At 36.6% G+C, this 72,089-nt stretch overlaps 1 long non-coding RNA gene and 1 gene segment (V, D, J or C); both read left to right on the top strand.

Annotated features, from left to right (window-relative positions):
• Nucleotides 1–14,936: 14,936 nt before the first annotated feature.
• On the top strand, nt 14,937–18,172 carry LOC113653440. The gene is made up of 4 exons (XR_003443081.2): nt 14,937–15,116; nt 17,015–17,097; nt 17,766–17,816; nt 18,091–18,172. It is a non-coding gene; the product is annotated as an uncharacterized LOC113653440 (long non-coding RNA).
• Nucleotides 18,173–35,184: 17,012 nt separating this feature from the next.
• Nucleotides 35,185–39,123, top strand: LOC113653437. The segment is given in 3 exon segments: nt 35,185–35,244; nt 35,396–35,694; nt 39,031–39,123. Coding segments are annotated over 3 exon segments (432 nt in total).
• The last annotated feature ends 32,966 nt before the right edge of the window (nt 39,124–72,089 follow it).

Raw genomic sequence — 72,089 nt, 5'->3', positions numbered from 1 at the left:
GACTCGAACCCACAACCTTAGGATTACAAATCAGACTCTCTAACCATTAGGCCACCCTTTTAATTTACATCAGCATGTTAAACATTTCGCTCATTTGGGTGCAAGGTTTACTGTCCACTTGATTTTCGCCTACATGACATACCCAACTAAAAAGTGGTACAGCTCCCACATACTTTGACACACAGGGGTGTGCCTAGCTTGTTTACTTGTTTACTGTGTAACTTTGTATAAAAAGACTGCATGCTGAATTTAAAAGCCCTATAACATAGGGATCCCCTCTGCCTAGAAAACTAATGTGAAAAAAGGCCTGAAACCTGACACCCTGAGGCATGAGAGCGTGAAAGTTCGAGAATTGAGCAATAAAAGCTCTTCTCACGCCTCTACCAGGCACCCCTCCCCTACCAGATGTGTCATGTTGCATACCGTTGGAATCCTCTCCTTATTAGCTAAAGAGCTATAAGGGGCTTTTTACACCTGGTCACTTCATGCATTTTCTGTGATCCGATAGCTATCCGATCGTAAAAAAGACCAGGTGTAAATGCCCTCTGAAACGGTTTCGAGACAGATATAAATCCGATCGCTCAAACCACTTCAGGAGGTGGTCTGGGACGCATTTCAGATGAAACTGGACAGGTGTAAATGCATGTGGTTGTTCAAGCCACATACGTCAGCGCTATACTCCCAAATGGAAGTACGTCACTCGCAGGTGACTTGCGAGTCGTGCATCGCACCAGAAACAAATATGTTTTCCCACCAGCGCTGGCTCCGATCTTTCACCCAGGTGTCTCGTTGGGTCTTAAAATGCACTGCTGCTGCCAGCAAAAATGCAGCAAACAGTAAATGCTGTTTTTTGTAGCAACTGCACACACCAAAGCGTGTTCCATTTCAATTACCCCGGAAATGAGGTAAAATATATTTGCATTTTGGGCGGGAGTAGAAAGATCGGATTGATATCCGATTCGCCAAGACGCATTTATGTGGCCTAATGTAAATGGAACAGTTTTAACAAATCAGATAGCTATCAGATCAGAGAAAACACATGAAGTGACCAGGTGTAAAAAGGCCCTAAAGGTCCCGGATCATGAAATCGATGGAGGAAGCAATTGTCAATCAAAAGGAGGGTGTTCCAAATAGAATGGAGAGCCATCATTGGTTTCTTTTATAACCGTGTATTTAGAGGATTTAATGCTTAAAAGTTACAATGAAGTTGATGCAGCCTCATCTCCTAGCGGTGGTGTGCTGTGGATGGCACGGTGACCACATAACTGGATTTATTAATACATTTTGCATTGTGTTTCAAGAGTTCTGATATGAGATTCACTTTAAAATACTGCCTTTTCTTCAGAAAATAATTTAAATTAATAATTGCAGTATATATGGTTTAGATTGTTATACCACTAACTGTTAAAATTTACTGTTTGCTACTGCATTAAGGTTTCTTGTGTTGTCATTTTTCATCCATTCATGGGCATTTTTGTATTTCTTTGCCAGAAACAAATAAATTTTAACTAAAAACGGAGTTGTATACATTCTTTATTTTTAAAGGCAGAAAAGAACACAGGTATCGGAATTGGATCGGAAGAGAAACTAGAGATGCCATTTCTCAGCGGTACTACTGGCCTGGCATGTCAGCAGACAGAGAAATGGGTAGGCTTATGCACTGTATTAACATTTACCTCATTGATTTCATAAATTCAATACATTTTTAATTATATAATAACAAATTCATATAATTAACATGTCCAGGTATCACAGTGTACAGTGTGCCAGAAAAATAATAAAGATATAAAGCTGCAAACAGACCTCAAACTGATCAAGGTAACAAGAGCAAATTTATAATATAATTTTTACACTTTATTTCTTGATAATATATATTTACAAAACATGTTTTGTGTACATATTTACAAAATATGTAAAATATTAATTTATTAATAATTATAAAAATTTTCTTTTTATGTCTGTTTTGCAGGTCAAGACTCCATTCGAACTGGTTGGAATGGACTTAATTGGAAAGTTGGCCAAATCTGACCATATTCAATATAATATACAAAATCAATATATATATGTGTAATAGTAGACTATTGCACAAGATGGGCACAGGCATATCCTCTTAAAACAAAGTTTGCTAAAGAAGTTACACAAACCATAATAAAATTTGTTTACCAATTTGAAGTGCCGAAACGAATTTTAACAGATCAAGGCAGAGAGAGTTTGTCAACACAGTAAGTATATACTGCTTCACAAATATTTTTTTATTTACGGAATGTTCTTTGTTTGTAAACAGTTTTATGTGAAATGACAAAAAACAATGTTAACATATTATATAACTATTAATACATATCTTCTGTAGATCAACACTGAGGTCTGCAAAATGCTTGGACTAAAAAGAAGTCTTTGTGCCCCATACCACCCTCAGACCAACGGATTGGTGGAGAGGCTCAATGGCACTTTACAGAGGTGAATAATGCATCCACAACAGTTAATAAACATAATTACAGAAGAACCTTTTCATTTGTTTTTCTGTACATTGTACCTGTTTAAATTTGGGAAACATCTAGTCTCTGATGTTTTTTTAGATCAATGCATGTTCCTTTTGTGTAAATACAACAAAAGAGGTGAATGACACAAAGCACAAAAGTATTTCACAGTGAATCGCTGAAAGCATGTTCTGTAGACAGAATAGTCCAAATGTGAGATTTTTGCGTCTAACAGATGTATGTTATTTAAGTCAGAGAACAGAAGATATAATAATAATAATAATAATAATAATAATAATAATAGTGGAAATAAACAAAATAAATGTGATATGAAAGATATAAAAATATTTTATATCTGAAAATCTTTGTTGTTTGGAAAAGTAAATCTTCATAACGTTATATAACCTTGTTTATTGTATAAAAACAAAAGGGAACACCTTTAACAGAGAAGACTTAAGTGTTTCTAAACTTTTGACACATGTATATTTGTTCCTGTCATATTTTGAACACATTTTTAGAGCCCTTGCTAAACTAGACAAACCCAATACCTGGGACCAATATTTGGGAGCAGTCATGTTTGGGCTTTGGACAAAGAAACAGCTCACAACCCAGTTCTCTCCATTTCATCTGATGTTTGATAGAGAAGCACGATACCCGTCCGAGGTTCCAGAACATTATGAGGTGAAGAAAAAAAGTTTTATACCTCATATTTCTTGTAAATATTTAGGTACACCAACCAGGCATAACAATCTGAGCAGTGAAGTAAATAACACTGATTATCTCTTAAAATCATGCCTAGTCAGTGTACATTATTTATAAAGAATATAGAATATTGTATGGAATTTAGATAAAATAGTTATCTTTATTAACATGTTTCCAAAGGTTGATGGTTCCTTCTATATTGACTCAGCGTGCGTGTGTGCGTTCACGTGAGGGACCAAAGATGGAGCAGTTATTTTAATCTAGTAGTATGTGCGCTTTACGTGATGCATATAGTTGCAAAGTCAGACAGTGGACTATCAAAGTTGATTGACTGTACAAATGTTTTACAACGCCAGTAGTCATATAAAGTGAGTGAGCAACGGAGAAACTGAAGGCTGCACGATTCTTCAGGAGAGGCCAAGGCCGAGTGGTGACTTCTGCTGCAACAGTGCCCCGTTTACATCGTTGGATAGGTGATTAGCACAGTGTTTGTTCGTGGATGGACGTCAGTGAAAATCCTATCGACTGATCGGAATATCGTGTTTTTCCAGTGGGAGTTTCGTTTTTTTGAGTTTCACTGTTCCAGTGGATATCGTGAGTACTATAAAGTGTTCATACATTCACATGAGCTCCAGCGAAGTGCACCAACGAGACTCTAAATCACAGCTGGGTAACATTTCTTTCGTGGGGTTTTGTTTTGTTTACATTTGTTGAATTAATAAATGTTTGTTTATTGTTTGTACAACTTAATCTCCTGTGGTTTCTTGTTTAAAGAAAGAGATTGATAAAAGGAGGACTGTTATGTGACTTATACAGACCAGTATCACTTCTCTCATCTCTTTCAATAATTCTTGAACGCATTGTCTATAAATCAACTGTCTGTCTATCTCTCACAGAACAACCTCCAAGATCCCAACCAGTCTGGCTTTAAAGCAGCTCATTCCACAGAGACAGCCCTTTAGAATGCTAGCAGGTCTACATATGAATGCAATCCGCTCTCTGCAAATGATCCAAAATGCAGCTTCCCGGTTTGTTTTCGACCTGCCAAAGCTCTCCCATAAAAATGGACCAGCTCCCTCTTACCTAAAAGCCCTCATCACTCCTCGCACTGCACCCGGCACCCTCCGATCTACCAGCACTGCTCAACTGGTTCCACCATCCCTCGGTGTAAGAGACAAGTATACTGCAAGACTCTGTTCTGGCACCAAGGTGGTGGAATGAACTTCACCTAGAGGTCTGGACAACTGAGTCACTGGCTATTTTCAAGCGGCGGTTGAAGACCTACTTAATTAGGAAACACTTCTACTAGCACTTCTTTCCCTATCTTTTGCAAAAAAATAAATAATAAAAAATAAGACTTACATTATAACTTTGAACAAATGTTTTAATCTCATGGTATCTTAAGTATGTAAGTATGTAACCTAGTGAGCCAGCATTAATGTATTCAACGCTAGAGATTTAAGCACTTATGTACGTCACTCTGGATAAAGGAGTCTGCCAAATGCTGTATATATATATATATATATATATATATATATATATATATATATATATATATATATAGATATATATACATACAGTGGATTACTTCGAATATTGCTCTGTACCCAGGGAAGCCTTGGGGAACTCTGATCATTTGGTCCATCTTATTCCAACATACAGGCAGAAACTAAAATCTACTAAGCCTGTAGTAAAAACAGTGAAGAGATGGACTAGTGAGGCAAAACAGGAACTGCAAGACTGTTTTGACTGCACTGATTGGAGTATCTTTGAGGCTGGAACTGACAGCCTGGATGAACTGACTGTTTCATTCTATCTTCTTTAATACATAGAATGGACAGTTAACGCCAATATAGTTGCGTACACTTAATTTTATTGAACACAACAAACCCGGTCTGTACTCACAACATGAGACGACTGGTGTCACACTTTATACAGTCCGTGCTGCAACAACAACCATTCCAACATCCTTTCTCTCTCTTTTTTTCCCCCAAGTAACTTACATCCTGAAAATACAATTTGATTTCCAGAACTTACTGGAATGTAAATCAAAACAGCATGCATACATTCACATATGCTTCGTATTGACTGAAATTACAAAATATAAAATTATTACTCTCTTAGCATTATCTTACTGAAACTACAATCCTTCCCAACACCTATTCTTCCCTTCAAGTAAACTCATAACAAAATAAACCGTTGTCTTTACTGTTTATCTTATGCCTCATTTTTTTTTCTTTTTTTTCTATCTTTTAAAGTAGCACATATGAAACAAACTCTCACTGCTTGGCGAACATATACACAAAAACATAATTCCCCGGAATCCCGGAGCATACTAGTAAATATTAGGTGATCAATGAACATAATCTTTAAGGTATTGAGGTCGAAAAACTTTTCTCCCAGACCTAGTAATAGAAACAGTAGGATTGCTTGTGCTCAGATTCAAGCCTGTCACTCTGTCTCTGTTAACCTCTGCAGGCTGGCAAGTCACTGTAGTTTCCACTACTGTAGTTTTGTCCTTTCTGAGGTGTCGCTGAGGTGTCGGCGATTTCTCCACAGAATGTTCCCTGAGTCGAGCTGGACGTCATAAGACCTGCAGTCCACAGGTTTCACTACTGTCGCTTTCCTCCATGTTTCGTTGTGCACCTCAGGCTGGACACGGACTTTGTCTCCTTGTTTTAGAGGACCAAGATCTTTTGCATGTCTGTTATAATATGCAGCCTGACGGTTCTTGTTCTCAATCTGTCCTTGTCGAGTGTTAAGTACCTTTGGTTGTAACAGGTTGTCATGCATGGGCATCAGAGTTCTGGTTCTCCTACTAAACAATCGCTGTGCTGGGCTTGCTTTGACCCCTTGTGATGGTGTGTTTCTCTGATCGAGCATAGCGAGGTATGGATCGTTCCCATCAGCTTTTGCTTTCCTCAACAACCGTTTTGCGGTCTTTATTGCTGATTCTGCCATCCCATTGCTTTGTGGATAGGCTGGGGAGGATGTTTTGTGTCTAAATTCCCACTGTCTACTGAACTTTTTGAAGTCCTCTGATGCGTATTGAGGGCCGTTGTCTGACATAAGAACATCTGAGATGCCGTGTCTCGCAAAATGTGATTTCAGCTTATGGATGACAGTGGTGGATCGTGTGTCAGATAAGTAGTCCAACTCCCAGAAATTAGATAGGTAATCAACAGTGATCAGATAATTTCTGTTGTCTAAAGTGAATATATCTGTTCCCAGCTTAGACCATGGGGTACTTGGTAGTTCATGAGGACACAGGGTCTCCTTCTGCTGTTTCACATCCATAGATCTGCAGATGTCACATTTTCCTATAAATGTCTATCTGATCAGTCATCCCCAACCAATAAACACATTCTCTCGCCCTTCTTAGGCATCCCTCTATGCCAAGATGTGAGGAGTGAATGCGCTGAACAATGTCACCTCTGAGTGCATCAGGAATCACAACTCTCTCCCCCCTGAAGACAATTCCACTCTGTGCACTAAGTTACTCCTGAAATGAATGGAAATGTGCAATGTCCTTTGGCAAGTCTTTTTTGCTCATTGGCCAACCATCTTGAATGTATCTGATCAGTGACTGCAATTTTCTGTCTTTACTAGTTTCCTCTCTAATGGCCTGCAGCCTCTCTTCTGCTATATGTACATGCTGGACCATGTTTATACTTTTGATCTCCATTTCCACTGAACTTTCTGATGCGTGTTCAGTTAAGTATGAGCGGCCCAGTGTGTCGGCTAGCAACATGTCCTTCCCTGGGATGTACTTGACTTCAATGTCATATCTCTGTAGTCTGAGTAACATTCTTTGCAGGCATTTTGGGGTGTTCAGCAGGGGTTTTCTTACTATGTTTTCCAGCGGCTTATGGTCAGAGTGTACCGTTACTTTGCGCCCATACGTATACTGATGGAATTTTTCCATACCGAAGACAATGGCCAGACATTCTTTCTCTATCTGGGCATAACCTCTCTCTGTCTGTGTCAATGCCCGGCTTCCATAAGCAACTGGTGCCCCCTCTTGAAGTAAAGCAGCCCCTAACCCAGTCTCTGACGCATCACACTGAAGTGTCAGTGGCTCATCTGGGTTGTAATATTTGAGAACTGGAGCTTTGGTGATGACATCTTTGAGCCGTGCAAATGCCTGCTCATGAGCATCTGACCATTCCCAAATACTGTCTTTATGGGTTAATTGCTGTAGTATCTCACAGCCATCTGACAGGTGGTCACAGAATTTCGAGAGATAGTTAACCATGCCCAGGAGCCTTTGGACACCTTTGACGTCCGTTGGGCGTTGCATGTCTCTGACTGCTCTTGCCTTTTCGGGATCCACTCTGAGCCCGTCTGCGGTAAGTAAATGTCCAATGTACGGAACCTCACTTTTCTGCAGTTGCAACTTCTCTGCGTTCAGTTTGATGTTCTTTTCTGGTGTCACACTTTATACAGTCCGTGCTGCAACAACAACCATTCCAACACTGACTGACACTGACATTGTACATCAGTTTTTGTGAAGACGTTTGTGTGCCAACCAAAACCTTCTGCAAATACAGTAACAACAAGCCATGGTTCACAGCCAAACTCAAAAAACTTCGACAAGCCAAGGAAGATGCCTACAGAGATGGGGTCTCCCCCTCCTGTCTCAAAGCATGTGCTGATCAACTGGCTTCTATTTTCACCCATATCTTCAACAGATCTCTGGAGCTGTGTGAAGTCCTCTCCTGCTTTAAACTCTCCACAATCATCCTGGTCCCCAAGAAACCCTCCATCACTGGACTGAATGACTACAGGTCTGTCGCTCTGACATTCTCTGTGGTCATGAAGATCTTTGAACAGCTGATATTGTCCTACCTAAAGACTGTCACAGAACAGGGGTCTCATTTATAAAACTGTGTGTAGGATCCCTACTAAAAGTTTACGTACAGCCAAAAGCCAAAAATGGCGTATGCCAAAAAAAAATTCCGATTTATAAAACTGTAAGCAATGTTCCCTTTATAGTTCCCTATCACTAATACAAAGAAGCAGTGTGAGTGGCAAAGTATTGCTTCTGCCATCAATTGTGTCAGTGGGACAGAACGGACAGTTGCAGAATTAAAGAAAAAAATGGTCTGACCTGAAGGTATACTAATTTTTTACCAACATATTACATTTGTGTTTTATTAGGCTATAAATATATATATATATATATATATATATATATATATATATATATATATATATATATATATATATAGTGTGAGATTTATATATATTAAAATGTACACTTGCTGTTGTTGTAGTTTAACAGTGCAAGGTCTGAGGGAATATGTTCTGCACTGCAGACTGCATCGCAACGGACCTCAAACCATTTTCAAATGTGTTGCTAGTGTACGTAACATTTAAGAGCTATTTTTATCGGTGCCATAACAGCTCTACTGCTGCGGTCACTGAACATGCAGTGGTTGACACGGATTTGATTTGTAGCGTTTCACTATGTCCTTATCAGTGCTAGGATGTGGCTAGTCTTGTTGCTCAGTTAAAGAACCATATTAAGGAAGGTCGTGTAGTGTACTGTCCAGTAAGAGGGTGCAAAAGTGTTTTTCACATCATGTCCTCTTTTACTTCTCATATGTCTAGGAAGCACAGGAACTGTTCAGTTAACAGCATTCAGGGGCGATTCTAGGGTCAGAGCTTTAGGGGTGCCGAGCACCCAATGAGACCCACTGCCGCCACCCACCCTCTTTTCACACAAAAACAAAAAATATGTATATTGTAAAATAACTAGCACTTTAAAATTGATTCAACTAACTCAAAAATACAGATTTTTTTTTTGGAGACCTTTTCAGAACACCAGCTTAATTGTGAGAGTTCACGCAGACAGCCCCCTGTAACAAACAAAACCTTCACTCAGATTGGGTAGATTAGATTCAACTGTCATTGAACAAAGTAACAGGTACTTGGACAACAAAACAAACTACACAGGTACGCAATTTATTTGTCACACTGCTGTTTCTGTTTCACGCTCTAGCAGTTAAACAGAACTGCATGCGTCTTGCGGAAGAACATTGTAACCGGAACTACTTCTCTCCGTTTATGACTATGGACAAGTCACCCAGGTCCTGTGCTACTCCACATCGGCGGCGACCCGCTGCACTAAAATAGTTCGAAAATGTTTTTTTCATCCTTAACACATACATTTTAAACCAGAGACTACGGAGTATGATTTGGACATTATTTAACCTTGTAAAAGACGAACAAAATTTTAGAATAACATTTCTCACTCCAAGTTTTAGGGGTGCTGAAGCCCATAGCCTCGCCCACAACAACAATACTGATTCAGGCAAGACCAAAAGGCATGTTGTAGCGATTTTGGCTCATGAAGCAAGGTAAATATTTATAAGTAATTATAATGTGTTATAGTGTCTCCTAAATATTTTAACCTGAGTTGAAATTAACGGTAATGGAATTAACGTTACACTTATTTGGTCTGTTCATCTGGCTAACAGGCCGTGTAACCTTTATTAATTCTATGAAGGCGGTATCTTCCCGGCTGAGAAAGACGCACTTCCCTTTTACTTTATATCGTAATATAAATTCAATTAACTTAATAGAGCATGTAGTTCAGACCAGATGTTGCAGGTACCTTACATTTGTGAGCGATACACAGAGACAATCACTTGTGGAACAAAAATATGGCGTATGAATGAATGTGTGAAAATATGAATGAGACAAACACAACATAAAGCTAACTACACAAACAAAAAAGAAGTAGAGAAAACAAAAGATGAAAATAAAAATACACAAAAGAAATTAAAATTGGGGAAAGGGAGGAAGAGACTGGAAAGAAGAAACTAGAGAAAGGAAGGAACGGAATGGCAAGCTTAAACTTCAAAATTAAACACACCCTAACTGGGAAATCGTCACTGGAAACTTAAATTCACCTTAAGACTCAATACAAGGTTCATTCTTAAAATATGCATCTAAATTGGTTGGTAAAGGAAACGGTTACTTGCATTGGCTTGCTGCACAAGAGTCCGGATGCAACAGAGAAATCTCTGAAGAGTCAGTTAGGGTGGGGTCAGACGTTCTTCCAAGTTCTCCTGAAGATCAGAGCAGTTGTCGTTCTTGGAAGTGAAGCTTGCTGGAACTTCTTTGAAGGAAGATGGAGTCGTCTCCAAGCTGTTCCGAAAGTCTGATCACGGATTGGTGGTGTTTTTTGACAATTTAAAGGTCCCGAACTCCACCCATCTTTGGGGAGATGGCCAATATTACGGCCTGAAATTTCGGAGGGAAAAACTTCTTGTTTCAGGTGTCTGTGGGCGTGGTTTAGCTATAAAGTTTTATCCAAGGTGTATTAAGACAGTATGGCGCCTTTCGTGCTCAAATAAAATACTCTACACCATTGTTTGAAAAATGAGTAACCGATAATTTTGTGGTCATTTGGATACTAAACATGAAGGGAAATGACTGTATAAAGGCAGCGGTACATTACAAACACAGATCAGTAATCAAAGTGTAACTGATGTTAATACAGTGTTGTGTTCTGACACATGAATAAAATACACCCTTGTCAGGAAAGTAAGGAGCAAATAATTATAAGTCAGGCAAGCCTTAAAGAAGAAACACATTACAACAGGGTTACAAGAAAAAGAATCTTAGAGTATCAGTATAATTGGGGAGGAGATGCATACGAGTATGGCTTAATGCCGTGGGATGTGGGGCATCTTATTCACTCGTTTTATTAGTAAAAGGAATGTCCCATTGTGGTGTGTGTGTGTGTGTGTGTGTGTTCTGGTTGAGGGCCCCTATGAGTTCAATCAGAGAAGCAGCATGGGGTTATCTGGTCTTTGTGTAGGCTCCAGGCATTCTAGAGCGTTGTGTGTGACACTGTGGAATGTAGCCCTCAATAAAATCGTAAAACTGGGTTGCTCATCGGTTGATTAAAGAGTAGATGCTGAAGTTTAGGGTGCCTGGGACATGAAATCTAAATGACCTGTACCAGACGCTACAATATGTTTGTTTTTGTCTGTAGGCACCTCATGCTACACAAAGCTTTTCATGCTGAGCATCGACCAGAAGATTTCAACCACACATTTCTACATTCGTCACAGCAATTTACATGATGTTTAGTGGTTACAACTGTTTTAACATTCATTACCCTTTGGAACTTGGTTCTACTCTGGAATTCATCCAAAAGGTAGGCATTAAACCATTTTTAACACGTAATTGCACTTTACAGTAATTTCTAATTTGTTAACATAAGATAATGTATTCAGTAAAATTAACTGGCAATGGGAAAACATTTGTAACAGTTCTTTGTACATTGTTTCGGTTAGAAAAATAAAGTCTTTTATTGTTTGCTCATGTTAGATATTTTCATCATTAGTGAAGATTACTTGTACTATAAAAAAAATTGTGAAGTAATTTGGTGAACTTTATTCTGTCTGTATTTGTGATCAACAAAATTATTGATTACATTCTCTTTTGTAGGTGCTTCTTCAGCATAAATCCAGAGAAGGGAACCAAAGTTGAGTCAAAAACAAAAAACAGCTTCCAGTAAGTCTGAGTCCTTACACTCATAGCAGACCTTGCTGATCACGAATGGAGAACAGACTAAGGTTGGACAAAATTTATTTGACAGATGTCTGAGGATAACGTCGGCAGTGAGGATGCCTTTCAAATTTATACTGGAAGATGCTTTGAATGTTGAAAATGACTTGAGAAATGTTGAAAATGTGTGAGCTGTCCTCTTAGAAATGTATATTTTACCAATATACCGCTTTGTTCTTCTGGTATGTTTGTTACTATACCAGTAATTACTTAAGCAGTGACATACTTAAAATGTCACTTTTGCATTAATAATTGAATGTCGCTATAAATCGCTAAAATAACTTTTTCTCCTTGTATTTCCTTGATTAACCACATGCCATTAGCATAGAATACTGTTCAGATTAATGAATGTTGCCTTCTGGTAAAGACTGTAATAATTTAAAATGTTTATTCTGGAATACATTTTCCTGCTGTTTTAAGGAGAAGAATATAGTTGTGATTGTAGATGTTTGTGGTATTAAAATAAAAGGTATATTTGCTTTCCTTACCAGTTCTGGGTGTTACTGAATAATTAATCAACTTTCATTTTTCTGATTTTGCCAGTTTTTATTGTAAATTTTACAGTTTACTTATGATGTAAATACTTGCAAGTGAACTGTAAAATTTACAGTGAAAACCAGCAGCTGTGGTTGTCAGTAATCTGCCATTAAAATAATTTTTTAAATGTTTTTCTGTTTACACTTAAAGGTGAAATGTAAAATTTATGGTAAAAAACTGGCAGCTGTGGTTGCCAGAAATCTACCATAAAAAAGTCAAAATTTTCTTTGTACCATAAACAAATAAACATTTCAACTGTTTTTACAGTAGATTTCTGGCAACCACAGCTGCCAGATTTTTACCCTAAATTTTACGGGATTTATTTATTTATTTATTTATGTTAGGCTGTAGGATACACTTTAGACAAAATTAATTAATATAAAAAAAGGTAACGGACAACGCACCATATCTGTCATTTTAATGCAATTGTATTTCCATTTTAAATCATATCTTATTACACATATTTGATATCTTCTTGAAAAGTGCAGGGATTAGCTTGTAATCATGAATATATTCATACACACACACACACACACATATGAACCAAAATAATAAGTGAAGGTGGAATGTTTTTGGTGACGGAGAACAGCGGGGCTCGCACCGCGGAGTCTTTGCTCCCCGAATCATCGGACTGAAACTCTATCGTTACGCCAGGAGATGAGCACAGAAGTGGTTACTTCTTACTCAACCTTTCAGATTAATTCACTTTGCGCTCTGATACACATTACCACTCTGAAACAAACAAAATGCTTCTTTTTAAGCTTTTAGTTGCTATATTACCTCTCAGAGCCAGGGGTGGAGCCAGGGGATGGCCAATGGTGGCCGTGGCTACCATGCACTTAATCACGGCCACTCCACTGGCCATCCCGTTCGCAACTGCATTTTTAATAGAAGAAAATGATCTCGCAGAACAGAACCTCGATCACATGTCTACAATCATTGGACCACGAAACTCTACCGACACTTACCAGCACTGACAGGCATCGAGAGTGTTGAAAAACAGCGCGGTTTTCCACCTATCGTAAAAAAGCGGGAGATGAGGAGCAAGTTACAGCACAGCCTCTGTTCCTGGTTCAAATTCGAGTGTGTGAGCACAACACATTCTATCAGGTGGGTTATAAAATCAAAAAGATGGATATTTGATTTGTTTAAAGATTCTGAAAGTGTCAATTCAGCGCAGTTTTATCAATGTCTTGTGTAAACAGAAATTAGAAAGCAGTTAGCTTTACATTAGCCATCTTAGCTTATAAATAATTGTCACGTCGTTATCTTGGAGTTTTGGGAAATGTTTTTATCATATCACTAAGTAACTTACTCTAAGTTATGTCTAAGATATGTTTTTATCAGAAAAAATGTTTAATACAATTAAAAAATTACAGTGTAAATGGTAATGTTTTGCTTCAGTGTTTTTATGTCAGTCAGTCAGTGAAATGTGAGAGAAAAGAAAATAAAGGCCGATATATGCATCCTTCTTCCGGAAAAGTATCAAAAAGCAACCAAATAACTCTAAGGCACAGGAAAATATTAGTCAGGATGAAAGAGGAGAAAGAACAGACTGACCCAGAGAGTGAAGGTGAAGAATCTTCACAAGGCACAAGCCCAAGAGAAGTGTCCAGTATATCCCCACTCACACACCTAAATACTCTACTGTACATCTGTTTGAATACAATAAGTGATATTGAAATCAATAATATCAAACTGTTTAAAGATTTCTAAAACCTCTGAAATCTGAGACAGATTTATTTTCTTCTAGCCCTTATGCAGTAAATTCAGGATACAGTCTCTGATGGTGAAGAGGATCAAATTTACCTTGCTGACCTAATTGGACCTCCAGGTAATCTATATATCACACATACATTCATTATAAGTGGTAAAGTCTTAATTTGAAAATTGATAAATATATATAATTATATATATATCTCAATATAGAACCTCTTAGAATGCTATACACTCTGATATGTATTGCCACGCCGACTTTGGTGCAGACTGTGTCCGCACGCCGAGCGCCGACACTCGGCATCTTAAATAGCGGCGTGCCCAGGTGTCGCGAGTTGCACTAATTGCAGCTACGTGACCGAGAGCCTATACAGAGGCGTGCTGGTGGCCGCGAGTTTGCCTGACAGACACCCGTGACGTTACAAGTGCAGCTTATCCATAAACATGCCTTTCCATTGTATATGATCAGATAAAGTGAGATTAATTTGTTAATTAAGTGAGATTTTTTATTTCAGTTAAAACTTTCACAAAGCTTCTGCAGTAGGCTATAGACTGTAATATCTCCTGTGTGCCTTTTAGATCATGAACATACACTGAAAAATGCTTCACAATTAAATGATGATAATCATAATATAAATTTTTATTTTTGTTTAATACTATTCATTATTAATAATATTTTATTTTTCTATTTTATATTTTATTAATGCTTAACAATGATTATGAAAAAATAAGTTCTTAATTTAATATTAAATATTATCAAATAATAATAATAGCGTTATTATTATTTTTAATTTTGTTTAATAATTCATTAATAATAGCTTTATTTTTCCTTTTTTATTAATGCTTGTTAACAACGATTATGAAAACTTTTTTTCTTAATCTATTATTAAATATTTTTATCCACATCTCGCTAGCCCTGTTAGAACCAGTGCACACGTCATATCCGTCGTGTTTGATGTTTTTCTTTTTGTTTATTTTTGTTTAAATCCAAACACAACACTCAGCTGCACAGAGCTACATCCTACATCTGAATTTAAAGACAGAAAGAAAACTCCATGGATTTCCGTGCTCCTCCCAACCAAACTCAGTCAGCTCACGGTAAGAGAATGTGACTTTAATTTCATAATGTTTTTACTATCAAGCAGTTTTAAATTACACCGTGTTACAGTCTGATGTTTTCTACCTAAGCAAGATCCTCTTTTGACGTGAATTAGCACAATGCTATTTACTGTGCTAGCGAACTTGGACACAGGTATAAATGACAGTAAAAATACTGAACCGAATCGATGAGCTTGACTTAAGAATCGATTTTATTTTCACAATTAAATTTTTCCTCTGTTGTTTGGTGACTTTTCACAGTCCTGGCTACAGGTTTTACAGTAAACCAGTTGTAACATAGTGATTAGACACATACATGATTAGCTCCGGACTTAGTTACAATGTGTTTTCTACCTGTAGAATGTAGCTAATCATCTCATTTACACAACAGCACAGTGAGGGTCATATTGTATTTAAGGATTAATAACAAATATTACAGGCTTTTTTTAAATATAGTTTATTATTACCCCCCCCATAAATAAATAAATAAATAAAATAAATAAATAAAATATATTTTATCTTAAATTGTATTATGTTTTTCTGTCTACAGGCTCCTTAATCTTGTTGTAAAAAATCTTAGTAGAAATAATTAAAATATTATTCCTTACAATACTATAACCAAAGTAAAGTATTCGGCCTTGCATACGACGTATGTAGGCGATGTTGTAGGCCAAAGATGTTTATTTTTCTGGTTTATGTAACCAGATTCGGTGCTGTCAGGCCTAGTCAGTCTGAGCACATTTGTAATAACAACTGAAAAATTGTTATGGAAAATGAAGAAGACCATGGTTCTCAGATCTTGGTCCATAGCGAAAACATGTTATGTAGAATGAAAAAACAGGGGTACACAGACCTAGGCCCTGAGAACTAAAGGGAGGAAAATCTATAAATGGGCATGTGGTGCTCATAAACTTGTTGTGCAGACTGAAGAAGGCCCAGGTGTTTAGTCTGAGGTCATGAAAAATAAGGGGAGGAAAATCCATAAATGGGCATGTGGTGCTCATAAACTTGTTGTGCAGACTGAAGACGGCCCAGGTGTTTAGTCTGAGGTCATGAAAAAATAAGGGGAGGAAAATCCATAAATGGGTATATGGGTGAAAGGTAATGGGAAATAAGGGGAAATTGGGTCAGTGTATTTAGAAAACATAGGAGGTAATGCCAGTAAATAAGGTGATATGGCACCTGGGCTCCTAGGATATTGAGAAGATATCTGAGGCTCCAGGCTCTTCGGGGGCGAAGGTGTGTGTACGCGTGGGTGCGTGGGGGTGCGCGCGGGAGCGTGCCCGTGTCTGCAGGTCAAGGTGGGTGTTTTTATTTTTGCAAGGACGGCGCGAGAGTTCTTGTTTTTCTTGATTGATTTTGCATGACATGTTTTTTTTAAGGGTTTTTCATTTGTTACTTTTAATTTGGCAATTTCTCTTATAATTTGTTGGCTGATTGACCATAATAAAGAAGTCATTCTCATCCAGGTCTGAGGAGTTTTCTCAGTATTTTTGTAGTAATTATAGAGTTAACAGTTAAGTCTAACTAAAACAGTCTTTAGTAACCAAAAAGTCTAAGTGTGGAGATCACCCTGCGATGTGTCGACTTGGAGTTCCGACAATCTCCCAGTCTAAGGTACTGAACAGTGCTGCAGCTAAACGGATTCAAACTCTCACACACACACACACACACACACACACACACACACACACACACACCAATAACACAACATTTTTGATTAATATTGCAATATATTATAATATATTAACTACATCTATGTTAACTACATCTATGTTTAATTAATTATATTTTTTTCTACTTCTAATAACAATAATAACAACAACAACAACAACAACAACAATAATAATAATAATAATAATAATAATAATAATAATAATCATCTTTTACTTTCCCAGTCTGCTGTTCCTGCACCAGCTCGGAAGCCGCTGACAATCTACATGTTGGAGTCAGCTGATCTGGACAAACAGATCAGGATGCTGTGAGTCTCGGTCATATACAAACTTACACACAAATACAGCTCAAATACACTTCCTCACAGCATGAGAAGTGTTCCCTTCAATACAACAGTGTACTTTAGTTGACCTGGTCAACTTGATTGCAGAGCCCAACCGTCTGCGTGCCCATGTACGTGTACACATACACACCCTAATACATAAACACACATATAGAGGGGGTTACTCTTTCTTTTTGTTTTCTTTTTGTATGTTTTAGTAAATTGTCTAGATGTTTAGCAATATATAAATTGTGCTTTGTCTGATTCATGCAGTTGACATAAGTTAGCTTTACTTGTGTGCAGAACAAACCACAGCCACTAATGACTTATTTACAGATACTCACATTTATGTATATCAGTTGCTTATTCAATTATATCTTGTGCTCTCACTGGCACAAAACCAAGCCAGCCAATGAGCGGTTAACGCTCAGTTCTAGTCTGGAGCACAGATAAAATTGGAGGGTTGAGTCAGGAAGGGCAACAGACATAAAACCTGTGCCAAATCAAAACCTGGATCGGACGATCCGCTGTGGCGACCCCAAACAGGGAGCAGCCGAAGGACAACAACAACAACAACTTGCTTATACAATCATCATACACAAATCAGATATATGAAACACTGTCAATTTACTGTCTTTCATGTGTGTGTGCAGGTCAAGCAGATTGCAGCTGTACTTCAGGCGAGGGAAGCTGGCCAGGATGTGGTAAGTACTTTGATGCACACAATAATTCTTAGACAAAGGTTACACAATTTTATTCTGCAGTCATTACACACACTTTGCAATGAATTTCTTCAATCTCCTCAATAGAATACATGTGGAATGCCAATTTTGGAATATCATAATTATTAAGACCAGAGCAATAATAGTATAATATTGTTATAACATAATAATGAACTGTAATTAAAATTTGGTAATTATCATTATATATAAAAGAAATAATATAATAATCAGTACATGTCTACTTTTCTTTTTACAGCATTTTCCTGCACTTAAGAAGAAGAGGAGGAGGAGAAAGAACAGCCAATTTTTTCAATAAACCGTATATATTACTGTAAATATTGTATATTATATTTTATGTTAATTAATGTTTTGTTTTAATATTAAAAACTTTGAAAACTATTATTAAATAAACTGTGTTTATTTAATAATAGTAATAATTATGTAAGGGATAATTCAGAGAATTTTGTACACTTTTTTCCTGAATAATGTTAATCTCCAAGTAATGCAATAAAATAAAAACTTTATTTTATTTTTGTAATGGGAAGTGTTGAGAAAAATCTGAGAGAAGGAGAGTGTGTTATAAAGTGTAAAAATATAATCACTCAATCTAATAATTGAGTGATCAGACTTTATCAGACTTTATAGCACATAATCAATTAAGACTTTCAGACTCAATGAAGAATCAGACTTTATAGCACATAATCAATTAAGCCTAAGTGCCTTAGCTGTAGTAGATAAGTTAATTAAAATGAAATGATCACTCAGAGAAACATGGATCAAAAGAAATTTATTGATGAAAGGAATAGGAATATATATATATAAAACTCACAAACAAGGTTTAAGAGAGCCATGTAAAATAGGAGGAGACGAAATCTTAAAATTGATAATAATGGGAAATTGGCTAGAGCATGCAAATTAAGAGAAGGATAATAGAGACAGCCTGAATAAGACTTTACACAGTCGACTGCACAACACCTGGATGAATGGACTGGCATTACCTATGAAAAAGGATCATTATCACACATATGCGTTTCGCATTTACAGACTGCAATTGCTTTTGGAAGTAGGACTGCATCCTGTAGGTCAGCTGTCAGGCCATAGTGAGTGAAAGGAGGCCAAAAACCCCTGATGTTGCCACAATGTACCAAAGTCATGTGTGATGTCGAAGGTGTATTGTACCTGCTATCAGTGTATACAGTCACAGTCTCAAACACTGCCAACTTGCAGGCTTAAGGGCAGTAAGTTCTGCTGCCTCTGCTGAGTAATGAGCTGGGAGCTTACCTGAAAGTAAAATTTCATTCTGCGTAAATGGTATATTTGTGGTGACACTTCTACCAGGGGGGGGGACAACTAACGTTACAATGGCATGAAGACATTATGGAAAACATGGACAATCCAATATAGGGCCCATTTTATTGCCCATTTCATACCCATATGGGCCCTATATACAAATGTTGGCTGGGAAATCACTACAAAAAATTTTCCCGAGCTTCCATTGTGTCTGCATTTCTTTAAGCAGGCAAGGAACCATGGTGAAGGCTGCATCATTATATAGTGCCTAGTTACCTAAAATCCAAGACTATAAGTAATTAATTTGCAAAACTGTGCATATTCAATATTTTACTGAATTTATTCTTGTTTCAGATTATTTGTTAAATATTAGAATGTTGTTCATAACTTATTTCCAATACTTCACCACATGAGTGGATAGAAGCTACAAAAAATAAATTACTTTGTTGAATAAATCATTTAGTATATTTCATGCATCAGGGTTCACATTTCTGTGCATTGTGTCATACATACAAGAATTGGCTTTGATAATTAATTGTCTTCACGATAAGTCACTGGTGGGCAGAGTGAAGAAAATAGCAGCCTGAATAAATAGAAAACACACACACACACACACACACACACACACACGCACACACACACACACACACACACACACACACTATTAGCACAGGGGGTGTTAATGATGGGGAATCATCTCATCTGACTTAACTGTAGAATAATACTTTCTGTATAACCTGACCTGCATTTCATTTTCTGCATCCAATACAGTGCTCAGGTTCATGTGATTTTTACATTCTTTGTTCTTTATACTACACTAGACGCTAGACAGCCCAGGCAAGCACATTGAATTTGTGTACGATATATAATAGAGTTATATTGACTGATATTATGATATATGCCATCTTAATTTATATTTCCTATAAATCTATATTTAGGAAAAAATTAGATAAAGTGATACTCATGGACGTTGGACAAATACCTGTTAACTATTATCTGTCAACACTGAAATTGTGAAACAATGGAATGGGATACATCCCAAAATTGCATGTAAGCATACATCATACTAATGCCCAATACTATTGTATTTGCTACAGCAGCATGCAACCAAGCTGTATAGTAGGCTTAGAGTAATTAAACTATTATATCTTTAACTATTCATCTTAAGGCTCTTTAGGTTGACCAGAATCTCTGGATTGGCCCGTTTGCCCGTCATTCCATACTATTGAATAAGCCCGCGCTTGGATTTATCCAATCAGAGTGAAACAAGAGACTGCGACAACCAAAAAGGGAATTCCTGCTGTGCAGTAAATTTTAGGTCAACATAGTGACAGGACTTGTGTCAATGATGTTGTTATTTGTGAACAATCTTCGTTTTGCCTTCCGGTTGTTAGCGCGAGATACTTGAAAATAAATAAACTGTCCAATCAATTGCTTGCTCAAAGAGCAAGTGACAGGTTTTGTAAAAGTTTAACATAGAAGGTCTCTCGATTTCTTATAGCTCCGTAGCCATGTTTTTTCTTGTGTGTGTGAATGTTGTTATTTATTGGATTGTTTTGATGGGTTTATTAATCATGAATTTATTGATTTATTTATAATCATATTAATAAATAAATTCATATATAGATGAATCTGTACATTTATTCATTATTAATGTAAAGGTATCCTTTTTTTGAAAAAAAAAAGAGAAAAAACAAAACAAAAACTGACAAAAAATACTAAGATTTACATAAAAATTATTTATTTATTTATTTATTTATTTATTTATTTATTTATTTGTTGGTGTTTTTTAATTATTTCTTTGTTTTTATACATACATTTATTTCAAACATATTTATTTACGTTTCTATAAAATTGCATATTTTTGCATGTTTTCCTCTTTCCTCTTTTCATTTATCTATATGTTTGTTTGTTTTTTCTTTGTTTGCAGTTAATATGAAAAATAGTAGTAAGTCATTGCTTCTTCCTGTCTGTGGTTCATGTAAGAGCAATTTTTTACATCTAAACTTTAGGTTTTTCTTAAATACTCAGGTATCATGACAGAAATACCCCAAAGTGCCATATCGTTAAAATATTATTGTTTATTGTAATTGAGATTTAACACGTGTTTCTTTGCAGGTCTTCAGTCCTGAATAATAAGAATGTCCACTAAATCTGCAGAATGTCTCACTAAAACTACTATAAGACATTTACACTATAATTATCTATGACATTATTACAGTCAGTAATAATGGACTCTTCTACATGTCATTAAAATGGAGAGAAGGCGAAATTCAACCTTTAATGGTTAAACCTCTTACCTGTCGCCCCCCCATTTTCATGATTTTCACCTAGATGACATACCCACCTAAAAAGTGGTACAGCTCCCATATACTTTGATATACATAGGTGAGCTTGGTCTCTTCTTGGAAAGAAGAGAGTCTCTAGTTTCTGACACAAGTGTCAGGGTTATTCTAAGCCTTACTGACACAGAGTTACAGAGGCTAGAATGGAGGATTTTTAATTCCGTCTGAGTTGTTTACCTGATAAACTGATTACATACATTGCTGTATTTAATGATGGTGGGTAAACAATAACTGAGGGTCATAGCCACATGTCTTGGCTTTCACCAAAAAAAAAATTTAAGTCAAAAGACTCAAAAATGGATTTTATATGAATATTTTTCTACGGACATGTCCATCCGTTCAGGTTTTTCTTGTTTATTTGTTTACTGTATAACTTTGTATAAAAAGACTGCATGCTAAGTTCAAAAGTCCTATAACAAAGAGAACCCCTCTGCCTAAAAGTCTGCTGTGAAAAAAGGCCTGGAAACTGACACCCTGAGGCGTGAGAGTGTGAAAAGTTCGAGAATTGCGCAATAAAGTTGAAAAGAAATTAATATGCGCATGCTCATTGCACAGCCCGAACTCACCAGATGTATCATGTTGCATCTCGTTGGAATCGGCTCCTTATTGGCTAAAGAGCTATGATACTTGCGAAACATCAAATCGCTACTGGAGGGAGCATTTGTCAGTCAAAGGGAGGGTGACCCACATAGCATGGAGAGACCTCATTGGCTTCTTAGCTGCCTATCTCTGCACCACAGGCACTGGTTGGCTCATGAGAGGGCTTGTTTGATTCGTTAGACCCTCGACTACAAATCTGATGCGTTTTGAAAGTTTTGTAAGCCTCCAATGAGAAGTAGGAGTCGAACAAAGTCAAACATAATTCTTGTGAGGCGAGCAAAGCGTTTTGGATTAAAAGGCTTACATATTCCAGTTCCTTGGACTCTTGGGGATTTTTACAAGCATTTGTTTTGGAAAATACATTAACATTAGTGACAATGTGAAGAAAGGGAAATTTAAAGACCAGCGTTAAAGGTGAGTAAGCAAACCGAACTAGCGCCACCTAGTTCAGGTGGCTATCAAATGGTTAAATTACTATAAATCATATTATGCTTTGTGTGTGAGCTTAATAAAATCCTGAGAGTCTAAGCTTTCAAACAGTATATAATTTAACCGTGTAATTAGAGGATTTAATGCTTAAAAGTTACAATGAAGTTACAATGAAGTTGATGCACTCTCACTTCCTAGCGGTGGTGGCTCGTTCTCGCGACGGCGACCTGATAAGTGGTTTATCCCTAATGTTAGCTCGCTATTGTAACAACGCCACCTGCACTTCTCCTCTCCAGCCACCAGAGGGAACCCTCACCGGAATACTGAAGCACATTTGAGTCTCATCCCACCACTGCTGGTATTTAACAGACAGTTCTTTAGACACCATGAGAATTGTGTTACTGTGTAATTTGGATTTTACTCTTTTGGAATATAGTGATTGTACTGTTTATTTATTATTTTTAGACTTCTTGATTTATTGCCTGTTTTTGGATTTGTTTGTGGCTTTTCTTCATTAAAACCTCCTCATATATAATGTAATCCCTTTGTCTCTGTGAATCTCTCACTGCTGTTAGTTCACTAGCACTCAGTTATTTATACAATATTGGTTCAGTCACGCCTCCCTCTGGTAACGTTACAGTTATAAATAAAAGCATATTATATTTTCTTATACTTATGATAACAGTCTTCAAAGGTAAAGCACAGTTAGCTTTTAATGCTAACTATGACTAAAACTAATGTTTAACAATTCAACTAGCTGAGATGATAGCACTAACTAGCCAGACCAAGTTGGTGTTGGTCTACTAAGCAAATTCATAAACAGCATTAACTTATATTAATTGTTCTTTAAAGTTCTTTAAATTTAACTTAAAAAAAAAAGCAATGCTATGACAGAATAACACACAAAACTGTCTGAAATAAACACAAGCAAAATTTTAACTACAAACAGAGCTATAACAAACTTTGACTGCATGCTCAATTATCAGATCAGCAGCTTGTAAGGATGTAGTGTTGTAGTGTAGTTGTAGTGTAAAGTCACTAGATTAATGTTATGTTCTGTTTATGAGTTGATTCCTTCAGTTTTTCTATTAACACTCTCTTGTTTTCTGATATAACTGTGAGAATAGCTAGCAAGCTAACAGCTAGCAAAACATAAATCTTGTTGTTACTTATAGACCTTGGATACAATTATAGATTTTCTATTACAATTTCTAGTCAAAATAAAGTATAAAATACTTGGAAATTAACTTTTTGAATATTTTTTAGATTGTTTTTCATTATATAGTACAGTGTTGTCATTAAGACTGTTAGAATATAACACATAAAGGGCAAGTATTGCAAGGGCTCGTGCAGAAGTGAGGAAAAAAAATCGCGCCACATGATCTTGCAAAGCAACACGCAGAGAGACCAGACAGTGTAGTGAGTTTTTTGTGACAATTGTGATTGAAATACACAATTTATTCCCATAAACTGTGTGTCAGCCGTTTTTCCTCCCATCTGCACCGTGTGAATTGTGAACGCAGGCAGGTTACAGTGCACTCTGTGCTGTTATATAGGCCTATGCTGTTATATAGTTTATATAGAATTAAGTTAGCATTAGCAGAGTTGTTTGTTTTTCAGCACTGAGCAGTTATTTTACATAACTTTATCATAAAAAAACAGTACAAAAGCATTTTCAAATGTCCAGATATTTGTCCAATGACAAATATCTGGACATGCCTAATAGTTATAATGTTAATTATTGTTTTCTAAGAACAGAATGTCAAGTCAACGACATCCCATATTAAAATGATTTTATTTATATCAATCACAACTCATCAAACATGTCCAGATATTTGACTGGTGGTGTTGTCAGTATGGATAAATTTGAATTGTCTGTTATAGGATGTTATCTAAAGTGTCAGGGTTCAAGTGGGAGCTGCATCCAAATCAATGATTAAGGCTGCAAAATCAGCCACCAGCACTTACAATAGACCACATGTTAATCTGTGAACATGTTAATCACATGTTAATCCTATATCTGTAAAATGTTTGTAAAAATTAACTGTAATATAAATCTCCCAATAAATTCTGTACAGATACCAAATACTTTGACAATCAATATATACTTAATACACTTCTGCTAATGTAAGAATTTTGAGTTTGTATTTTTTTCCACACCAAGCCACGCCCCTCCATAAGCCCCTCCCCATAACCAAAGGGCCCTCCCCCCTGTGTGTGTGTGTGTGTGTGTGAGAGAGAGAGAAAGAGAGAGAGAGAGAGAGAGAGAGAGAGAGAGACCCATAAACAAGGGATGTAACTGTCAAAATTTCAAAATATCTCAGAATATCACAATAAATCTGTGGTCGATGGTATAGGTGAATCCATGGCTTCTTAGAACCACATTTTATTATTAATATAAGATATTTCTACAGAGATCTCTATAAAGAGTATACAGAACAGCACACTTGTCATGAATATGCATAAATACAAGTAGGTGGAGCTTGAGGTGGAGATGTACATCAAATAGCAACACTGACATTCATTTCTAAAGCTAGAGGTTTGAACTAAACACTCAGGAGAACAATGTTGTTCCTCTTCATTGTGTCATATACACTGCACACAAAATGATTCTTTTTTCTAATTAAGACACACAATTCTCCATGTGAAATGTGTCATTTATGATTAAAATATCTCAATATTATGTTTTTATAACACAGGCTGCTGACAATAGCATTAAACCAAATCAAACCAATGTATTTTCAACGGAAGGCAGCAACATCTCACTGTCCTGCACGTATACTGGATCAGTTAACAGTCTCCTCTGGTATCGACACAAACCTCGATCAAGACCTGAGTTTCTGCTGATGATTCATGAAGCAAGTAAAACTGTCACACCAGCTCAACCACCTCATCCACGATTGTCCATAAAACTTAAAAATGATCAAGATAAAAAGAGTAAGAAAGTGGATCTGATCATCTCCTCTGCTGCCGTATCAGACTCTGCTCTATACTACTGTGCTCTGAGGCCCACAGTGACAGGAAATCCAGCTGCACTGTACAAAAACTAACACAGTATTGTTATATTGAAAGTAGTTCTGTCAGTGCATTAGAGAAATTCACTTGCCCTTTCTGGGGAAGTCTCTCTTTCTTTCTCATGGTTTTTAGACTTTTTTATTCACATATTCTTTCATTCATTCATTCATTCATTCATTCATTCATTCATTCATTCATTCATTTATTCCTTTGTCACTATTTACCAGAGACTTTCCAGGAAACACTGGGAGGAATGTGAATATTTGGAAAACATAAACAGTTAATTAATATACAGTCTTTGTGTACTACAAACTTTACATTCCAAAGCTCAGCAGATTATTGTATTTGATGTATTTATTAAAGATTAGATTGATATGATTTGTTATACACCTGGAGCTAGTACAGTATAAGTGTGGAAGGGATAACAAGCAACAAACAAACAACAGACTAATATGCTAACAGTGAACCAAGTAACCAGTCTGCTGCTTTTAAACTGATAGTCCACCTCTTTTGATTCTCTTTTGAGTCACCAGTTAATGTCATTAATCAGGGTCATTAATCACTAACATGAAATGGAATTTCTGCCTATTTTGTTGTGTCCATGTTCAGCATTTCATTTCTTTGTCACATTACACTCCACAGTGATGGTTAATGGCTCAAACGAAAATAGACACTCTGAACTTTTTAGTTTTGTATTTGAATTGTAGTGTTTCATAAGTATTTCAGTTTTTACCTAGTCTAAAAGAGGAAATATATTCATATTCATAATTTAAAGTTCCAAGACAGTAAACCCAACCACACTGTACAAGAATCACTACACATGACTGGAACAGAGCCATGCTTTTCTCACAAGATGGAGCTATTTACATGTTTACACTCACTTCTTCAGCCATCTGTCTATGAGTTGTACATTTTTTTAAACAACAAACTGAAGAAATTAGGTATGTGGTAATTCAGTGGTTAAGGTGTTGGGCTACTGATCGGAAGGTCCACCAAGCTGACACTGTTGGGCCCCTGAGTAAAGCCCTTAACCCTCAGTTGCTCAGTTGTAAGTCACTCTGGATAAGGGTGTCTGCTAAATGCCGTAAATGTAAAGAAATTATTTTTAAATCATGGACGAGCTTCAAATCAACATAATATCCTTTATTAATAATTGTGCAAGTAAAAAATAATCACAGCAGGAATAAAAGATGTCCAGTTAAAATAGTTTCTTGTTAATAATTCCCACTAGAATTAGAGACAACACATAACATATATTTAAAATCTAATAGTATTATTAAGAGATTTCATTTGTAAATTGTGATTTAATGATTGTATAATAATTATTCAAATAATTACATGATTCAAGTATATTATAGTGATTATTATTTTTTGTTATCAGTTCCTGAAAACATTTGTGTTTGATTAAAATAGATGTAGGACATAATCCACATGTGAGTCTGAATGTAAAGCAGGAATGTTTCAGTAACAATCAAGAATCTTTCAGTAAGATTATTGACACTGTTATGTGAGTAATGTTGTGGGGTGGAGCTTCATGAATCCTGATGATGTACATATCAGGATATAGAAAGAATAGTTTCCTTCAGCTTACACCATTCATCATGTTCACTGTTCTGTTCATGTGTCTGTGGATTTCACTGGGTGAGTTAACATTCATATTATTGTAAAAAATAGTTCTTAATAAGACTTGAACACGTTTAACACCTAATTATTCCTCATTATGTTAAAAAAACATTATTTTCTCCTCTCTATGACAGGTGACTCCATGGCTGATCCAATAGAGCCACTTTTCACTCATAAAGTTGTAGATGGTGGTTATGATGTTACTCTGACCTGCAGCTACAAAGGCTTCAGTGGTAACATATATAACGTGCAGTGGTACAGACAATATATTAAATCTAAACCTGTGTTCCTTCTTTATGTTACTCCAAGTGGAGATCTAAATCTCAACCCTCCCCCAAGAATGTCTGCTAAAGTTCATGGAGATAAACAAGTGGATCTGATCATCTCCTCTGCTGCTGTATCAGACTCTGCTCTATACTACTGTGCTCTGGTGCCCACAGTGACAGGAAATCCAGCTGCACTGTACAAAAACACAGTTTTGTTATATACATTTAGAGACATTTACATGCAATTTTTGGGAAAGTCTTCCTTTTTCATGATTTTAAAAGAGTTTATATTATTTAATTATATTATTCAATATTTCTGTACAAACTGGTCATCTAGATCCATCCATATAGCTCACACAGTCCACATGTCCTGCACAGAACAGCATCATTCTGCTTGATCTCAAAAGAATAATCAGTTGATTCACTCCTATCTTATCCACACTGCATTGTCTCCCAGTCATACTGTATTTCACATTCATTATAAAATACTAGTACTGACCTATAAAATACTGAATGATCGCATGCCACAGTACCGGGGGGGGGGGACTTTTTTTAAATAATCTGCCACACCTACTTCCATCAAAAGGTGCAGGTTATTTGGTAGTAACTAAAGTAGTAAAGTCTACAGCAGGGGCGGTGCTTTCTCTTACAAAGCCCTGCAGTTGGAACAGACTTCACATTAGTGTTATCACTGAACATTAAAACGTTTGCAGAAAAATAAGCTGGACCATCTTTCTTTTTCTGCCTTTATCCCACTTTACATTTATCCATCCATCTTATCATTCTTGAAGTCAATTTCCACATCTTTAACTTGAAATAATAAAGACTGCTTGGACAGTGCCCTGTCAGACCACCAGAGCAGCCCTTTTACTTTGTCACAGTTATTTTTGTGCCATGTTATTTTGTTTATATTTTGTGTTTTCACGTGTGTTTGCCCACTCATTCCTTTGTCCTGTTTCCCCACATTTGCACACTTGTTCCTCTGATTGCTTGCCTATTTAAACCTGTTGTTTTGTTTTAGTCTTTGCTGAGTCTTTGTTAAAGAATCCTTTGTTAAATTTTGTGTCTCTGTTTTCAAAGTTTTTGTTGTGTTTTTTCACAAATTTGTTTTTCTGTGTTTTGCTATGGCACAGATAAGTATTCTCTGTTATATAGTCTTATCACTAGTGTTTGTTTTTACCCTGCATTTGTGGTCAAATTTTGTGAGATTATGTGTGACTGTGTCAAAACCATAGAGAAACATTTCAGTATTCAGGAGAAGCAGCAAACTTTCAATAAGTAAGTTTATAAGATAGTATGTTAAAGTTAAGCTGAAATACTACATGAGATATGTTAATGCATGGACAAAACATAAGCTACTCTGTGAAAAGTATACAAATCTCTATCAAGTTTTTCAAATATGCTTTTTTTTGTCAGTACAAGCCAATTGTACTCAAGTATAAGTACCAAGTATAGGCCAGATATACTTAACCTTGTCTGTGTATTTCTCAGTATAAGCATACTTACTTAATTTTAGCTTAATTACATATTAACAGTACACGTGAATAAACTTATTATTTGTATTACTGCAGAATCCTGATCTGCTCTCCAACAGCTCTCAGTTCTGTGCGTGGTTGCAGATTTTCTTTCCAGACAAACAGAAGCTTCTGCTTGTTTTGGGCATCACTACACTATACATATATTTATACACACACTTAGACATTCTGTACAATCTGTAAACATATAATACAGACAGTCATACTCAGTGGTATGCCATGGGGTTTCAGTCAGGGCCTTCAGTAAGCATGTAAACCACATACATACTCATCTGTTACAACTAACGTGGCCATTTGCAAATAATGTGGATATTCAGCTGCACATACAGGCACTCAGCAACATGACAGCTGATCAACAATTAGCCTAAAACAGTATGCTAGGTAAGGGTGGGTTGAATTCAGACTAAATTTCCCTGCATGTATCAATAAATGTAATCCCCCTATGCACACTGTGTGCATAGTGTCACATTCACATCCACATGCCACAGTAGGCTACTATCAATGCAACACGAACCACTCAATAACAATGTGCATAAGCCATTAATAATGCTTATAATCAGATGCAAACCATGATCTGCATGATACAATACTCGTAACTTGTAAATAAAATCCATGTGTCTGTCTTTTTTGACAAAGCGGTCAATAAATTCATTGTGCAGTTGTCCTTTTTGCTTCAGCTGATTGAGCAATTCTTTCTCAATGGAGAGAAAGGCCAAAGAAGTCAACCTGTAATACTGTCTGCAAGGCCTGTCGTCCTCAGGAAATTCAGGAGATCGCTTATAATTTTACCGCAATACTTTGACATGCTATACATGACTTTGTGCTCAGCTTTGAGCCTGCACAGGTCAAACTGTGCACCGTAGTTCTCCATCAGTCTCCTGAGCTCTGCCTCTGGAAATGTCTGTTCACACTGTCAAAGTCAGAATCATTCCATGTCCCTTTACTTGTATTAAAAAGTAAACATGGCCAACAAAATAACTTGTTGTGCTGGGTGCTAGCTGTTAGCCACTCATAGCGCTCATAATTGCAATCTTTAAAATGGCGCACAAAACCTTTGCCAGCCTTTGTTAGTGAATCCAGTTTGGGAGTAGTCTTCCTTTCTCAACTATTTCTCTTTTGTCTGCAAAAGTGTGCCTTGAAAATGGTGTATTCAGTAGATTGGCAACAAGATCGGGTCTATCTGCAACAGCGGATGTCATTTTCTTTGAAATTCACGAAACTGAATTTCACGTTCATACGTTGGAAATTTATGGCAGGTGTTAGGAGTAGCGATGGGCATGTCGCTAGACCCAGAGGACCTGCTGTCAATAAATGTCAAAATTTGATTATTTGATTTTTTTTGCTTGTGACAAATCAGATGTGTTTTCCTTCAACAAAAGCCTAGCAATATCTCTAGAGCTGGTCCCAGCTGTGTAAGCTGATTTTTAAGTGACTTTTCACTTAACCAAAACCATAACCATAACCACTCAACCAGTTCAACCATAACAAAAGTAACAAATTTTTGCAATTTTGTGGACATTACACAAAAGAAAATAAATAAAATGCATATTAAAGAAAAACATTGAACACTTTAAAAAATAATTTTTATAGGGCCATCAGAGAAGGCCCTGCTGGTCCTGATGGCCCACCACTGATAATGAACTATTTCAGGAGTTGTTCTCTGATACAGTATAACCGTGTGCACACACAAACTACACTCAACACTATGATTACTACACAACAATTAATACAGTAAATGTGACTGCACGTGTGTTGATGGCAGGAAAACCGGAATCACAGGAATGGTGCTGAGAATTCTTGTCAGAATTTTAAATTAATTTAATAAGTAAACTGTATTATCACCTTATGGAATGTTTATTACTGAACTGTTTAACAAGATCTTTTTTTTCTGTAGTTTATGTATCACATCTTTTATGCAGCTGATCAATTCAATGTAAGAACTGTGTATTTCCTGTTTAGTTCCTGTGACTGATGCACGTCATACCAGGAAATTTCCTGTAATTACTCTTAAATACAATAGAACACACAAGTTAAATAAAGTAAAAATGAGCAGGTGCTGTATATATAAATTAATTAACTGATTAGTGTTTCAGTGAATGTACAATATTAATGATCTTATAATGTTATATGGCCACAGAGCAAACATTATCACATTAATAATATCACATTGATCTCAGAAAGTGATTTAAAATAATCAATGAGGTCATGCCATAAGAAGTAAATTCTAGGCTGAGGGACTGATGTCAGAATTGACATGACTACACCTCAGTAGGTGGAGCTTGATGTGGTGAGATGCAGTTTAGACAGTTTCACAGAGATAGTGACATTTATATCTACTGCAAGAGACACACAGAACAATCATGTTATTCTTCTTTGTATTGATAGTTGTCAAAAATATTGGTAAGTCATTTATATTATAAATAACATTTAGGTGGACTTGTACTGCTACCTAAACATGATTAATTTAGCAATATATATTATATATATATATATATATATATATATATATATATATATATATATATATATATATATATATATATATATGGATGTCTTTAAACAAAGAAAGAAATGTTTATGTTGTTGCATTGTCTTTACAGCAGGTGCTGTTGACAGCAGCATTACACCAGACTAAACCATCATATCTTCAAGTGAAGGCAGCAACATCACACTGACCTGCACATATGATCAATCAGCTTTCAATCTGCACATATGATCAATCAGCAATCTTTACTGGTATCGACAAGAACCTCAATCAGAACCAGAGTTTCTGCTGCTGATTCATAAATCCACAGACACTAGAATTAAACATGTGCTTGACCCACAACTATCCACCAAACTTCGTAAAAATGAGAAGAAAGTAGATCTGGAGATCTTTCCTGCTGCAGTATCAGACTCTGCACTGTACCACTGTGCCATGCAGCCCACAGTGACACAAAACTCACAGACTGTTCAAAAAGTCAAGCCTAATATTTGTTTCTCAGCAGGTGGAGCTGTTTACCTGTTTCATACAAATAGAGTCATATACTAGTTCCTGTATTTTGATCATCTTCTTACCCAAATTGATGAAGCTTAATGTTTGAATAATTCATGAATTGTTATTAAATGATTATTGAATTAATTCCTTGTTAAGGTGCATGCTGTTGATTCCCCTGTTGTAACAAAGATGTAACACAGTAAGACAAGGTGTAGACAGTTAAATGTGCACACAGTTTACTGATGACATTCGACATGTTTCACCATGAAACATTGTGTGTATTAAACACTGTCAGATGTTAGCACTAGACTTTCCCTTGTTCTGCAAGAAAAACAATTTAACTTTAAGCTCAGAATCATGTATATATGAATAAGTGTATGAGACTAAAGTTTACTCCTTTACAACTATTTAGTAGCGTTAAGTGTCAGTAGGTAACCTAATATCAGCTTTTCTAGATGGGAAGATAACTATACAGGACATAGTAATATGCTCAGAAAGCAACTATGTGTTCCATTTTTGGTGAATTAAGTACTCAGCTACAGTATATAGCATCTAGTAGCAAAGTCTTCATCCACATAGTCATCATCTATGTTTACAGTCTTATGTTACAGTGTTCTTTCTCAGACATCTATTTGTGTTGTGTATTAGTTCAGATCAGAATACAGCCAAGAGTTGACAGAGCAAGCTAACAGATAACAAGATAGCGAGCTCAGTAAAACTTCAAGGTAGGGAATCCTTCTGTCAGGAAATGCGGGGATAAAAGCAGACCCAAACACAGGGATAACAAGTTTAAAAAAAAACTATTTATTAACAAAAGAACCAGACAGGGAATATAAATCCAGGAGCACAAGAACCAGCACAACATCGTACATACAGTAAACCTACACACAAAACACGCGGACTCTGCAAAGCTTATTTATTTCGGGGGAAATAAATAGGCATAATTATGAGTCTTTTACGAACAGGTGAATATTGACAGGACAAGTGACAAAAAACACACTGCCGGAACGCCCCCTAATGTTCTGGCAGAGAATGTCCAAGCAAAAGTCCTGATACCTTCAGTCTCAAAAGTATAAGTATGGTAACAGATAGCTAGATAAATGAGGGTGTAAAGTTCACATGTCTGAATCACAGCTTAGTGCAAAGATATTCCATGAGTAACTGTAGTAAGAGTTGATTAATTAAACTCTTATCATCAACATCCTTTGTTTGTGTCTGATGATTTAATGTGTTCATGTGGATATTGTTTATTTATAGGCCATACATGATAAGTGAAAATTGGATTTGATGTAGTAAATTTACAGTAAATTTTGGTATAGGATACTTTGTTCTAGACATTTTCAGAGAATACACACACCACCTTTGAGTGCTAAAGCTAAAAAGTCACAGAAACCACACCACGATAAGGAAGGATGTCACCAGACAGGGAAGCAAACAGATCTATACTTAATCACATGGCATTTCAGTACCTATAGTACAGGATTAAATATTATGGACCCGTAAAATCCCCTCAGGAGGCAGTGAGTAACGTCACCATATTGCTGCACATTGTTCATGTACTGTTCATTTCATTTGGCCAGTAAAGCAACATAAATGTTTACAATATTCTTACAGTTGTAATAGATAAATACTTTTTCCTTTCTTGTCAAATATTTAAACATTTAGGGAGAAACATTAAACAATGAACAGACAAAATTACTCTAAAGAAAATACAAAATATAATGTCAGCACTTTTATACTAGAAACAAAAGAAAACAGTACTATGTCCCAATAAACAGTACACAGCATTAGGACTCTGAGTGTCCAGTACCTACAGCCTACAGACATCTATAGTATTTTCCAGCTGCTAGACATAACGCAAATATACAAATCTAGCATTCGAAATTCTGACTTTGCATTAATCAGATTCAAGGACACTAATGTCTCTGTAATGTAACAGATGCAATGGAGAGCCGAGACAGATGCAAGAAAAAAATGTTTAATTTAAAGAGCAGACAGACAAGTTCCACTACAACAGTGTCACTTCCTGGGTGTGGTCTTCTAGAGACGTGTAAAGTTCAGCACATACAGCACTATTATACAGAATTGTCATAGAGCTGTGTTCAGAAATGACTCAACTATACAACTTACTGTACATAGTGAGATACACACCACTGATTCTCACTCTAGTTACAGGTCATTCATTTTCTGCAGTTTATTAATTATTACAATCATATTTATTCAGTTAATTGATTGCATTATTTATTAACCATGTTTAACCATGTATTCATCTAGTCATATCTTAATTGAATATTTGGAATATAATAATATTTTACTGATTTATTTCTTTATAGTCTTTTTCACTCCAGGCAGTTTTGCAGATAAAATTGGACCAAAGGATGAAGATGCCAACATTGTGGGGAACGAAACAGACACTGTTACTCTGAAATGTTCATATGAAACAAACAGTGAATATGTTTGGCTTTACTGGTACAAACAATATCCTAACAGCGCACCACAGTTTTTACTGTATAAAGGTGCAAGGTCAGCAGCAAGTGCTGGGAGAGCTCCTACTGACACTCGATTAGAGTCAAGAACAAGCAGAGACTCTACTGAACTTATTATTAGTGGTCTAAAGCTCTCAGACTCTGCAATTTATCATTGTGCTATTAGAGACATAACACAGGCTATTAGAGACATAACACAGTGATACAGAGTCATTGAAAGGCTGTACAAAAACATTATAATGGAAAATACACATGCAAGAGGTTTCTAATTTTTTATCAGTAAACCACACACATAAATAAAATCGGTGGTAACAGATGCAGCTGGAAGAAATACATGTACATACTGGAAATGCACACTATTTTGCAAACAAACAGAGCAGATGTGTGTTTCATCATCCAGATAAAACATGATGAAATGGATGAATAATAAACAGCAGCAGTGCAATGCATACAGTCAAACAGATACAGGTCAAGTGCTTCAGTTATTATTCATATTTTTTTTTTGGTGACAGCTGTTTGAGTATTTCAGAAGCTGTTAATCTCCTGTATTTTCATGCACAACAACTTGTTACATTTATTTTGGTCTCTTGCATTACTGTCATCAATATTTCTTGATTATCAATGTCCTTTGTCCTTTATTATTGCTTTGCGATGGTATGCTTCAAGTAAAAATCAGTCATCTGAAAACAACACTGGTGACACTGTCATGTGATGCTGTCGGGTGGAGCTTCATGAACCTTCATGAAAACATATTAGTCTTCATAAAGACCTCAGAAAATTTTCATTCAGCTAAAACCATTCATCATGTTCGCTGTTATATTCATGTGTCTGTGGCATTCACTAGGTGAGTTAACATTGTATTTATTTTGTTTATAAATGAAAGATTACATTTGTGATTAATTAGTTTCTGTGGTTTTAAAAAAAGCCTGATATATATAGTTCTTGCCTGATTGAAGATAAAAGTTTATTAAATATTGTTCTCTTCTCTATGACAGGTAACTCCATGGCAGATTCAATAGAGACACTTTTCTCTCATAAAATTGTAGACGAAGGTGATTATGTTACTCTGTCCTGCAAATACGACTCAAGCTACCCTTCAGGAAACTACCTGCACTGGTACAGACAATATCCAAAATCTAACCCAGAGTTCCTTCTTTATATTACTGATACTGGAGCTCAAAGTCCAAACATTCCCCCAAGAATGTCTGCTGAAGTTAATAGAGATAATAAACAAGTGGATCTGATCATCTCCTCTGCTGCTGTATCAGACTCTGCTTTATACTACTGTGCTCTGGTGCCCACAGTGACAGGAAATCCAGCTGCACTGTACAAAAACTAACACACAGTTGTTGTTTATTTTTTTTAGCCTTTCTGCCAGTGCTTTAGCGAAAGTTACATGCCCTTTTTGGGGAAGTCTCTCTCTTTCTTTCTCATGATATTATATATTATTGACAGGTTTTATAATTATTATTAAGAGATAGCTTATTCATTCATTCGTCTATTCTTTCATTCTTCTGTAACTATTTGCCTGGAAACACTGGAAGAAATGTGGATATTTGGAAAACATTCAACACTCCACACAGTTATCTGAGCTCAAAATTAAATATTTCTGTAAAAACTGGTCATTTAGATCCATCATGCTATAGCACACACAGTCCACATGTCCTTTGCTAGTCTTTGCTGAGTCTTTGTTACTAGAATCTGTTTCATGTCTATGTCCCTGATTTCAATGTTTCTGTTGTGTTTTTTCCAGTTTTTTGGTTCTGTTTTTGTGATGCCTCAGACTTCTGTATTTTCTGTTATATAGTCTTATAACTAGTGTTTGTTTTTTTCTACATTTGTGGTCAAATATCATGAGATTGTGTGTGACTGCGTCAAACACACAGAGAAACATTTCAGTATCTAGGAGAAGCAGCAAACTTTCAATAAGTAAGTTTATAAAATAATATGTTAAAGTTAAGCTGGAATATTACATTCAATTCAATTCAAGTTTATTTGTATAGCGCTTTTTACAGTTGACATTGTCTCAAAGCAGCTTTATAGAACATAAACATAGAACAAAAGTTTAATATGAAGAATAATATAAAGATTAGTAGATGCAAAATTCAAGATTAAGATTAGTTTAGTTGGTAACAATGTGTATGTATTTATCCCCAATGAGCAAGTCTAAGATGACTCAGGCAGCAGTGGCAAGGAAAAGCTCCCTTAGATGGTAAGGAAGAAACCTTGAGAGGAAACAGACTCAAAGGGGAACCCATCCTCATATTGGTGACACTGGAGGGTGTGAAACCACTAAGGTTTACTCTTTTCTAATACTATTTTTTAAACGCATTTTCGTCTCGCGCATGCGTAATGTGACGTGACACGGTGTGGACGAAGTCAACGGAGAACTTCAGCTCTTCTTATTAGGAATGTGGTGCCACAAGTACATATGCTCCTTATGAACTATTTATAAACCTCAATGTCATTGTATTGCGTATAAAATCGTATATTAACAGAATTTAATTTGCTCATTGTTGGGAAAGAGGAAAAGGCATAAAAAGGCACACAGAAGTAGTTTTATGTCGAATGAGACCAGTTTACTAGTTAGGTGTTAGTTTAATAACATTGTTTTTTTTTGTTTGTTTTTTTTTACTGTACACTGGTTTTATGTACAGTTTGTAAGCTATTTTAATTGGTAAATTTGTGGATTATCATTGATATGTAAAAACCTGCGCGGCCTACACTTAACGAACATCCTATCTTGAATATTCGATGCGCACATGTTGATTACATGGAAATGCATGAATTAAGATAGCTTAATTAACAAGCAATTATTACCTTATTTTAAATTTTTATTTTGTGTATTCTTATTTTGGGGACATAAATTCATGCAGTGCAAGTGCAAGTTCTGCTTGTTTTCCTGTGAAAGGAGGGCTCAGCTGTTAAAACACTACAGATTAAAACATGGAAGCTTTACCAGAAGCAGTCCGATTCCATGTCTGTACACAGATTGCCTGTGTTCATTTAAATCATTTAATGCACTAAGAGTGCACTTAACAAAAAAAATCATTCAAATCAGGCACATAGTAGCCATGCCAGCACATGTGCTAACATCACTTTGATATTTCACTGCCCAGTTTGCAGTTTTGAGGAGCCCTGCACAGAGGCAATTTTTTTTCTCATTTGCAGCAGCATCTTAAAAATCATGAAACTGTGCAATGTCCATACAACAATTGCAATTTTAAAAGCAACGTCTACTCTACATTTAATTCCCATAAATGTAGAGAGCATGGAGCATTTGATTGGAGGCAATTGAAATCTAATATTCTCTTATAGACTCACAGTGTTGATAATGTGCAGCAAGAAGACCCTGATCCTGTAGATGAACTCTTGGAGGAAAACGATATAGATAATGAAAACCTTGATGTATTGCATCATGAATTGGAGCATAATTTAGCCTCAAGCCGCCTTCACACTGCACACGACAAACGGACTCGACTGTCGGATTTGGCCCCCTAGTGCAGACGTCAACATGGGAGAGAATCTGATTCTCACGGCCTCTGAACACCCGTTACTTTATGATCCAACTCTTGAATCATACAGAGATGCTTAGGGCTAAAGGTGGAGACATTGGCTCCAAACTTAAGAAGATTCTGAACTAGATTGAAAATGATATAAGCTCCTCAGTCACATAACAATTCTTTTTCGATAGTAAAACAATTGTTGATTTTGCTGTTGTTGTTTGCTTTGTGTTCTGTTAGTCTGTGAGTGCTATTAACTAATAATAGTTAATTTTCATAACTTTGCAGAAATCCAATATCAATGCGAGACTGTTCTTCGTGGCCTACCATTCCTCCTCTGAGAGGACCCCACTGATTTTTAGAAGACATGTCTTGTAAATATTTTTTTTCTGTGATGTGATTGTTATCAAAGGGTTAGTAAGACCTTTGTTCATCTTTGGAACAAAAAATAAAGATGATCTTTGATGACAGCTGTCAGATTTCCTTCCATTGACTGCTTTTGTAACTACTACTTTGTTGTACTTTTCAAAAACATCATAAAGAGATTGTAAAACTAATCTAAACTTTAATCGAATGTAAACATTGATCAATCAACATAAGCAGCAGCTTAACCTAACCTGAATATGCCAAAATTCTGTTTGACCATAACAAGCAATCGATTTTCTTCATAAATTTGTAACTAAACCGTTCAATTCATATGGATTAGTTTTCCGATCTCTTTATGAAGTTTTTGAAGCATCAAAGTGGTTACAAAGGCAGTCAATGGAAGGAAAAGTGACAGCATCTTGTCATCAAAGATATCTTCATTTGTGTTCTGAAGATGATTGTATTCTTCTCTGTAATGATGTTTTGATAACCTTTCAAATATCAAATAGAAATGATCTGTTTTAGAATAGGTTTTAATTTGTATCGCTGATCTTCAAATTTTATTTATTGTCTTTTTATGCAGTGGTTCGAATGTCTGTATTCCTCCCTGCATCCACTGCTGTGTCCCGTTTGAAAATGCCTTTACATTTAGACATAATACAGTGTTATTACTTTAATTTCTCATTGTAATGTATGCGCTCTCAAAAGTATTGTGTGGCTTACTCTGACCTCATTTTTATTATATACCATTCCCAATTTAGGACTGTGATGGAAATGAAGACATGTCCAACATTGTTATTGGTATTCTGATAGTGATTCCAGAGGACTCTGTAACCGTACTCGCTGAATCTTGATGCCACAACAACGGCAATCATTTTGGAAGGTACAGTGGTTGTGGAAGACCTGCAAAATCTTCCAGAAGCAATGTGTTTGCTCTTTGGACTAATTTATGCTCTAAACCTAGAGTATCCAGCAGCACTGAAGAGCACATTTGATTTCATACAGAGAGTGATTTTGTCCCTTGAACACAATTCACTGAAACCTAAAATAAAATCACTAAAAAATCTCCTTATGCAGTAATAGGCCATTGCCATGATGTGATTTTTTTCCCCTATGGTTAACTATTACCGAGTTGAGTTTGAGTGAACAGAGCTGTCTTTAGTATTTAGTACGAAAATTGCTCAGTACGATACTGTTTAACAGATACTTCAGTGTTTTCCAATCGTTGAAAAAGAAAGATATCCCTGTTTAGGATGTTCTGAAAATTGTCAATTTTAGTGATGTTAAATTGTTTTTTACAGAGTTAGAAGAGAATTTTAAAGAGAACTGTATTAAGAATGTTATTCTGTACTAAACCTGTTATAGACTGTTCAGTGTTTGAAAACTCTGCTTTGGGCCACTTTGAAAAGATGTAAAAAAACAAACAAACAAAGAAACATTGATATTTGTTTTATTTCATGAGTGAGATATGTGCTTTTTTCTAAAATGATGCCGGCTGGCCATGTAATATTGTTTTATAGAGTGAATAAACGTTCTAGTGTTGTGCCAAATCTGTTGTCTGTCTTTGTATTCTCAACTTAGAATTTTGAGTACAACTTGCTTGAGAAATTTAAGGCAATCAGTTTCCACACATTCTTCTAGTAAAATGAACAAGCAGACATGTTAATTACAAATTACTGTTTTGTTTGAGTTCTGCTTACAAAGCTCAACTTAAATCTGTTAGTTGGCTGTACATTTGAAATCGAGTAACCTGTACTCAAGTTTTATGGTAACTTCTACAAATACACAAGTTAAGTCTACAAAGTAGTAGAAAGTAAAATCAATTGAAAAAATAAGATCTAATTTGCTTGACAACTTTGAGGCAATCAGTTTCCACAGCTTTTCTAAGTAAAGTCAACTTATTACTTTTACAGTGTAAGAACTCTGGCAGCTGCATTTTGGACGAACTGTCTAAATACATTACAGTAGTCCAGTCTAGAGGTCATGAATGCATGAACTAGCTTTTCCACATCAGATACAGACAGGATGTTTCTCAGCTTGGCAATATTTCTAAGGTGGAAGGCGGCTGTTTTTATGGTATGGGCGATATGATTTTCATAAGACAAGTTGCTGTCTAATATAACACCCAGGTCTTTCACTGTCGAGCTACTAGTAACAGTACATCCCTCTAAATGGAAGTTGAATTGTGAGAGTTTCTGTGTACTGATAAGGACCGATAAGAGTTTCTGTGTACTGATAAGGACCGATAAGTAGTATTTCTGTCTTATCGGAGTTTAATAACAGAAAATGACGGCTCATCCAATCTTTTATCTCTCTAAGGCACTGAGTTAATTTGGACAATTCAGCTATTTCATCTGGTTTTGATGAGATATATAACTGTGTATTGTCAGCATAACAGTGGAAATTAATCCTATGTCTTCTAATAATGTTCCCTAACGGAAACAGCTATATCGAGAAAAGCAGAGGTCCAAGGACTGATCCTTGATCAGATATGTTAATGTGTGGAAAAAAACATGGGCTACTCTGTTAAAAGTATACAAATCATCAAGTTTGTCAAATATGCTTTTTTTGTCAGTACAAGCAAAGTGTTATTTTTTCTTCATGTGTGTTTTATTTTTACTTTGTTCACACACAGATGTTTCCAATCAACCGTACATCAACATTGTGGCAACGCTTGTACACTTAGTAGGTCTGGAGTAAGAGGCTGTACGAGCTCCTCAGTGGCATCAGTGTTGCTATTGACCCCTTGACAAAGATCAAGAATCCCTTAAGGTTTTGTGTAGCTCTTGATGGCTAGCTCGATCAGTTTAAGGAGTTTAAATGTTGAAATGCTGAGGAGGAAGTCAACCCAGTTCATGAAGGTGAGTATGTTTGCACCATTGGAAACATCAGCTGACGCGTGTGTTCCCAGATTTGAGTTTACATTTGATCATGTCATTTATTTTCTATGACCATGTGGTTGGACAATTTTACTGAGATATGTTTATTCTTTAATTATATACTTTTGCCCAGTGAAACATACATATACTTGTTTGTGATTTAATCCACAAACTCCATTATGCACATGAACCTCCAACAATTATTTTGAAGTGTATAAATAAGGTAAACACCACACAAACAGGTAGAAGCTTGCAGTATTGTATAGATGATTAATCATGAAGTACTGTACAACACAGCCATATTAATGACTCACTAGTTAAATAAAGTAAAAATAAAAAAGGTGCTGTATATTTAAGTTAATGAACAGCTTAGTATTTCAGTACAATACAATGTACAATATTAGTAAATGTATAATGATATAATGTCACAGAGCAAAATTACATTAACCACAAAGTCCTTATAGTTGTGTAATAATAATATTAGAAGATCAGGCAAAATATAGAAACATTAAGATAATTAATATAAATTATAGACTGCTTTATCAACATTCAATACTTGTTTGAATTACTGAATTAGTAACATATATTTAAATTAATCAATGTAAATAAGGTCAGAAGTGACATGAGAAGTAAATTCTAGTCTGAGGGACTGATGTCAGAATTGACATGAATACACCTCAGTAGGTGGAGCTAGATAAGATACAGTTTAGACAGTTTCAGAGATACTGACATTTATATCTACTGCAAGAGACACACAGAACAATCATGTTATTCTTTTTGTATGGATAACTGTCAAACATTTTGGTAAGTCATTTATATTATACATAACCTTTAGGTGGATGCTGGAGATTTGTACTGTTACCTAAACAGGTCCTTAAGCAATAAAAGAAATGTTTATGTTGTTGCATTCTCTTTACAGCAGGTGCTGTTGACAGCAGCATTACACCAGACCAAACCATCATATCTTCAAGTGAAGGCAGCAACATCACACTGACCTGCAAATATGATCAATCAGCATACAGTCTTCACTGGTATCAACAAAAACTCAGAACCGGAGTTTCTGCTGCTGTTTCATAAATCCACAGATAGTGTCACTGAACAACTTGACTAAACACTATCCATCAAATGTCGTAAAAATGCGAATAAAGTAGATTTGGAGATCTTTCCCTGCTGCAGTATCAGACTCTGCACTGTACATCTGTGCCATGCAGCCCACAGTGACACAAAACTCTAGCAAACTGTACAAAAAGTCAAGCCTAATATTTGTTTCTCAGCAGGTGCAGCTGTTTACCTGTTTCATTCAAATAGATTCCTGTACTAGTTCCTGTATTTTGGTCATCTTCTTACCCAAATTGATGAAGCTTACTGTTTTAACAATTCATGAAAAACAAACTGTATGTATTAATTGATTATTGACTTAATTCCTGGTTAAGGTTCATGCTGTTAATTCCCCTGTTGTATCATAGATGTAACACAGTAACACAATATGTAGACATTTAAATGTGCACACAGATTCTGACGATCTGTGCAACACAAGGTCACAACCTTCAATAACAAAACGCATGTAAATAATTTATGATGCTATTTTTTAACACTAGTTACCTGAAGACTTCACTCTTTATTAATTACAGCTTATAGAATAGCACTTAATCCAGCACAGTGATATAAGCCATGCAGTCACTTCTGCAGGGCACCAGAGGGAAAACTCACCAGTATATTGAAGCACTTCCGGGTCTTCTCCCGCCACTGCTGTTATTTAAACAGGCAGTTTTTTAGACACCAAGTGAAGTACTGTCTGTGCTAGTTATTCTACCAAACCCTTTTTCCCAGCCATTGCCACTCTATGTGTCACTCACTTTGTGCATTAATTCTTTGCTGTGTTTATTGGATTTTCCTGTTTTTGGATATCAAAATTTCATATTCACCGATAGCAAGTGCACTAAAGACGAGGCGCTGCTCAATCTTCATAGCAGAACACCACATAGCCAGTGGACTCATGAGTCTCTCTGTTCTGATTGGAGTAATTACACTGCAGATGAAGAGCAGTTTATTGTCTAAGTCTAGAAACTTATATATAGAAACACACTCATACATTTTATATATATATATATATATATATATATATATATATATATATATATATATATATATATATATATATCATATATAGTATAGATAGTATAGTATATATATATATATATATATATATATATATATATATATATATATATATATATATATCATATATATACCGTCAAACTAATCGTCAAACTAATCAGTGAGAGCCGACAGAATGAGATCTCCAAAACTAAGGATTATCTTATTATCAGGAAACCATTCTTTTGATTTCATCCAAGTAAATAGAACTGTCTCATTCATTAGTGCAGTGTTGTCTTCTGATCTTTTACAGTGTTCAGTGTGAGAAAGTTTGAGGAAAAGAATAGTTTCATGAAAGTATCTTGGTTTAAAATATTATTTTGTGATTCATGATCAAGCAGTGAAGTAAATTTATCTAAAGGGAATTGTGTGAGTTTCATCCCCTGATTGAACAGGAAGTATGTCATATGGTATTTCTCAATGGACAATTCACTTTTTTGTTGTTTTACATTTGTTTTCGATGTCTAATATAAAATGATTAATCCAGAGCATACATGTGTGGCTGTATGACCTGTTTACAGGGTTTTGTTTATTAGTGTGTTAAGGTTTTCTCTTCAGTGTACACAAGATGATGCAGTCACTTATCTTATAGTGGGTCAAGTACTAGAGCACCACACAACCTGCTCACATTCTGAGATGATGGATTCTACTTTTCACACTAAAACCTTTGTGACATAGAGTATACTTGTTCTTCTATCATACTGCTGATATAATATCCTAACCTCTGCCCTGGTTACTGTTAGTGCTTAAGCTCATTTCAGAGATACAATTCTGATTAAACAACACAACTGTCCACTTCAGACTAAACTGTCATAAGAATAAATACTCATCTAATGTCATTTGTCTGACAAACACCTGCTGTGTCAGAAACACTGAAAACTGGAAACTTCTTTGGAAATCTGAATGTAAAGACAGGATGTTTCAGTAAGAATCAACAATCCAAAAACAACATTGGTGACACTGTCATGTGATGCTGTGGGGTGGAGCTCTTTAAAGCTTTATGGTGTTAACATATTAGATTACAGAAAGATCAAGACAAACACAACATAAAACTAACTACACAAACAAACAAAAGAAATAGGGAAAACGAAGATGAAAATAAAATGAAACAAAAGAAATTAAAATTGGAGAAAGGGAGGAAGAGACTGGAAAGAAGAAACTAGAGAAAGGAAGGAAAGAATGGCAAGCTTAGACTCAAAAATTAATCACACCCTAACTGGGAAATCGTCACAGAAACTTAAATTCACCTTAAGATTCAATGAAAGATTCCTACTTAAAATTACGCATCTAAATTGGTTGGTAAAGGAAACGGTTACTTGCATTGGCTTACTGAACAAGAGTCCGGATGCAACAGAGAAATCTCTGAAAAGTCAGTTAGGGTGAGTCAGACAATCTTCCAAGTTCTCCTGAAGATCAGAGCAGTTGTCATTCTTGGAAGTGAAGCTTGCTGGAACTTCTTTGAAGGAAGATGGAGTCGTCTTGAAGCTGTTCCGGAAGTCTGACCACGGATTAGTGGTGTTTGTGACAATTTAAAGGTTGTGAACTCCACCCATCTTTGGGGAGATGACCAATACTTCGGTCAAGGTTTTGAAGGGAAAAACTCCCTTTGTTTCAGGTGTCTGTGGGCGTGGTTTAGCTATCAAACTTTTAGATGACTTTAAAGTTTGATCCAGGGTGTATTAAGACGGTATGGCACCTTTCGTGCTCAAATAAAATACACCAGTGTTTGAAAAAAACGAGTAACTGATAATTTTGTGGTCATTTGGATACTAAACATGAAGGGTAATGACGGAATAAAGGCAGCAGTACATTATATACACAGATCAGTAATTAGAGTATAACTTATTTTAAAATACAATGTTGTTTTCTGACACATGAATAAAATACACCCTTGTCAGGAAATTAAGGAGCAAATAATTTTAAGTCAGGCAAGCCTTTAAAGAAGAACACATTACAAAAAGGGTTATAAGAATGAGAACCTTAGAGTACCTTATCTTCGGGTTTTATTAGTAAAAGAAATGTCTCATTGTGTGTGTGTATGTGTGTGTGTGTTTGTGTGTGTGTGTGTTCTGGTTTAGGGCCCCTATGAGTCGTTTAGGGCCGCATGGGGTTATCTGGTCTTTTTGTAGGTTCCAGACATTCTGGAGCCAGTTGTGGGTATAGCCCTCAATAAAATCGGAAAACTGAGTGGTCATCCGTTAATTGAGGAGTAGATGTTGAAATTTAGGGTGCCTGGGACATGAAATCTAAAATGACCGGTGCCAGACGCTACATATCCCCCCTTTTGGGTGCCGAAGTTTCTGATAAAGGGGAACTACGTCATCCAACAGTCATGAAGGTCGGCTGGTCGGTAGATTATGATGGTCAAAGGCAGGTGAATCGTGGTGGTCGGGATTGGCAGCCTGGACAATGCTTGGAGGGCCGTGTCGACTGGGGTGAGGTCAATTATTTGCCTCCCCCCTTTGCTTGGCATAGGCTTTTCGGCTAAGTCTCGAAGCTTCTGGTTATCCTTTTTGATCTTGTCTGGTTGCCGATCCAGGATGCCCCGCACCTTGCGGCTGGAGGTGGTCCTGAGGAGGTAGAGTTGGTCTCGTGTAGTAATGTTAGCTACAGTCTGTAAATGAAAGTCAATGTTTTGCAGGTAGGCATGTATGTCATAGCCTCCTGCAGGGTCTGGCGTGAAAGTAGGGATGTTTCTAGCCAGTTTGTCCAATTCCTTAGGGGCCACACTGTGACTGGAAAGCGGGGTTTCTTGAAAAGTCTCCCACCCTGGGGAGTTCTTGAGTCGGGATTTCTCACCGTCCTTTTGAAATGTTGAGTCTTGTTTTGGGGGTATGAGTCCACTGGTTAAGGGAACTTCCACATTGGGTATTTCCTTTTCAGGGTCACTTTGTAGATGCCTTTCGTATGCCTTAGCTTTGGCAACTCTATCCTTAAGTTCAGTCTCTGCTCTCATCAAAAGGGCCTTGGCTTGTCGGAGTTCCTCCTGAGTGTCCTTTTCCTGTTGTTCTCTGCGTGCTGGGTCCGCATGGAGATTGGTCAGGGCCTGTTGTAGTCCTTTTTCTTTCTCCTGCAGTTCTGTGTCCTCTTCATCTGACGTTTCTCGTTGACTCCGAGTCTCTGCCTGGACTGGGTCTAGCTGGTTGTGAGCCTGTGCCAGGTTCCTCTGAGCCTCCTCAACTTGGACCTGTAATGACAACGATTCCTGTTGCAGACGAGAATTTTCATAATCTTCATTTATAAATATTTGGGTGTTTGGATCAGCAATTTAATTTTGACCTATCAAATAACTGAAGGATACAGTAATATAGCATCGAAACCAAATCTTTCATGGCTTGGGATCTCTCTCACTCACTCTCACTCATTTTCTACCGCTTTATCCGAACTACTCGGGTCACGGGGAGCCTGTGCCTATCTCAGGCGTCATCGGGCATCGAGGCAGGATACACCCTGGACGGAGTGCCAACCCATCACAGGGCACACACACACACTCTCATTCACTCACACATTCACACACTACGGACAATTTTCCAGAGATGCCAATCAACCTACCATGCATGTCTTTGGACTGGGGGAGGAAACCGGAGTACCCGGAGGAAACCCCCGAGGCACGGGGAGAACATGCAACCTCCGCACACACAAGGCGGAGGCGGGAATCGAACCCCGACCCTGGAGGTGTGAGGCGAACGTGCTACCCAATCTAAAAATCTAAAATGACCGGTACCATACGCTACGCATATATATATATATATATATATATATATATATATATATATATATATATATATATATATATATATAATTTTTTTGTCTCAATTAAGAGGTAGTTAATTTGTTTGTTTTTTAGTAAAGCGGTAATGTGAAGAGATATTACCCAGCATTAGCTTTGCTATGCAACCTTTAAAGCAAGACGTTTGCTCAAGAAGGTAAATGTAGTTCCTGCACTTTCCAAAAATAAATCTCGCAATGTTTTCAACTACATTATATACCTTACAGTGTTCCAGATCATCATGTTTTGGCCACCGTAATTAGGATTTTGTTTTGGGATAAATAAAAAGCTTCCGTTTCTACACAACATATCTGCTGATCATTGGGAATCAGAATGTTTGCAAACGTGAGGTACCTGGATGACGGCCGCACGGCAGTTGTTTTAACTAGCGAAATTAAGGACTTTAACTATGACATGTTTGACCAAACTCAGGTTTATTGGGTACGACGGAAGGGTAATGACGGTATAAAGGCAGCGGTACATTACATACACAGATCAGTAATCGAAGGGTAACTGATGTTAATACGATATTGTGTTTTTATAAAGGCAAAGAAACAAAATGAAACATAAAACAAGATGCACTTTCATTAGGGAAGTAAAAAGAAAATGATAGCATTCTGACATCAGACCTTAAAGGGGCATACAGCATTAGAACAGGTATACATTAACTTGCCATGATCAGTAATTAGAGTATAACTGATGTTATATACAATGTTGTTTTCTGACACATGAATAAAATACACCCTTGTCAGGAAATTAAGGAGCAAATAATTTTAAGTCAGGCAAGCCTTAAAAGAAGAACACTTTACAAAAAGGGTTATATAAATGAGAACCTTAGAGTACCTTATCTTCGGGTTTTATTAGTAAAAAGGAATGTCTCATTGTGTTGTGTGTGTGTGTGTGTGTGTGTGTGTGTGTGTGTGTGTGTGGGTGGGTGTTCTGGTTGAGGGCCCCTATGAGTTCAATCAGAGAAGCCGCATGGGGTTATCTGGTCTTTGTGTAGGCTCCAGGAATTCTGTGACGCTGTGGAGTGTAGCCCTCAATAAAATCGTAAAACTGAGTGGTCATCGGTTAATTGAGGGGACATGAAATCTAAAATGACCTGTACCAGACGCTACAAGTGAAACCAGTTTATTTTTTTTAACATTCTCTTTTATTATTGTATGTTTTTATAAAATGTCATTTATAAATACAGGTACTGTACATTTTTCATATTCAAAACACTAACAAAACAACTGGAGTGGAATTTTGCGAGCTGGAACGGATTAATGGGATTTCAATTCATTTAAACGGGGAAATTGTTTTGAGATACAAGCAATTTGAGATACAAGCAAGGTCACGGAACGAATTAAACTCGTATCTCGAGGCATCACTGTACATGCTGTCTCAGAGCAGAAGACACTACAACAAATAATGAACACCACTGAAAATATCATCAGGGTCTCTCTTAGTTCAATAAATGATTCTTACCAGAAAGTGTACATTTATAAAGCTACCAGTTTTGTGAACATCACCTCCCCAAAATGGAAGAACATCTGCCAAACTCTGTACCAGCTTCTACCCCAGACAATCAGGCTCAGTAAGTGAACTAATATAAATGAAACAAAATCTAAATCAAAAACTTCAAGACCATCATTATACACTCATTTTAAAAATAATAATGGTATTTGTAGACAGAAAATAATTATTCACATGTAAATATCTGCAGGGTTTTTAGGCAATTTTAGTGTACAGTAAGTGTATGGTACAGTATATAGGCAGCTATGTAAGTTTAAAATGATGTAGAAACTGAATTAATTTCCAGGTTTTGAGCTCTGTTTGTAGCTCGGTTTCATTCATTCTAGGACTAAAAGGATTATTCGGAAGTTATATTTAATTCAAGTTTTATTTATTGTTATAGGTGAACAAGGATTTCATCCTGAACAGTGTCACTTCCTGGGTGTGGCCTTCTAGAGATGTGTAAAGTTCAGACCTGTGTTCAGAAATGGCTCAACTATACAACTTACTGTACATAGTGAGGTACACCACGGATTCTCACTCTAGTCACAGGTCATTAAATTAACAAATTTTTAAGTAATTTTTATTTGATGTTGTAGGTATGCTTACAGAAATTGCTTAAATGTTTATTTTTGTTTATATACATTTATATATTTTTGTTAACAACAGGCAGTGCTGCAGAAAAAATTGGGTCGACAGAAAACAACGCTTAAACTGAGGAGAAAGAAACAGACACTGTTACCCTGAGATGTTCATATAAGTCTCGTAGCAGTTACTTCACTGGTACAAACAATATCCTAACAGCACACCACAGTTTTTATTGTATAAAGGTGTAAAGTGAGCAGCAGGTGTTGATAGCACTTCTGATGATCATTGATTAGAGTCAAGAATATCCTCAGACTTTACTGAACTTACTCTCAAAGATCTACAGATCTCAGATTCTGCACTCTATCATTGTGCTCTTCAAGCAGGATCACAGTGATACAGAGTCACTGAAAGGCTTTACAAAAACATAAGGTGTGTAAAAACCACAGAAAATAAAAGACACTTCCTTTACCAACTGATCAGTTAACCACAGACACAAAGAACAAATTCAGGTAACAAATGAAACTTAAATAAACAGAAAGTAGAAGAAAATAAAAGAGAGATAAACAGCTAAACATCATTCACGGAAAAATGTTCATTTTTCATGCTAGAAAATATAATTTAATGACACTATTAGGGCCTTTTTACATCCGTCACTTCATGTGTTTTCTGTGATCTGATAGCTATTTGATTTGTTAAAACTGTTCCATTTACATTAGGCCACATAAATGCGTCTTGGCGAATCGGATATCAATCTGATCTTTCTACTCCCGCCCAAAATGCAAATATATTTTACCTCATTTATGGGGTAATTGAAATGGAACACGCTTTGGTGTATGCGGCTGCTACAAAAAAACAGCATTTACTGTTTGCTGCATTTTCGCTGGTGGCAGCAGTGCATTTTAAGATCAAATGAGACACCTGGGTGAAAGATCAGAGCCAGCACTGGAGGGAAAACATATTTGTTCCTGGCGCGATGCACGACTCGTGAGTCACCTGCGAGTGACGTACTTCCGTTTGGGAGTATAGTGCTGACGTATGTGGCTTGAACAACCACATTCATTTACACCTGTCCAGTTTCATCTGAAATGCGTCCCAGACCACCTCCTGAAGTGGTTTGAGCGATCGGATTTATATCCGTCTCGAAACTGTTTCGGAGGGCATTTACACCTGGTCTTTTTACGATCGGATAGCTATCGGATCACAGAAAAAGCATGAAGTGACCAGGTGTAAAAACCCCTTAGAGACATAAAGGTTAGGTGTCACTGATGGATACAATGTGTAACACAATTAATGCAACTTTTCTGCTCAGTTTTCCCCAATGATTCACTACATTCATTAAAGACGTAACTAAATGATTGATTGATTCATTGATTCATAAGAATATCTTTTTATATACAAATGTTAAGTTGTGAGATTTACCTTTTCCTTGTTTTATGATTTATGGTTATTGGTTATTATTACACAGAGAATCTAAAACATAATTATGTGATCAGGGATGGCTCTAGCCTTTTGAGCGATGTTTTTTTTCTATATTTATGATTCCAACTATATTAAAACTTCCTGTAGCTGATTTTCTAAATGATCACATTATTAAGTTGAATAAGTGTGTAAATGTGTGTACGTAATGTCCTTCTTTGGACTCGTGTCCCATCTAGGATCTATTTTCTGTTTTATGCCCAGTGAAGTTAGGATATAATTCAGATATCCCTGACCAGGATAAAGCAGTTACTGAAGATTAATAATGAATAAATTAACATTGTCTGCATCTGCAGGACAATAAATAGATGCTTATGTTGTTTATAAAGTACAGTGGGTTTAAACTTTATTGTATAATCTGTAGGTCTCATAGCAGATTTGGGGATTTTTTAAGGCTTAATTACACAAGGATTAAAGTTGTAGTTTTATCAAAGTCAAAGACATAAAAGCTGGTCTGTATATCTAAAAGGTTTAAGAGGAAGTCATTCACTTAGGGAACAATGAATTTGGGAATCTGAGGCTTTGAACACTTTTCTTTTTTTGCAATGCTGCAAAGTCATGATATCATAAATCAGCAAAAATATGAGAAAATAGTACTTTACCTGAATAAACAGTACAGGATTTTTAATTTTTATAATGGATGACACAAAGCAAATTTTCATTATAAGATGCTGAGAAAATCTGACCACTGTTTGTTACAAGAAAGGAGTAAAACAATGAATTAATTGTCTTTAACCTTTAGTTCTAGTTTAATGTAATTGCTGATGAAAAATATTTGTTTAGTTTGAGTTTTAAAAGCAGACTAAATAAAATGAGATGAAGAATAATGGTGATGATGAATAAAATGTGAGTTGGTGATGCTAAATGTGGAGTCATTACAGACAACACTGATGTGTATTTGTAAACTTACAACTAACAAGGTCTTCTTCACTATGACTGATCTTGGTAAGTCAATCATTACACATGAAGCACAATTTCCATGTGTTTATTGTCATTTATGATTAAAATTAGGGCTGCATGATTTAGGGAAAATGTCATATTGCGATTATTGAGCTCAATAATGATGACTGATAATGCTGAAATTTGTATTTCTAAACTCAAACTAGCATCAACAACAAACAAATGCAAAACGTTTTCAAATTAAAATATAAAATAACACATGCTGATTAATGAAAAGCCTAAGATCAAAACTGTAGGTGTACAGTATATATATATATATATATATATATATATATATATATATATATATATATATATATTGAACATACCATTATTGATGATATTTGGAGCAATATTACTTGTAATTATTAAACTTGATTCCCTTACATATACATTTGCTTTTAAGCCTAATTATTAATTTTGATTATGATGTGATTGTGACAGGGGCATTTTTTCTGTCACCACTTTTGAATAAGAAACAATATCAAGGCTATAAATCTTGTCAAAACTCCGTGAATCACAAATGTTTCAGTGAGAAGTTGAGAACACTCGTTTAAATAGTGCATACACTTGAACTTGACTGCACATTACATTTTTTACTTTACTGATACTGCTTTTAATCGTAATGCAAAGACGGGTCATCGGGACATAAGCTGTCATGTACAATAAAAGCGCCTGCGCAGCGACAGGAAATATAATTTAGCACAAAAAGCCGCCTAGACGGCGGACTTGTGCTCAGGTTTTTTTTTTTTTTGAGCGACGTGTGGACGAATTCTTTCTATGCACACACTATTTTATTTCTTGATAACAGACCGCTGCTAACTATAACACACCGTTGCCATGAAAAACAGGATTCTAACCGTAGAGACAGAGCGCACTATTTTCTTTAGCGGAAGCAATACAATTGTTCAGCATTTTTGTGTTGCAGCCACAGGCGTATGAGACCTGTAACTTGAGAAACAGCACAAAGCCGCGAACTCGTTCTGAATATTTTAATGGCGTAACAGCTGATGAAAAAGCAGAGACAATTGTAGACGAAAATGAAGAGGGATTTTATCTTAGTTTTTATTCTATACAAAACATTTGTCTCGTCTTTTTTCGTCAACAATAATGCATGTTTATTTAGTCTAAGTCAGCGTTTTTGGACAGTGGTGCAGTCTTGTCATCGTCTCGTCTTAGTCATGAAAAAAAAGGTTGTTGACGAACATATTTCGTCTCGTCTCGTCTGACGAAATTAACACTACATATAACAGAGGTAGCATTTTTTCAGGCCACCAGTTCAGTGTCCGTCTGCTCGGCATCCATCTTCACCCGTTCCGTGCTGCACACCGGAAAAAGTCACGACCATGTGCGCCACACGTGCCACTGCCTAAACTGAAACTCACTGGTCTTTTTTTTTTTTTTATTAGTGGATAGCGGTGTAGTGTATGAAATAGGCAAACAGCTTTCAGAGAGAATGGGTTGTCATGTCCACACATGCATTTATTTTTGATTTATTTAATAAAATCGCAGCATTTTGCGTCATATAATCGCACAGCCTTGATATCGCGATATGATTAATCGTGCAGCACAAATTAAAATGTCACAATATAATTGGAATGTTTTTATAAGAAAGGTTTAGAAAGCAACATTGCACCAGACCAAACCAGTGTATTATCAAGTGAAGGTGTTGTGAAAAACCTTAGTAGAAATAATTAAAGTATTATTCCTTACAATACTATAACCAAAGTAAAGTATTAGGCCTTGCAAAATATTACAATTGGTGTCATAAGACATATTTAGGCATTGTTGTAGGCCAAAGTAACCAGATTCTGGGCTGTCAGGCCTAGTCAGTCTGAGCTCTCTGATCAACAATGTGAACAGTGTTAAATCCTTGGGGTACGTCTCTGTAAAAAGTTTGGGAACCATTGCAATAGAGCCACTATTTACTCACAAATTTGTAGATGAAGGTGATGATGTTACTCTGTCCTGCAGCTACAAAGACTTCAGTGGTACTACATATAATGTGCAGTGGTACAGACAATATCCAAAATCTAAACCTGAGTTCCTTCTCTATGTTACTCCAAGTGGAGATCTAAGTCTCAGCCTTCCCCTAAAAATGAGTGCTAAAATTCATGGAGATAAACAAGTGAATCTGATCATATCCTCTGCTGCTGTATCAGACTCTGCTCCATACTACTGTGCTCTGAGGCCCGCATAATGAGCTGCATAATGAGCCTTTCAGGTAAGTGTGTGACTGAGAGCGGAGTTACAAGAAAGAATGTGAAGACAAAATAAATGTGTATATTTTTTGTTCGTGGTTTATTTAAAATATTTAACTAGTGCAAACAGTGCCAGACAAGAGACCGAGCAAACAGACACTACAACACAGATGCTTAAAATAAATAATAAAGTAACAATATGTATACAAGTAATAGTATTGTATATGACCAATACAATATGGCTCTGTTAAAATCTTTAATGGAATTTTTAATGGAATCTTTTTTTAATCTTTAATGGAATCTGTTAAAACTTGGTGCTTCTTATAGCATTGTTTGGGGGCGTTGATCTTGTTTGCATAGCCCATGTCAGGTAATTTCCATATGAATGGTGCACACGCGGTAGGTGGGATCACATTAGCACTAATGAGGTCGAGCAGGAAAAACTGTACCTCTCTTTACTTACATACAGATTACACAAAAAGACAATATTTGCTTTCGATTTTAATGACCTCATTTAAAAATAGACATTTCAGGTTTTCATTAGACATATGTATCATGTTCGTGTGATAAGTATTGGCGTAGTTATCAGTTCATGTTTGTAACATGTTTCAGGAAGATGGTCAAGGACACAGAGATGTCTGAATGCACACCCTGCTTATTTTCTTTATTTGCCAAAAGCACAGCGTTTTTTTTTGTTTTGTTTTTTTTTATGAAGGCACTTAAATAAAAGTAGACACTTCACAGTTTCGAATGATGTATTACATGTATGTGTATGGTTATGAATGATGGAGTATTTTAAGTGGATTTCACGTTGAAGAGGAAAAAATGCGGCAAAGACGCGCCGGCGCGCCTTTGGACCCCAGAGGGTTAAAGGAGCAGTGAAAAAAGCAATAGTAGGGAACACATACCTAAAACTGCACACACACACACACATATATGTATATATATATATATATATATAAATGCAAACTTTAAACACTTAACTTATGTAGATATGTTTTGTCTATAATGTCTAATGTAATATATAATAATGTAATGTTATAATATAATGTAATGTTAATGTAACGACGAGTCGTAAGGCTGAGGATCCCTATGCATCTTTTATTTTATCTCGTAAACAACAGGCAGGATTCGATAACTGCAAAGACAACAGAGTTGGCAAGAAAGATGTGGTCAGAATAACAGGCAGAAGGTCAGGGCAGGCGGCAAACAGTCGTAAGGCAAAATACAGAAACAAATCACAGAAATGGAAACAGAAACAAATAGGAACCGCTTAGTTAGACAGCCGTAGCAAACCAAGACTTCGCACTGGAGTCAAGTTCAAGTTTGCCTTAACCATCCTATTGTCCTCCTATACAAATTACGAGCACTGAGTCAACTTGACCTTGTCTGTTTTGACTGCTTATAAAAAATGAAGTATATATGATAGCCTTTTTTTTCCACCTTTTTATTCTAAATTGTTTCCAGCATCTAAATTGTTTCCAGCTATATATATATATATATATATATATATATATATATATATATATATTATTACATATATATATATGGTATAATAAACATTACTTATATACAAAAATGCCTCGTTTTTTAGTAAAAAAAAAAAAAAAACAGAAATTTTGAAATATTTTCACTATAGAAGCACAATTACAGGCTGGTATATTTCAAGGGCAGGAGATTGTTTTGAAACAATTCTGACCATTTTTAATGTCAGCAAATAATAAAACCTGTTTTTTTCCAGGCCAAATTGACTCGAATGCTTATAAATCAAAGATTCTAGAATTATCACCATTCTGTGTGTAATATCTATTTTACACTTGTAATATCTATTTTGCCCCCCTGATGTCATCTGATCAACCAACAACAAGCTACACACACACACACACACACACACACACTCAAAAACATGCCATAATTTCATATGATTAAAACATTGTTTACCTCATGTTTTTTTATTATACTTAATTTATGAACGATAAACCTTATAAAATTTTGCCATGTTTTGAGTAAAATAAGCAGAAATTATTAAATATTATTTTGGATAACCACTGACTGATAAATGTCAAACATTACTCAGCATATCTCCAGGCCAAAGCTGACTGATGAACCTAAATTCATAAATAAGAGAGAGGAAACAAATATGATTTGAATATGGAAACACAACGTGTGTGTGTGTGCGCGCACGTAAGTAAAGATTGTTGGTAGAAGAAGAAGACAAGATATTGTCCCCAGCTGGACAAATGCATATAACAAGTGTGAAATATTTTCAAATAATTGTTTTTGTTTTTTTGGAGGCCCAATGAATTGCAATGCCCAATGCTTGTGTGTGTGTGAGAGAGTGTGTGTAAAGCTTGTTGGTAGATCAGATTTTGCCCCCAGCTGGACAAATGCATCTACAAGTGTGAAATATTTACAAATGATTTTGTTTTTTCCTGGAGGCCTAATGAATTGCTATGCCCAGTGCTTGTGTGTGTGTGTGTGTGTGTGTGTGTGTGTGTGTGTTAGCATCATTTCGGTAGATCATATTTTACCCTCTGCTAGGCAAAGGTATATCAAAAGTGAGAAACATTTACAAATGTGTAGCTTTTTTTTCTGGAGGCCTAATGAAATGCAATGCCCAATGTGTGTGTGTGTGTGTGTGGATGAGTGTATTTGTGTGTGAAATGTTTGCAAATGTGTAGCTTTTGTTTTGTCTGGAGGCCATCTGAATTGCAATGCCCAATGCTTTGAACAGTGTTAGACTGTGTGTGTGTGTAGCATCATTTCGGTAGATCATATTTTGCCCTCTGCTAGGCGAAGGCATATCAAAAGTGTGAAATATTTACAAATGTTTGGTTTTTTTTTCTTTTCTGGAGGCCTAATGAAATGCAATGCAATGCCCAATTTGTGTGTGTGTGTGTGGGGGAGGTGTGAGTGTGTGTTTTGGGTGCGTGTGTTAGTGGACATTTTATGTGTGCGTTTCTGTGTCTGTATGTATGTTCATTGCACTGAAAAGGGCAAAAGTGTGACCTATTACCCAACTAAATGTGGCCGGGTCAAAATGACCCAAGCTGTTACACAAAGTATATATTGTTCTGAACACATAGTTCAACGGAAATTAATTTTGCTTGCAAAGTTCATAATTTGGCAGTGGCAGTGTAATCAGTCCCGGTACGTGGCTTATGGGAAATGCAGTCCGGAAAAGCTAATACTCAGGGCATGGTTCCCTCTGGTGGCGATCTGAGGACAAGGCAGGTGCTTCAACCATGACAGTTAAGTTGAACATTTCCTTTAGTTTTCCTTTTTCTGACACACATCATTCTGACGCACATCACATCAGGTCATTTCTTCTTCCATCCTCTTATGTTGGTAAATAGAAAAGACATTAGAAGGACAGTAACTATATTTCCCAGCAATTCCAGTGGTGTGTATGTAGATATGGACTGTTTAGGGCCTGCTCATAAAAAAATGACAAGGTTATAGCTGTACAGAATCTCAGAGGCTGCAAAAGTTTACAGTATTACAGAGAAAGAATTAAATCTAGGTTCAGCCATGATGCAGCAAACCTGGAGCAGAAAGGGTTAAAGACCTTTCTCGAAGGCCCAGCAACAACAGCTTGGTAGTGCTGGAGCTTAAACCCCAATCCTCTAATAAACTATCCAGATCTTTAACCAGTTGAGCCACAACTGAGCACCTTCACATTCTTTTCACATCCTTTTCACAATAATCCATCTGTGATATAGGCTCTACCTGTTCTTCTATCATACATACTGCACAAATATGATCTTAACTCCTGTCATGGTTAATCTCAGTAGATAAGATCATTTCAGATGTACCAGTTCAAATAAAACAACTGAACACTAAACTGTCAGAAGAATAAACACACAACAAATTATAGATTTTTTTTGATGATCCCTCGAGTCCAGTTGTATTAATGTATGTTTCATATGTAACTACCTCTAACCTTGAGTTGTTAGAGTCTTCCAGTCTACCTCATTCCTGAATGTAAAGCCACACACTGGTGACACTGTCATGTGATGCTGTGGGGTGGAACTTCATGAACCTTTATGATCTTAACATATTAGTCTTCATAAAGACCTCAGAATATTTTCATTCAGCTAAAACCAGTCATCATGTTCACTGTTATATTCATGTGTCTGTGGCTTTCACTAGGTGAGATGTAAATTTTTTGTTATTTCAAAAGTATTATATGTTGAATTAGTAATTAATTAGTCTTTGTTGTAGAAGAATATTGCATGCATTCATGGGTTTATTATGTTAAGGTTAAAACATGTTCTCTTCTCTATGACAGGTGACTCCATGGCAGATTCAATAGAGCCACTTGTAACTGATAAAGTTGAAGATGATGGTGATGTTACTCTGTCCTGCAGATACAAATTCAGCATTGTTTCAGGAAGCAACAACCTGCACTGGTACAGACAATATCCAAAATCTAATCCTGAGTTCCTTCTTTATATTTATCAAAATGGAGATCTAATTCCCAACACTCCCCAAAGAATGACTGCTAAAGTTCATGGAGACAAACAAGTGGATCTGATCATCTCCTCTGCTGCTGTATCAGACTCTGCTCTATACTACTGTGCTCTGAGGCCCACAGTGACAGGAAATCCAGCTGCACTGTACAAAAACTAATACAAAACAGTTCTACTGATAGTTTTGAAATTAAATTCTATTTTTTTTATTTCTTCCTCTTTTGTATTTTTATTTTGTATTAGAATCAACATCATACTAGATAATCTTTATTAGTTTTTAGTTTCCACTGTTCTTAGACAAGTTGTGTAAACTATAAAGTTCAGCACATAAAGCACTATTATACAGAATCGTCACAGAGCTGTGTTCAGAAATGGCTGAACTATACAACTTATTGTACATAGCGAGATATACACCATTGGTTCTCACTGTAGTATTAATTAATACTCATGTCTTATAAAATTTATGTATTTATTTGTCAATGCTGTATTATAAATAAAATGTTTTGATATTGATATTAATTTGATTTATTAATCTAGATTTATATTATTCTTCACAACAGACAGTTTTGCTGATAAATTTGGGCCAAAGGATATCATCATTAAGGAAAGAGACTCTGTTACTCAGATGTTCATATAATTCAAGGGTGATTACGTTCAGCTTCACTCATACAAACAATATCCTAACAGCACACCACAGTTTTAACTGCTCAAAGGTTGAGCCCTTCTGATGATTACAACCCCTCTGGCGCTAGATTCAATGCAGAAAAGGTCCTCAGACTCTACTGAACTTACTGTCAAAGATCTAGAGATCAAAGAAACCTGAGGTCAATTTTACACAATGTGCTAGATTGTGTTACTTATATTCTTATATCATTGTGATCTTAGAGAAGCTTTCTGATGTCTCTGCTGTCCTGTACATCCAAATGTCAATCCAAGGCCCCATCATGTCCCTTTTCTATTCCGGGCTGAATGGAGAAGGTGAGCAGCATACATGTTTGCAGCACTTACACCCATGTTATTTTAATATAATTATAATATTTACTTTCAAATAAACGTTTATCGCATGACACAGTTCACATTTTGTTAGCAACTGCCCGGAATTGTTGAAAGTTCTCTCACAGCATTTGCTAATAGTTAGTAATATTAGTAAAGAAGAGAGTTTCGCTATAATTTTGCATGTCACTATCACCATTTAGACAAATCTGGTGTTTGTAAAGTTTATAAAACCAATGATGGGACAAACATTACTATTTAATGTTTAATTCTGTGATTAGTCAAGGTTATCATAGATTAGCAGGGCTAACCGTTAGCTGCTTAACTTAGTGATTCAAACGGTCCATGAAAAAATATTTTTCCAGTGGATATCCTAGTCACAACATGACTGAGCTAACTGGAGTAAGTTAGTCTCATGTTGTGTTCGACAACGGGAGGGTTTTAACACTAGGGTTCCCACTTGTCCTGATATGAATGAATAATAAATGTAAAAGTTGTAAATGCACTTTACATTGAGTGTGCAATCTCAAAGTGCAACAGAAAAAAAAACACTATATATACCACTATCATTTTTGACATACGGCTAAAATTAAATTACAATGACCATAATCTGCATTCAAACTGAAATTCTTATTGTTGGTTGCTTTTGTGTAATTTCTCCTTTTTCTTTCCTTTTCTTTCCAGGTCATCAGAGGGCGAGGCTAACCATCCTGTTCAGTGTCATGCTAAGAGTGAGGAGAAATAGATTAGGTGACCAGTTAACATGCACCACAATGTTCAACTGTAAATTTGTTGGCTGTGAGCATGTGTCTGAGAATGTGTGTAATTATGTTCAGCAAACAAAATTGCATAGCAATGCCCCCAATTATCACTACCAGTGTGGGGTGCCTGACTGCTCACGGAGGTACAGAAAACACACAGGACTGCAAATTCATATTGAAGTAATTATACTGACATACTTGCCCCTTAGAGACACATGTTTTCGGATTGCGTAGGAAACCTTCCGCGCCCCCACTAAAGAGTGTATCTTAATTTGCATGGGGTCGTGTTTTAAACACAAGATCGACTATTAAAAGCTGGTCTTACCTTGAACACAGGTATCCTTCGAAGTCCCCTCGGTCTTCTAACAAAGGTTCTTCTCCAAGGTCTTCTACTTAAACTATTGTTTGAATCTTTAAATGAAGGAGGCAGACTTAGACCTTTTTGTTTTTTCAGGATCCTCACAATGGGAGGTAGTGTTTTAAAGTAGTGTAATACAAATAGGTGTGTGTGATATATGTAAAATAAAAAGAAAAAGATTACAAATAAAAACTTCCTTCAAATAATCAAACAGTACTAGAATAAGTAAAAGGTATTAAGATGCAAAGATTATAACAAACCAAGAAACACTCTCCAAGTGTAAACTTGCGTTTGTTCTATGATGTAACTAAAGTATAACATTCACTAGGCTGCTTACAATAGAATGCACACTCAATGTGATTCAAGGCAGGCTTTTATACTTTTTTTACTGTGGCCAGATAGATTTGGCTGTCAGGTTTGGTTGGCTTTATGCCTTTTAGACAGCTACCATCTTATTTCATAAATACTTCTCGGTTTCCCAAACATCTCGCCAGCCGACTCTGTGTGTGCTGCTAATGTCTTTTTTTTTCTAACCTCACGGTTAACACTTCTTATTATGGTCATACTTCCTGCAACTTCTCAGGCTGTGATTATATAGAACTGAAGCTTTCTCTTGCCATGGAATTTGACAGCAAGCTATAAAACACTGCGCATGCAGATTACTCCCCGCGAATACACAGAAGGCTTCACTTTCAACAGCAGGCCTTGAAACACTTGTGTGCAGATACTCTCAGTAATGCACAGTAGGCTTTATAAGTGTTTACTACTAGAAAGTTTAAAGTAAAATACAAAAGATTAATCTAATCAACTCTATTACATGAGGATACATGATTATAAGTAAAAGAAAAGCATTTCAGAGTTTTTCTTGAACATTCTGAAAATTAAACATAATAACACATAATGCATTATAGTCTTCTTTTTCTTTTGGAATCTTCTTTCAGCTGTCTAGGTACAGCGTCTGATCCCTCTGTGTCTTCTTTTAAACACTCATATTCAAATCTTTCAACTCTTCAACCAATTCTTCAACCTTTTGGATTGTTACATCAATCTTTCTTTGTTTATTCCCCTCATGTTTCGCTTTTCTTTCCCTATTTCTCCTTCTCTTTGTATTATCTATGTCCTTCTGTCCATTGACGGATAAGTTAATAATTGGTCGTGGTGTACCTTGATTTTTATTTGCTGAGAACCAGTATTAAGAAAATCAGTATCAGGTATGTAGAGTCCTGTAACTCCATCCCGTACATGCCAGTGTCTGATAACATCTCTTGCATGCCACTGGCTCACAACAATATGTATAAGCAGCATAGGTCCTACCTGCAGGCTGCTGGGCCTATACTGCCTAGCACATCAGCTCTACCACACCCTTGAAATGTCTGCTTGAGGCTTGTGCATTTAAGTGTGACACTTTGGCCTCTCTTATTAAGCATTTGAAGACGCACATAAGGGAAGGAATAGTACTGTAACTAGATGTCCATTTAGAGGTTGTGATTGCACGTTCACACACGTGATGACTTTTGCTTCACATATTTCCAGAAAACATAGGTGTGCAGATGGTTCAGTTTTAGATAACCTTGTTTTAGACAAGTCTATTGCTACAGAGCCGTTGCCAGGACCCAGTCAGTCATATTCAGAGGCTGCCGAGGAACATAATGAACCACAAATGCCATTAGCTTTTGATGAAAACCTATTTTTACAGAACCTTACACTTTTCTACCTGAAATTGCAATCTAAGCTACTCTTACCACTAGCACCATTCAAACCATTATTGATGGCTTTCAAAGTGCTCATGAACTTGGCCTGTCCAATTCAGTGATATCACGCCGCATGTGAAAATAGTATGAAACGGGGACTAAAAAGTAGAATGCAACGGGGACTACTTTCAGGTGGTGCGTGATATCACTGTGTCCATTGTACGTTTGCAACGTTCCTTGATTATTACACCAGAATGAGAGTATAGTTCAAATCAGCTTAGAAAATTGCCACGTTTTATTTTCCGTTAGTTTTATTGGACATTCTAACTTGAGAAAGGACAGCCTTTAAATCGGGCAAATTCCGGAAATCTTAGTCACTTTGCGGGCGAGATGCTAATGGTCTAATCCGATCCAATGATCTATGCTAGGCTGGAGCTATATGTGGTATCGCCAGACTCAGGGAACTGCTGGATGAACGGGAGAAAGGTAAAAATCAATTGTTTTACTCGAGGGGAGGTGGAAAATTAGCTTAATTCCCCAAATGGTGGAATATCCCTTTAATTAGTTTGATAAAATACACCCGTGTTTACAACACTATTACACTGTAACATAACTTCTGTGGGATGGGTCTATTTAGACAGTCACAACAGGGAATCAAACTGCTGACCCTTCAGTCATGAGAAGACTTGCTCCAACTTCTGAGCTATAACCGTCCCCAATAGTATTGTTACCCTGTGATGCCCACTCCTAGGTGTGTCAGGTGGGGCCCAGCAGATTTGCCAGAGGGGGAGACCGAGGCAACTTTGGAGAATATAAAGAGGGATCTGCTGAACATCTACTCGGGCATGCCATCTACTGTCTTTTTGGATAATTTTGTTTAGACTTTAGTAATTGGTCAAGATCTGAACACTGTGTGTGTTGGGCACACTACAATACTAACAATTGTACTAACAATACATTTGTATGTCTGTATACACAGAGGAAGGAATGAGTGGGGCAGAGACAGCAGAACCAATGATGGAAAAGACATACGTCATCCTGCAGAAATACCTTAACAAAGTGCCTGCTGCAGTGATGTCTGAGATCAAACAGGAGTGGCCATTTCTCTTCTCTCACAAATGCCTATTCTAACACTTTGGCCTCCTGACGGACGTCGATGTCCTTCAGAAGCTACAGGAGGCAATTAGTCGACAAGGTCAGAACATCCTGGATTACTGTGCAACACTGGACAACCCCAAGATCCGTGATGTTCTGGCCTGCTGACAAGGCTGATCCAGACTCTGACAAGGCTGCCTGCATCCTGCTGCTCCTAATGTTGTACTTCAAAGAGCCAGAAGAGAGTTTGATGCTTGAAGTTGATGTAAGATTTTTTATTCAAATATTTAAAATGCAAAATGAGTGATTACATTATCAACATTTACCTTGCATGATTTACTACCTCTGACCAATGAACAATATTTATCCTTTATCCTAAATCCATGCTATTCTGTGTTAACTATGTTACAGCCATGTGCCAATGCTGTGGACGCAAATACTGCAGAACTCCCCGCCACCCCTGCTTGATCATTCAAGGTAATGTTACTTTGATCTAGTATCGACATTTCTAACTCATAATTTTGTTTTCATTCTAGAAATCTACATGACCACAATAAATAATAATTATAATTATAATAAGCAGATCGCAAAGTATATTACTTATAACACATAATGTTGTATCTGTTCATTTTAGGTGACATGATGAAGCCCTCTGGATGGCTTATATCCATCCAGGGACATGTCGTGATGGGCCCACACCCTTTCTTTTTACACAGAGTAGCTGCTTTCTTCAGCAGCTATTATGTATTCAAACTTGAGTATCCTGCCGCTGGATCTTCGACGCTGGAGTTCATTCAAAGGTATTTTATAAAGATTGCATTTAATCTTGTAATTCACATTATAGTACAGGCTTCCAACTCAATGATTGTCTTGAGGTCAAAAATGCTGACAAACATTTACATTTACATTTACATTTACAGCATTTGGCAGAACGAACAAACGAGGTACCTGAGGCTAGCCTGGTGAGACCATCCTGATCTCGGGAACTCATTCAATTTCGCTCTGCAGATCAGTCTGGGTTTCTACATGTTATGCTGACAAATACCTGCCGGTCCAATCACAGCTATTTGTTTTGTTTTGGGGCAGGCTATGTGATGATGATTTCGAAACGTCTATTGCAAAATGCGAATGTATTGAATGAAATAGATGAAATTTTCTTTAAAAGCAGAACAAAATGCTCTCAGGCCATTAATTGAAAAGGATGTGTTTGTCATACTTCCAACAGGGTTTTGTTTTAATTTACCAACTGGCCAATTGCATGAAGATGCATTTCAGTGGTGGCGCACGTTGATATGGCGTCTCAGGCAAACCTAACCTGAGGCACCTTGGCTAAAAATGGAAAAAAAAAATTATGGTGAGTGTACGACCTAACAAGTTTGGATTATAAATCTATTAGGGTTTGATGTAGGGAAAAAGCACAGCAAAAAGCACAGCTTGATAAATGCTGTCTGCAATACATACTGTAAGTCTATTAAAAACTGAAACTATCTTTGCTTATTAACAGGTGCTTCCTGGCTATCAATCCTGAAAGAGGCGCAAAGACCAAGAAGCGGACAACAATGAACCCTCACCCTTTTGAGGAAACTTATTGACTTTGAGTGGGCATCATAGTTTTTTTTTTTTTGCAGCGGTAGTTGTCAGGCTCAGTTTTGAGTAGCCTTGTTCTTTTTGTAATTTTTCAAGACAACTTTGCACTACAAGATTCAGGACTCATTATAATGTTTGAGACTGAGAGGAGTGCCTGACCCCTTTACGACATTCCTTCATCGCTCTCTCCCTTGCTCTCTTATCTTGCCATGAAGGCCTCATTCCCATCCTGTCCATTACTGTTATTGTGACACAGCTAGTTGAATAGTTGAATTTTGAGTTTGCACAATTTCTCTGCATTTTCTGTGTAGCGTCTGGTACAGGTCATTTAGATTTCAGGTCCCAGGCACCCTAAACTTCGCCATCTACTCTTCCATCAACCGATGAGCAACCCAGTCTTACGATTTTTATTGAGGGCTACATTCCACAGTGTCACACACACATACACACAACTGGCTCCAGAATGTCTGGAGCCTACACAAAGACCAGATAACCCCATGCCGCTTCTCTGATTGAACTCATAGGGGCCCTCAACCAGAACACACACACATACACAGAACACAATGGGAAATTCCTTGTACTAATAAAACGAGTGAATAAGATGCCCCACATCCCACGGCATTAAGACATACTTGTATGTATCTCCTCCCCAATTATACTGATACTCTAAGATTCTTATTCTTGTAACCCTGTTGTAATGTGTTTCTTCTTTATGGCTTGCCTGACTTATAATTATATGCTCCTTACTTTCCTGACAAAGGTGTATTTTATTCATGTGTCAGAACACAACACTGTATTAACATCAGTTATACTTTAATTACTGATCCTGGCATGTTAATGTACCGCTGCCTTTATACCGTCATTTCCCTTCATGTTTAGTATCCAAATGACCACAAAATTATCGGTTACTCATTTTTCAAACAATGGTGTATTTTATTTGAGCACGAAAGGTGCCATACCGTCTCAATAAACCTTGGATAAAACTTTAAAGTCATCTAAAAGTTTGATAGCTAAACCACGCCCACAGACACCTGAAACAAAGGGAGTTTTTCCCTCCGGAATTTCAGGCCGTAATATTGGCCATCTCCCCAAAGATGGGTGGAGTTCGGGTCACAAAATGTCACAAACACTACCAATCTGTGGTCTGACTTTCGGGAACAGCTTGGAGATGACTCCATCTTCCTTCAAAGAAGTTCCAGCAAGCTTCACTTCCAAGAACGACAACTGCTCTGATCTTCAGGAGAACTTGGAAGAACATCTGACCCCACCCTAACTGACTCTTCAGAGATTTCTCTGTTGCATCCGGACTCTTGTGCAGCAAGCCAATGCAAGTAACCGTTTCCTTTACCAACCAATTTAGATGCGTATTTTAAGTATGAACGTTGTATTGAGTCTTGAGGTGAATTTAAGTTTCCAGTGACGATTTCCCAGTTAGGGTGTGATTAATTTTGAAGTTTAAGCATGTCATTCCTTTCCTTCCTTTCTCTAATTTCTTCTTTCCAGTCTCTTCCTCCCTTTCCCCAATTTAAATTTCTTTTGTGTATTTTTATTTTCATCTTTGTCTTCTCTACTTCTTTGTTTGTTTGTGTAGTTAGCTTTATGTTGTGTTTGTCTCATTCATTAAACGCCATATTTTTGTTGCACAAGTGATTGTCTCTGAGTATCGCTCACAAATGTAAGGTACCTGCAACATCTGGTCTGAACTACATGCTCTATTAAGTTAATTTAATTTATGTTATGGTATAAAGTAAAAGGGAAGTGCATCTTTCTCGGCCTGGGAAGTTACCGCCTTCATAGAATTAATAAAGGTTACATGGCCTGTTCCCCAGACGAATTTTCCACAGACTTTAATTCCATTACCGTTAATTTAAACTTAGATTAAAATATTTAGGAGTCATTGTAATATGTTATAATTACTTATAAATATTTACCTTGCTTCGCGAGCCAAAATTGCTACATCTGCATTTAAAGATGGCTTCATTACTGTTATTGTGACACAGCTAGTTGAAAAGACAGGTAGTTGAATTGCAAGTTTGAACAATTTCTCTGCATTTTCTGCATTTTAAGATGGCTTTTATGACTAGAAAGTTCTTGGCATCTGCTGTAAATTGAAAAATATTTATTTGTTAATAAATATGCCATTGGGCTAACGTTGACTTTACCTCAGAGTTGTTTATTGGGGGGAGGGGATTAATTGTACAATGATTGTAAATTCACAGTAAATGGAAGCTTCATCTGCATTACTTTTGCAATTTTAGCATGACTTCCACAGTACACATTGTAAATTCACAGTACACACTGTAAAAGTACAGGGCCTTGTTGTACTGATGTACAGCAAAAGATTGTAATTCCCCAGTAATGTACTGTAATATCACAGTAATTGCTTTGTCATTGAAGCTGTGGAGTTACAGTATACAGTTGAGCTTTTATAACAATGCATTGTAATATCACAGATATAAAATTACAGTAAATTGCTGCGAGTATATTTCACAGGATATTGCTGTAATCCTTACTTTTATAGTCATTCCAAATTTATCCAATTATTTATTGTAAATTTACAACGAAAAATTTTACAGTGTAGCAGAGACTGTTGACAACAGCCTTAAAGCAGAACAAAGCACCATATCTTTAAAGGCAGCAACACTCACTGTCCTGCACCTATACTGTATCAGCTGACAGTCTTCACTGGTATCAACTGACTGTGAGGACAATTTGCTTATTAAGAGCAATCATCTATTGTGTATCAAAATAAAATGTTGATACACTTTCAGCAGAGGTAAAAAAAATACTGTTATCTGTACCTATATCATCAAGTAAGCATGTTGACATTCTGGGTGTTAGTGCCTTCTGCCCAGTGTTCCTGGGATCAGCTTCAAGTCAAATCAAGTCAAGACGTGGTGGTCATTGATAACCCAGGCCTTAACCGATCCAGTACGGAATTTACACTGATGACTCACATATTTAAATTTGGCATCTATTACACCAAATGCTCTTCCTGACATATAATAATAATAATAATAATAATAATAATAATAATAATAATAATAATCTTGAGTTAAGCAGCCAAGGCTCTGCACACTTTCAGAAGTTCAATAAAGTTATGTTCTGAAAATTGTTATTCTTCTTATTCCTCCACAAGATGGCACAGTCAGTTCTCTTATTGTCAAGTCAAGTCACCTTTTGTCACGGAGTCACCAGGTTTCACATTCACATTCCCCTGAGTACTAATCAGCACCACCTGCTCCTATATAAGCCACTCTCAGTCACTCAGTCTTTGTCTGGTCTCGTATGTTCTAACGTGATTTTTTCCCCGCAGTCATTCAAGCTCCAGTCTCCCGTTTGCTTCACTACAATTGGCTCTCTTTCCTTCTCCCTTGCCTTCGGTGCAACAGGATTATTCTCCCGCATCTACCAACTCCTGTCTAGGATCCTGTCTCTCCTTCCCCTGTGTTTTCCCCAGCGTGTGCGTGCTTGGTAGTGCGTCGTACAGTTCTATTAGGATACATCTGTTCACGGACTTCAATAAACATCACTTTGGTTTTGCTTACCATAGCCCGTGGTGTGTGTATCATTACACCTTTATTGTCACATCACCACAGCACATGTGCCATGGTGAGTGAAATTCTTGGGAGCGAGCTCCAGAAATTGCAGAACCATTTACATACAGTAGTTAAGAAACAGAAATTAGAACAATTTACAGACAGGTTAAAAAAATGTGCAAAATGCTTAGTACCAGTTGAAATGTGCAAATGCGGAAAATGTGGAAAAGTGTTTTGATATGTCACATGTCCATTTTGTGCAAATTTTTAATTTTCACGTGAAGTCACATGACGTGACGTGACCAGAATACCCATGGGGCAGTTCCCCTCATTGTGCTGAGTGTTTCGATATGTCACATTTCCATGATGTGCAAATTTTTTATTTTCATGTGACGTGACGTGACCAGAATACCCGTGGGGCAGTTCCCCTCAATGTGCTGAGTGTTTTGATATGTCACATGTCCATGTTGTGGAAATTTTTGATTTTGCTTGTTTTGGGGGCAGGGCTACATGTGACGTCATGTGGTGTCGAGTGACGTCACCAGAATACCCGGTGGGGTGCCAATACTTTTGGCAAAAAGTGGCTACTGAGGGTTTGGACATTTCATGTCGATACTGCAGTCATTATGGGATTCTACTTATTTTACTGCATAGAACAGTACATGCAATTCTTAATGTTGGGTGTATTGTGTGTGAGAGAGCTTAGAGGACTTTTCGGAATTCCCCATTCAAGTCTATGGGATGTTCGATCGTAGACCAAAACCAAAAATTCCGTCAGAACTCCGAAATAAAAACTTTGTCCTAAAGAACCTTAAATCGCTCAAAAACTTGTCGAGTTATAAACCTCAAAAGTTTATAATGGAAGTCTATGGGGAAAAAAGGCCACTTTGAGCTTCCGTACCGGGAATGCCGGAATTCCGATCGTTTCGAAAGCCCTAGGCCGCATTTTTTAAAATAATTTTTTGTCTAAGAATAATAATAATAAGCATATAACGGAAATCCGAATGTAATTAAACATAATTAACATAATTAAATGCAGTGTGTGTGTATAGTCCAGTGTGTATAGATGCAGTATGAATGCAGTGTGCGTGTGTGTGTAGTCCAGTGTTGAACTGTTGAAGTTTGAGTGCAGAGTGTAGCATACCATATTGTGGAAGTATGCTGTATGCTGTGTTAGTTATGGCTGTTAATTAGTCTGATGACCTAAAAAGCTATCCCTCAGTCGACTAGTGCGAGATCGGATGCTGCGGAGATGTCTTCCTGAGGGGAGCAGAGAGAGCAGTCTGTGTCTATTGTTGCCCATGTGCTAAGCCCCTTGTCACATCCTTCAGAGGCTGACTTCTTGGATTATGCATATTGTTTTACACAATAATATAAGCCATAACTAATCTTCAATATGTTTATATACTGTATACAGTATGGCATTCCATAAAAAATCATGATATGTGATCTTACTGCATTCTAGAAACAATGTACACAACATCAGTAAAACCTTAGCATAAAAAAAGAATCCCTTGCCTTTGGCTTCATAAAGAAATAAAACTGAAACTGCAGTAATCTTATACATACAATTTCTTTAAAAATGAGACCTATAATATAATTTTATTTTACTACAGCAGAGACAAACACATTACAGTGGCAGTGAATTGGATAATGTAAATATTCCACACTTTTACACTTACAGCAGTTATGAGTTCAGGTAAACTAGTTCAGTGGTCCCCAACCTTTTTTTAGCCACGGACCGGTGAATTTTTGATCATTTCACTGCGGCCCGCTGGGGGTGGGGGGTGGGGGGTGTTGGCTATACAATTAAATTAAAATAAATTATTTTTATTTAATTGTATTTAAACATGCCTTTTTAGCTCACTACAACGCTAAATCAATGAGAACCATGAGCTTGTTTCTTTGCAACGAGACGGTTCCATCTGGGGTAATAGGAGACAGTGACACCCGAAGTGTGTTGCTTATGTCCAGTTTATTCCGTTGTTTTGTTTTGGTTGCCGTCACTGCAGAAAACCCCGCTTCACACAGATAGCATGATATTTTGCGCATGCGCAGTATTGGTGCGGCTTTAGGTGACGTCTCTCAGCTCCCGGTTAACCTCTCGTCCATGGAAAGTCGCACAAACCCGAGAGAAATACACCACAGTAAATAAAATCGAAATAATTTAATGTTCCTTGGGCGGCCCGATACCATTTGGTCCATGGACCGGTTCCCGGTCCGCGGCCCGGGGGTTGGGGACCACTGAACGTTTACAGTGATATTATTAAGCAGAATCATATTAAAAAGAAATCATTCAAATGAAATGGATTAAAAAAAAAAAAGGCCAGAGAAAGAAAAGAGATGCGTTTGTTCCTCACCTCTCTGAAATACACCACAAAATGTTTGTAATTCTATTTAATAAACAGACTTTAATACAAACAAACAATGGAATAGAATCATTATTTCTCATAATTAAAAGGTATTTTATTACATTATAATTTGTTTACTTCATGTTCTGGACAGGTTCCAGATGAATGTAAAGACAGGATGTGGGCGGAGCTTCATGAACCTTTATGATGTTAACATAAACAGAAAGAACATTTTCATTCAGATAAAACCAGTCAACATGTTCACTGTTAAATTCATGTGTCTGTGGTTTTCACTAGGTGAGTTTTCAATTCGTGTTATTTAAAAAATGTGTTGAATTGGTGATGTGTATTGGAATAAATTATGTATTTATACTTTTGTGTAAAGTTTAAAAACATTATGTTCTCTTCTCTATGACAGGTGACTCCATGGCAGATTCAATAAAGCCACTTTTTACTCATAAAGTTGTAGATGAAGGTAATGATGATACTCTGTCCTGCAGATATGAAACAAGTGCTACAGGAAACACCCTGCAGTGGTAAAGACAATATCCAAAATCTAAACGCGAGTTCCTTCTTTATATTGTTGAAAATGGAGATCTAAGTGCCAACACTCCCCCAAAAATGTCTGCTAAAGTTAATAGAAATAATAAAGAAGTGGATCTGATCATCTCCTCTGCTGCTGTATCAGACTCTGCTTTATACTACTGTGCTTTGAGGCCCACAGTGACATGATATCCAGCTGTACTGTACAAAAACTAACACGCAGTTTTGTTATATTGTACGCAGCTCTACTGGTGATTGAGAAAAATATATGTGCACTTTTTCAGGCAGTCTTTCACAGTGCATCATGCACACAAATTTACACACTCCTTGACTCCTTGGGGCAATTTGAAGTGCAAATTAAATTTGAAGTGCACTAAAGACAAGCCATGACTCCACCTATATAATACTGTACTATATAAAGCATCTAAGATCATTCACAAGCACACCAGCAATGAGGTAATGAGGAAATCTGCAGAAATAAGGAAAGAGATTTAGGCTTTGCAGGATATAAGATTTAGTATACGTATAGCATTACTAGTATAGTATAGTATCCGTGTAATTTAAAACTACAAAATGTGTTAAAGTTAATTAAGTTAAGTTAATTAAATTAATTAAGTTAAAGTGTTGTTGCTTCATCTTATATGATGTGTGTACTTTAAATAGTTTGTGTTACAGTTTTACACAGGAAGCCTTCTGTCCACATAGCATTATCACTACAGATGGTATAACCACTACAGACCAATTCTTGGTCTTTTTACTCGAGTGACTAGAACTGACATACTTATTAGGGCATCATTTGTTTTCTGATCTTTTGCATTCTTTTGAATTGTGTTCAATTCCAGAGAGAAAGTTAAATTCAGTTTAAATACTTAAAATCAATACTCCAAATGTATTTATCTGTAAATTATTTACACAAATATACAA

Source organism: Tachysurus fulvidraco, chromosome 1 (assembly GCF_022655615.1).
Source record: "Tachysurus fulvidraco isolate hzauxx_2018 chromosome 1, HZAU_PFXX_2.0, whole genome shotgun sequence".
In the NCBI taxonomy this organism is placed as follows: domain Eukaryota; kingdom Metazoa; phylum Chordata; class Actinopteri; order Siluriformes; family Bagridae; genus Tachysurus; species Tachysurus fulvidraco.
This window is presented reverse-complemented; position numbering and strand designations above follow the sequence as displayed.